This window comes from Populus trichocarpa, chromosome 1, assembly GCF_000002775.5.
Source record: "Populus trichocarpa isolate Nisqually-1 chromosome 1, P.trichocarpa_v4.1, whole genome shotgun sequence".
Classification (NCBI taxonomy): domain Eukaryota; kingdom Viridiplantae; phylum Streptophyta; class Magnoliopsida; order Malpighiales; family Salicaceae; genus Populus; species Populus trichocarpa.
Genome location: NC_037285.2, coordinates 14,874,061 through 14,930,354, shown reverse-complemented (window position 1 = coordinate 14,930,354; position 56,294 = coordinate 14,874,061). Strand labels below are relative to the sequence as shown.

The window sequence follows — 56,294 nt, the reverse complement described above, 5'->3', positions numbered from 1 at the left end:
GAAGTTTCCTTCGTTACAAATCCGCGGGATCAATACTCACAACGAAAGAAATGTTCCATGGTGTATTTAAATTAATTCAAAGAGATAATTTTACATAACAGTATAAGCACATGCTTTATAATTCTCAGCTTTTATCTTCTAGCTGGAGCAATATAACTAAATTTATCGGGTCTAAAAAACTCTGAAGAACTAAAAAACTCTAAATTGATCTTAAGCAATATGTCTCGGCCCAACAACCCATGAACTTAGCCTAGTTGAAGAGCTCAGTTCTTATAGGCTCAACCTAAAAAAGAGCTCGACACTACGAGCTCAGCCTAGGAGAAGAGCTCAGCTCTCACGAGCTCAGTTACATTTTAAATCTTATTCTCCATACATCCCAGGTGTATAAAAAATCTTCAAAGACTTACCATATTTCTATCGCATTAATATTTGTGTAAGACATATTTATCCCTCATTAATGCTATCAGGGCAAAATGACACTCCAACCTCTTCTCTACACAAAAAGACATGGCTCATGAGTTATAAATACCTATAAATCCTTCAAGCTTCAGGTTCATAATCTCTTCATTCTCAGCATTTTTAGTATACATATTTTCAGAGTTTATCTCTCTAAAATATCATTGCATTTTTCTTTCTAAAAAGATATCTAAGCATTTTAGAGTCCCCATTTCTACAAAAAAAACCTTTTTGTAGATACTAGCCACCTTGACTTTCTAGACACCAGGCATTACCTACCAATCACTTTGGCTAGGAGAATGAATTAGATTGCTAGAACTAAGAGATTAATCAATTATCCAACATATAAGCCTTACTCTTAAGCTATTTGGATTTTTTGGTATATCATCATTGACACTTGTCTGTGGGAAACTGAACAAAAAGTCAGTTCATTCTTGTTTCTCAAAAGCTCTTTTCATAGCTGATGAAACCCCAACGCAGCGGTAGCTATGCTAGTGACTATGTTTATAGCTACGCCAATGACATGCCAATAATTATGCCTAGGCCACACCCCACGTGGCTATATACGGCTACACCTGCAATGACGCCCATGACTACGTTTACGACTAAGCACGTGGCTACGCTTCATGGTTATACCCTAAGGTTATGCCCATAAACAATTTTTATAAATCAGAACCGAAAGGTCTGGAAAATTTCCTTGAATCTGAAAGCAATGGCAGCTAGTCAGCTTAACCTGCCACAACTTCTGGCTTACAAAAACGGCCCCAGACTCCCTCCATTGATAGATAAGAGGGCTCCCCCCAGAGACTTTATACACACCAAAAGATGTCACCAGGATTTGAGGGCTCTGATGATACATAAAAGGTAACATTACGTGCTATAAGTATATATCCTTCCCAACTCTTGCTAGGCCATAAGCCTTCCTCACTTCACCCACCACTCTCCTCACTTCACCCACCACTCTCCAAGGGATGAGTACGTAGTCTTCCTAATGCAATAACACTACTATTTAAGGGATGAGTATGAGGTCTCCATGAGCAATAACACCACTCTCTAAAGGATGGGTATGTGTTCTCTTTAATGCAATAACACCACTCTTCAAGAGATAGGTATAAGGTTTCCTTATACAATAACACCACTCTTGAATGAATGAACTTGGTTTTCCTAGTGAAATAACATCATTTTTCAATGGATAAACTTTGTCTCCTTAGTTTAATAGCACCACTCTTCAAGGGATGAACTTGGTCTCCGTAGTGCAATTGCATCACCCTCAATGGGTTCCTTCTAACCTCTTAGAAATTTTCTAAGTATAGACTCACCCTCCATGAGTTTCCTCCAACCACTTAGAAATTTTCTAAGTATAAGTTCACCCTTTTTAGATTTCTCCAACCATTTAGAATTTTTTTGAAGTATAGGTTCCACCCTCCACGGGTTCCCATTGGCCTCTTAGAAAATTTTCTAAGTATAAGCTCACTTTTCTTGAGTTCTCCTAAGCCACTTAAAATTTTAAAGTACATGCTCACCCTTCTCGGGTTCCCCTCAGTCACTTAGAAATTTTATAAGTATAGGCTCACCCTTCATGGGTTCTCCCTAGCTACTTAGAAATTTTTAAGTATAGGCTACACCCTCCATGAGTTCCTGTCAGTCTCTTAGCAAATTTTCTCGGTATAAGCTCACTCTCCTTAGGTTCCCTTCAGCCACTTAGAAAGTTTTTAAGTACGGGCTCCACTTTTCATGGATTCCCCTCAACCTCTTATAAATTTTTCAAAGTATAGACTCACCTTTCTTGGTTCCCCTAGCCACTTATAAATTTTCTAAGTATAGGCTTACCTTCCTCGGGTTTCCCCCAGCCTCTTAATTTTTTTTTAAGTATAGGCTCGCTCTTCTTCATAGAAATTTTCTAAGTAGGCTCACCCTCTTCGGGTTCCCCTTAGCCTCTTAAAAAATTTCCAAGAATAGGCTCACCCTCAAAGAGTTCCCCCCGGCCACTTAGAAAATTTCTAAGTACAAGCTCCATTTTTTATGAGTTCATTTCAGTCTCTTAGAAATTTTCTAAATATAGACTCATCCTTCTCGGGTTCCTCTCAGCCTATTAGAATATTTTATAAGTATAGCCTTATCCTCAATAGGTTTCTCTAAGCTACTTAAAATTTTTCTAAGTATATGCTCTACCCTCCATGAGTCCTCCTTAACATAACAAATTTTCTAAGTATGAGCTCCACCATTTATAGGGTCCCCCAACTCTTTAGAAATTTTCTAAGTGCTCACCCTCTTTGGGTTTCTCCAGCCACTTATAAATTTTCTAAGTATAGACTCACCATCTTTAGGTTTCTAAGTATAGGTTCACACCATTAAAAAAAATTTAACAGCAAACTAAAAAGTTTATAAGTGCGTTTAATAAAATAAATAGAAAATTATATGTGCTAATAAATGATAATAAATTTATTGATTTCAACAACAAATTCAGTTGGTAAACTTAGATAAATATTTCATTTCTTAGAAAAAAAAGAGATTGAATATTTGTTTCAATTTGAAATTAGGTCCCTAAAATTTTAATTGGTTAAAATCAATAAAATAAAATTTTATTTTGCCAAACCAAACTTTACCTCAACATCGAAACTTATTTTTAACATTACGAGAGCCCCATATAAAGCTAACCAAAACAAAACATTAAACTCAATCTCAAGTCTACTTAACATAAAAGGATTAAATTAAGAATAAAAAAATTCAAGTGACAAAAAAATTAAAAAAAAAATATTGTGAGTAACTATTGCAACTTACAATGAACCGTGTTTTTCTTCTATGTTGCATTATTATTATTTTAAATTTCTTCAATCTTGCATTGCTTTGTTTTATAATTTATTGAGCGTCAATTTTACAAAACTAAACTACAATTAATTGTTAAATGGAAAGTAAAAGAACTTAATGAAAAAAATGATGTGAATGACAAAAAGAAAGAAAGATCAGAGGCAGTTCATTACTTGTATAAACAAAGTTTACACCTCAAATCTTTTAATATTTGTATAAAATACTTTTTTTTTTCATTTCAACAAACGCCCTCAATATATTTTGTAACCTATCTAATCCATGTCTCATCAAAATTTTTGTCGCTACATTTGCTACTTTAATTTACATTCACTAATTAGTTTATCGATCTACAATTAAAATGTAGATCATAGGGAAACCTAAGCTAAAATGGTATGGTTCACAAATGTCTCGTCAGTAAGTGATCACCAGCTTCTTACCTAGAAAATATTATGCCTTTGCACTTTATTCACATTGTTGAAGATTGGAACCTTGTTGTCTCCTATTTGTAGAGCTAGCTTTAATACATTTGGAAGCCAGCTTAGGAACAACTAAAGCCTTCTTTCTATATAAAATAGGTTGCCTTAGTTTTATATCCCTGAGAATCCTGTCTTCTCCTTCATGTAATTTATCAGAATATTCTAACCCTTGTGAAAATTTGCTAACCTGAGTGCTTTATTCATCTATTTTAATCTCCTGACAACAGCACATATATCGTCTGCGGTTTAATATGCAAACCCACAAATTAAAATAACCATTTACGTAATTGAGACTGATTCTTTCCCTACTGAACTTGGGGCATGGAATTTAGGTGTTGACAAGCATGAAAGTTGCCCTAATTTATTTTCTTTTTCCTCCACAAACGAGGGAAATTGCCCTATTCGAGCGTTGACATTGAGCTTAAGAGCTTTTGATGGGTGCGGCATTTACTGCAATAACGAATTACGGCATGCCATGTCGGCCTGATTCTTTGGAGGATGAGTTTAGTCAACTAGTTGAATAAGAGCAAGTGCTTTTGAAATGTTCATGGAACCCTAAAAAAGAATACTCCTTGGGACTAATTATATATCACCATAGCTAAAGCTATAAAGCGAGTGGGACTCTGTGTGTGTGTGTGTTGCCTCAAGTTTGAAGTTCATAGCTAAGAATTCCTGGTTTTAAGAAGGCGAAAAGAAACATGGGTTGGGAACAACTGTAAATGGATGTCATCTGTATAGAAAGCAGAAAAATTCTTCCACCATTGCGTCCTGTGTTAAGGCTGCTGCGTCTTCTAGGTGACCTACGAAGTGACATCTTATGATGAAAGGGCAAGACCCTTTGTTATTTCACTCTGTGATCTACTCAAAGTGTGAAACATTTGATGGTGGGTCTGCACGTCAAGACTACTTATCTAGCTGAGGCTAGCTAGGATATATGCTACAGCTGGCCCTGGCTTACAAACTTAGTAGCCAATCACATAGAGCAAATCATATTCCAATCCTGGCATTTGGATCTCAATTTGTGATGGAACATGTGGTAGGTGCAAAGGGAATTTTATTTAGGGGAGTTAAAAAGGAGCTGAAGAACTCTTTGTGATGTCTAGTGGTGTTGATTGAAGTGACACCCATTTTAGAGATTCCTGATCTTATCATTTAACAAAGGAATTGTGTGAGTGTATAGAACTTTCAACCAGAATGGAATGAGATGAAATTGGAGTAGGTCCTCGAATGCTTTGCGATTTTGTAAAAGCATGCCTCGGGATGGACATTTATAATAACAATCTAAAGTACTCCAGCACTAGGAAAAAGTTCACAGTGAGTTAGAGAAAGTTCTTCCTAGCAAAACACTCAAAAATCCCTCCTGAAAACCTTACCATGAATCCATAGTGCATTCTGCAAAAGGGAAGGTGCATTATGTTTGACCATCAGAGCATCATCCGCATGCGCGCTAGCACATACACACACATGAACGCTTACAAATTAGCACTTGAGATTCTTTTTTGAAGAAATCTCGGGAAATAGCTTACAAGACAGGCTCTTACAGAGAAAGAAAGAAAGAAAGAAAGAAAAGAACTGTGCTCATGTTTTCCCCCCATGACATTAGCATAAACAAACAAAAATTTTATTGGTGGGACTTGAGCTACCAAAAACTATCATGGTGGGAAACAGAAAAGCAAGAAAGAGGATTGGAAGGAGAGACAAAAGTCGACATGCTTTTTCATGTGTCTCTTTCTTTTGAAAAATGCAGGTTGTTAATATGAAAATTCACACATATATTCAGGCAGACATATCATTATGTTCTGTGCACCTGTATATAGTACATTCGTGTAAATATAAAGAAAATCCAACTTCTCATCATTATTTCCTTCTGTTGCTGGGCAATACTAGTTCCATGAATATCACACTTTGTTTGTCTGTCATCGATAAGTCGGACACTTGAAACTTCTCTTTAAGTTTGTGGTTAATGGGAATCTGTCGATCATCAGAAATGCATAAACAAATGATTGAGAAAATATATTTCGTAAAGCTGACTTGGGTTTATTCTTTCTTGTTTTCAGTAATATTCTTGAAAGCTGTTGTTGATTGTTGCTCTTCTTCTTGTTGTTGTTAATTGTTTGGATTTCTTTTTAGCCACTTCCCCCAAGCATTAGATTCCTCTCTATGTTGCAAAATCGCAGAGCCTTCCCTCTCTCCTAGCTGGGCGGCTCAGAAATGGATGAATGTGCTCCTCTCTGCTTTGATTCTCTCTGCTCTTAAAAAGATTTCTTCCTTTTTTTTTTCTTTTTTTTTCTCTTTCCTTGTCTTTTTCGCCCTCTCCTTTTCCTGGATGCCTTGCCTCTCCCCTTTTCAGTTTCTAATTTGTAGCTAGTGTACACACTACACATAAAAATCTTACTAGTGAAAGATATGCATATTCACTTGTCTTATTCCTTTTCCACACTATAAATACACATTGTCTTTCTAGGTTTTCTTCATTGCAGTAGCTCTTCTTCTTGTCATTTATTAACATATAGGAGGTGCACTAAGGTGTTTGGTCCCATCCTCAAAAATGAGCTACCAACAACACTTTTCTATGGGTTCTGGTTTGTTTCCTTCCATATCTTGATTGCCTGTTTTCATTTCAATTTGAATATAGTTTTGTTCCATCAATGCAATGTTAAATGAATGTTGATCTTCTTGGTTTCATGTGCAAGACTTATGTTTTCCTTCTTATTCTGTTCTTTCAACCTCATGGTATATGAGAACGGAGAAGTGACTTCATCGCTTCAATATTCAGGTAGTAGACCTGCTAGAAGGAACTTTGAATTTGGGAGGACTTATGTGGTGAGGCCCAAAGGAAAACACCAGGCCACTATAGTTTGGTTACATGGTCTTGGTGATAATGGTTCAAGGTATTAATTGTAGCTGTTATTTTCCCTTTTTTTTTTTTTTTTTCTTTCATGGCATTGACATAGTGCTCTCTACCCATTCAAAACCAAGTTTCAGGTTCCGAAACTCTCCTCCCCCAAAGAAGCATAGAAGAAACTTTTTCCTTAGATTTGTAAAAAGTTGCAGACAACATATTCTTTATATTCAAGTCCATCATGGAATTAAGTGTTTTCAGACTCAAACATCATCATGTCGGTAGCATATCACTAATCAGCAAGCTATTGATCACTGTTTTTCTGTGCAGTTCATGTGATAAACAGTCCAACTGGGGTAGTGGGAACTCAATGATTAATTGTAAACATGCCTTGGTTATTCCATAACTTGCCGACAATGATTTATGCTTTTTTATCTTTCCCTTCTTTTGTATTACATACAAATTCTGTGTTGGAATATGGTGGACCTTTTGGTTTGATCAAGGACAAGGATAAGATAAAGGAGTTCACAAACGTTAACACAGAGGCATGTTCTTTATTGGAGGGTTCCGTACGATGTCACATATTTTCAATGTTAATCTCCCTTCACTGAGATTCTCATTAGAATAAATTCCATGGGGAGAGCAGCAGCGCCGTGAAATAATGTTGATCAAATTATTCGTCCTTTCCTGTTTTTGTCTTGTTTGATACTGTGCTTAATTTGGGTAGGCTTTAATTGGATAACTTGTAGATGCCATATTCATGAATAGATGACCACCACTTCGCTTAATTCTGGCATGCAGCCCAACAATGATAAGCAGACATTTCTTGAAGGATATTCATATGCACTTAAGCAATAGATTGTTTCTAGAGATCATCTTTGATATCTGAATCCTATGGGATGGCCAATGAACACAAATCCATGCCCCATGTTGAATTTGCTTTGTTCTTTCACTGTTGAAAACTTCGAAGATAAAGATATTCGTGCATTTATGTCTTCCACTGCTGCTTTTTCTCAAATGCTGTGATCATACTTAGAAAATATACTGCAGATGTTTATTAATAATTTATATCTTAAAACCAAACATGTTTCTCATTTTATTCTCTGTTTGGTTGCAGCTGGTCCCAGCTACTGGAAAATCTCCCTCTTCCAAATGTAAGGAATTCATTTTGTTTTTTTTATTTTGCTTCCTAATCTTGTGCACTCTGAATAAATTTCTATTTCTTTTTTTTTTTTGTGCTTTATTTATCACCTTGTGGATGAACTGTTAGTCTTACTCCTCCATAAGTATCTTATGCTTGGAGTGAAACTCATGATGCAGATTAAATGGATTTGCCCAACTGCTCCTACTCGTCCTGTGGCACTGCTGGGTGGATTTCCTTGCACTGCATGTAAGAATGATCGCCTTGTTTTTTCTTTTTAATTTAATCACCATCATGCACTACACTTCCATCTTCAAATATTTCATGACGGAATCCATTCACCTATTATACTTATGAAATTTGTACAGGGTCCGACGTTGGAGAAATTTCAGAAGATAGCCCAGATGACTGGGAGGGTTTAGATGCTTCAGCAGCACATATAGCAAATTTACTGTCTACTGAGCCAGCTGATGGTATTTTCGAGGCTTTATTTTCTGTGAACATCTACCTAATCTGCATGCAAATTTATCCTGTTGTAAGATTTTATAAAGTACCGTGTGCTTATTACACTACTTACAAGGGCAACTGATTTTAACAAAAAGTAGAAGTTCAAGTCCATCTGAACTATATGAAAGCAATGCTTTCTAGCCTGTACCAATTTACTCCAAACTGTAACACTGGATTATGCACCTTTGATATGTCGTCCGCTAGGTTGAACTTCTCAGTGCAGTTCTCCAAGTCGCAGTTATCATATATGTTCTACTAAAGTCATCTAGTATCAGTGTAATGCATAACCTCTGTCCATATTATCTGATTCAAATATTGGAAACTTCATTCTTGCAACACCTTTTGTGACAGTGAAAGTTGCTATTGGAGGCTTCAGTATGGGTGCTGCAACAGCCATTTATTCTGCAACTTGTGCAGCCTTGGGACAATATGGTAACGGTAATGCGTATCCTATCAACCTCAGAGCAGTTGTTGGACTAAGTGGCTGGCTTCCAGGTTCAAGGTATGACCATGCTGAGCTTTCCTTCTCGAATAAACCCTTTTATCCTCCAGCTATTACATGGATGAGGGATCGGTGGATCCTCCTGTTATCTAAGGAGAGCATCTATAGAGCTCAGTACTTGTTTGCGAAATCTTCCCATATTTCTAGTTAAGAGAGCCTTTTGTCATACAGGAGCTTAAGGAGCAAAGTCGAAGGGTCACACGAGGCTGCGAGGCGTGCTGCATCGTTGCCCATTTTTCTTTGCCATGGAACAAGTATGCACTCCAGTTTTTGATGTCTCTAAAATGCTTCATTTTTTTAACTAAGATATCAATCTAGCATAATATAAATGGTGGTGGCACTTCAACAATCTGGACAGTTTATGAAGCTGAATTGAATAGCTGGCTTTGCTCTGGTGACAGGAGTTTCATAAGAACTTACTTACCCTTTGAGGCCTTTTTCATCGCTATCACGATTTTATACGGCCCTGTGCAACTGATCTGCTCTAATCTACAATGTTATTACTCAGCATGTCTATAAAAATATAGGGAATTAGTAGCTTTGTCTACAACCCATCATAGCGGTGAAAATGCCTTGAAATCGACCTAACTCTTCACCTTGATCAACCAACTATTTCCATCGCAGCCACTATAGGATATACATGTTTTCCTTTCCAATTGAATATGCAATTAATGCGACAGTAACATACCTTTTTCAGGTGATGATGTAGTCCCCTATAACTACGGAGAGAAATCTGCTCACAGCTTGAATACAGCAGGATTCCGAAACCTGATTTTCAAATCTTATGAGGGGTAAAAAAAATTCTTCTGAAAGCAGGAATTAACTTTTACTGGTGAATGTAACTTGAAGCAGTTTTTGAGTGGCTTAATTTGGCTGCAGGCTTGGTCATTACACGGTCCCCAAAGAAATGGATGAGGTTCGCAATTGGCTCACAGCCAGGCTGGGGCTTGAGGGCTCCCGCTCTTAGTTGCAGAACAGAATCGGCTTCGGGTTGGAGCTTATAGGAGAAAGAACAGGGAAAACAATAACGGGAAGAGGATGACTGGATTTTTATAAGTAGGTAGTAATAGAACAGGTTATGGAGCATATGGTATAGATAATATAACCTTCCTAATTCCCTTTTGCTTTCTTGCCTGACCTTAAAAATAAATCTTGCATGTTTTCATTTTGATTGTATAATTTAGCAGTGATGGGTCTAATCACTTCTGCTTGCTCAGCATTTTGTATTGGTTAATCTAATATTCAGTCTAGTGAGTTTTGCCTACCATGGTTTCCTCTCTCTGGTGAAAGCATGACTGTTTGAGTTTTCAGTTATCCATTCAAGTTTCCATACCACAACTTGGATAGAAGGAAGACAAGATCTTTGATCTTGGATTCACTGTATCCCAAAAATAGAAATAGGAGAAAGGAGAAAAGTGTTGCATTCATGTATATGCACATGCACAAAAAGAGATTATTAACCTACAAGAGTACTCGTTCAGAAAAAATAAAATATAATCCCATAATAGTACCTGAAAGAGTAATATAAGCAGATGATCACAGAGTGATCAACGATAATTTAAAAATTGCTTGAAGTTGTAAATTTAAGTAGCAACCGGTAAGCTGTAATGTTATCTAACCAAACAAAGGTGAAGAAAGGGGTTAAAGTTTAGCACTATTGAGAAAATTATGCTTCCAAGATTTCTTGGCCAAAATGGTTGAGCTTGTGAGCAGTTAATTTGGAATATATCCTGGAGGACAGTACACAACTCGCTTCAGCTTCGAGTAAGAAAAAACCCATATTTTGCAGACATGTTGCAATGGAAATCCAAATAACAAAGTTATCACATACCACACTTAGCATATTCCAGTCATTGGTAGCCAGTGCTAGCTTTATGATCGCCATCATTTTGATGGATTGCAGCCTGTGACTTACTATATGGAGTAAGAGGAGGGAAAGAAGGCAAATCCTGCAGAATGAATTTGCATCCACTTCTCAACCCCTGTGACGAGCTTGATCTTAACTCATGTGAACGAATTTTTGGAGGAGACACCCATTTCTGATTAGGTGAGCAAGATTTCACTCCCTCTGTACTGGGGGTACAGGTGTTCTTGAGTGTCTCAGGCGTAGCATCCTCCATCATGTTACAGAAAAAGCTGTCAGAACTGAGCTCAGGCAGAGCCTCACATCCATATAATTTTGGAGTAAGACTACTAGGTGAATGGTGCCAATTAAGGTAGCCAGATGGTGAGAGGACGCTGCTTTCTTGTTGCGATTGACCTAGAAATTGTTTTGAACAGTCCCTTATGTTGAGAGAACCTGAAGAGGCCACTGCACCTAAGAGACAATGTGATGGTGGAGTCAGATGGCCTATATCAGCAAGTTCTTCCCATGTTGATGAGAATTGATTAGGTCTCTCAGCTTTGATGCAATCATTATGACTCTCCAAAGTATCCAGCTGCTCCCGAGATGGATTATTCCATCTTTCAGCTCTTCTGTAACTTGTTTCTGCAATTTCATCATCATGTAGAAATCAATTTCATAGTGACTTTAGAAAAGGGGCGATCGAAATATTCATAGTTTAATCCAAAGTATTTGTCTAGATCGAATTCCAAAAAAAATCCGAAATCCAAATGAGGATTTACATCAGGAAACAGCAAACTTCAACAACCTCCACAATTGCCATCGATTTGAGTCTACAAAATATAAAAATCTTAAAGATGCCTAAACCTTCAGTGGTCGTACAATGCATGGGATCAAAGGCATACGACTACCGATAGATATTTCAGGGCTTTAATGATGTTGCCAATGAGAGAAGTTGTTCCCGCTCTAAACTTTCAGACAGTTCCGAGTACAAGTCTGAAAGTGTTAAGGTAAGGATGATGTAAAAATGACCGTACATATCTCGAGAAAGCATTCGAGGAAAGGCATTTGACCATTTGATAATTGCAACATTGTTCTCACCGAACTTGTATGCTTGAAAAAGCTCAGAGGTATCAAAATATGCCATTATCACAAGAAATGAAGCAGTACCAACGTGCATTTTAAAAGTGAATACCAAGAAAGTTTTAATAAATCAATCTTGAAATTGACACGAGGCTACAATTTGCTAATATCGCTACAGTACTCTTGCATCCCATTAAAGTTTGAAGTCGCATACCCTAATTGCTCGTGAGAAAAGAAAATGTAAGTATTATTAGTTCAACAAGTTCCATTTCTGATGGTAGGAGATTGGTTCTTTTCTTTGTTTTCCGAAGCCAATGTTTGAATATGGATTCAGCATATGATCAAACTAACTGAAAATGGCTAATCAATAGAGTAAAGTGTCACCTGTTTTGTTTCCATAAGGATTGTAACATCCTTCACATCGGCATCCATTACAGCATCCAACTCCACCCTTAGAATACAGAGAATGTTTACAAAATAAGAACAGCTTAAAGATTGAATATGTCATGTAATTTCCAGTTTAAATATGCCATCCTAATTGAACAAGTCTGGTTGCTTTTTCCTTTTTAATTCAAAGGTAAAAATAATCATAACATCAATGTCGAAAATGCTATGTGAAATCAATTTCATCCAAACTAGAAATGAGAAAGAACAGTACTTTTTTAGAAACTCTTTTGCAGAAATACTGCCAGGAATGTTGATACAAACCTGAAAACATTCACAATATTTTTTAGAACACTTTGACTTCTTGCAGTTGCACCCTTTCTTGTGCCTGGATGAGGATGTTTTCATCCATTTTCCTTCTTCCTGTATATCATTTTCACCTCAAATAAAAAATTGAGGCAAAGAAACAAGATGAGCAACTTGAAAAATGAGATTACCATCATATTTGCTGGAGAGTTGGTGGCATTATTGACAACTTTTGGAGCAAAAGCAAGAGGATTACGAGCTTCAGTTTGTTGTCGCATATCGAGAACTGTGTCCTCATATTCAGGCTTGTTAATGCAATTTACACATGAACAAGTATCTAGACAATAAATTCCAGCAGCGAAGCACTCGCAATAACTGCCCAGTAACAAAAATTGTAGGTGAGACAGTGGAAAATAGCAGGGATATTATTGATTTTCTATTTTTCAATGAGACCTGAGGTAGTTCGCAAGCTTAGATGAACTAGTTCGTTTTCTTTTATACATGGAAAATTAAGGGACTGTGGACCATTATGAAAGGTGGAAGTCATCCCCAACTTCTGAAAGCGTAAGCAATTCATAGAACTAGAAAATTCATAAAACTTCCATTGTTTTTCATTTTAAGGGCATTAAAGATATCACCTGCCACTCCTGTAATGCACCATTTGTAATTACCGAACAAGTGTGAGCCACAAAAGCATGTCGATGCTCTTTTTTCTTTTAATAAAATAAAGCAAGTAACAAAACAAAATAAAAAAATTTCTCCACTCGTAGCTACTGTTCACTTACAGTTTCAAGCATCTTGATTTCTTACAGTTGCAACGTCTACAACCCTCACTCTTGATGGTGTATTTTGCCTTCTTCCTAATTAACATCACCAACAAATACAAAACGTAAGCAACTTGAAAGGGTATAACTGAGAGTCGGAATGTTTGAATAAAAAACATTAAGGTATTCCACCTATTCCTCTCAGGGCTCATTTGGTTTAACTCAACTATGTCAGCATATTCTGAAGAAGGCATTGTCCCCTTGCACAGAGATGCCTGCTGCTCATATGGTATCAAATGCAGAGAATCACATGGAGGTTGCATAATACTACTAGATTGATAACTGGAAGAACCTGCTCCCGCAGCAGCTTGACTCTCCTGCTGTTCATATCCCAAGTGAGAATAAATTTCCCCAAGAAAAGATAAGACTGGGATACCGTCTATTTCCTTGCATAAATAATGGTCCCTATCAGACATTAACTTCTCCTCTTGTTGGTGTAGATTACTTCCCAATTTCTTACTTGTACTAAATTCTGAGCCCACGGACTCAGATCTGACAAAGCTATTTAAATGCAAATCTCCGCCCGAGGGAATACAAGCTGATACAGCACGGTTTCCATAATTTTGAGCTGATTTAACAGATTCACATGCAGATGGGGAGAAAGAGGACCACAATGTTGCAGTCTGGGAACAACTTCTGGCCTGCCAAATGCCAGAGATTCCTCTTGTTTCAACATGAGGTGGAACCAAACTCTCAAAGTCTGTCTGACGGCCTGGTAAGCATAAATTGGCTGTCTCATGAGTCCCATTACCCGCATGTTTGCATGAAATTGCAGCCCCAAAATGCAAATGTCTACGTATGCCACGATGGCGCTGATCAGCCTCCTGTATTGAAGATAACATTGCACTGCCGTAATTAACTCTTGAAGAAATTGGATATGAATTACTCTTGGCAATACCTTAAATAAAATATTAAATGGGAAGTTATTGTTTTTGCAAGAGAAACTTCACAAATCTCTTCAAACTCACAATTCATCAAGGATAAAAAATAAAAATAAAAATGGGAGTACAAATTAAATTACATGTTTTATTAAATTTTGCACAAATTAATTTCTTGGCATCTAAGTAAACTCTTCATGTTACATTTTTCTGTTAACACACAATACCTAAAGCACCAAAATCTTGATTGGTGCATAATAACTCAAGAGTCATTGAAGCTTAAGCTTGAAAACCCTCTTGATTGCAACAAAGTGTGTGCTCCAATTATGCATCGCCTTTTCTAGGAGGTCCTACTGTCTTTTCCCAGGATAAAGGACGATCGTTGAACCAAGTGTTATGAAGTAGAAGAATATGACACCATCTTTGATATTTAAATTTAATAAGTTGCACCTTTGTAGTCAAATAAGATTCAGTTGAGTCTCAACCAGGACTCATAAACTTTTTCTGCTAAAGAAAATCTAGGGAAGCCCTAAGCAGGACGGAAGCCTGCAATGACACTGACGCACTTGAACAAGACACGTGAATGATATTGTCCGTATCAAAGAACGCATCACAGGGCACGGCTTCAAATACTATAATAGTAAAGGATTTCCTAACAGAAATTAAAAGTATCCAGTGCAATCATATTATCTTGCTGACAGCACGTAGATCTCCACTTCACACCAAATAATTTTAAATTTCGATAAAACAGATGAAGAACTTAAATCCAAAAGGTCAACATTACATAAAAGAATATAACTAGGTTGAACAAAGCGAGAAGAAAAAAGCAGCAATATCTCCTGCACTATAAAAGGCTATAAATTTGAACATGAAATAAACTACACAAGTTTAATTTGTATTATACGATGATGTATAAGAAACAGGAAACCAGTTTTTACCTTAACAGATTCTTTTGATAGCGATCCTAAACTCTCTTTAGAATATTTATACGCCCCATCTCTCTGCAAAAATTCAGGAAATATCTGAAAACTAGCACCAAGTTTATCATGTTGATCACCTGCAGCCTGCAACTCAATATTCCGAGGAAGGTACAACAACGGGAAACCAACTGAAATTTCATACTGAAATTCTTGTTAAATTAATTAATATGCACATAATGAACCCAAATCAATTTATTCACCTGAGGTGAAAATAGTTCATGGTGCTGTTCTCCGAAAAATGTGCCCCCAAATATATCAGACTCGACATGATCATCAACATTTCCAGACAAACACTGCAGGAACTCTCCGAACCTCTCAGTTTCTTTCTCTCGTGCAGTGGCATCAAAAACATTCATTGAAACAGAAGGGAGTTCCTCTCCAGTTTGGTCTGACATCAACACTGTAGCCTTTCCATTGCCAGCATTAGTATCATCAGCTTTAGTGGTGGTTTCTTTGTGGCTTGTAAGGCTACTCATTGAAGAGTTCATAATATTGTCCTCCTTGAAAGGATCAGCCAGATGTTCGTCAATGCATCCTGAAGAACTGTATGATTGAACTTCCTTTTGAAAGCAAGGCATCAACTGAGGTTTCGGTTGAATATCACTTTGTCTATAAACATCTGAACCTGGCATCTCGCTGACAACATACAGATTAAAATCTTCAATAACAGAAATCAATGGTGTATTTTTCATTGAAAAAAATGATAAATTCACTGCAACACCGACATCATAAACAAAACGAAAACGGTAGAATATTATAACATCAATAAATCTCAAACCTTAATAGGAAACTATTGTGTTGCTGCAGATCTACACTAACAGATCTTATGGGAGAGTGATTACTAAGGTAATTAAAACGAAATACCTACAATTGAAAAAAGAAAAACAGAGAAATTAAACAGAAGAAATCACACAATTCAGACTGTTTCCAAATTAGAAAACTCTAACCAAGCAGTTATGGGAGGAGAACATACGGGGGTACGGGTACGTATAATCTTCACTATAGAATCATAACAATGACACTATGACATGAAGAAGAAAACAATAATAAACATAAAAGAAAAGGAAGCAAAGAAATAAAGTGACAGATTATATCGTTTGAAAAATAAAATCCTGTCAGGAATAATATTCATGTAAATTTGGAAAGTGAACAGAAACATTGGAAATGAAAGAACCTAAATGCAACAGAGACAAGTCCATTTCAGCGTCAAGAAAACAATCATAATAAAAACCGCATTATTAAACCATCTGAAATATAAAAAAAATTACAATGGCTCAAGTACTTGTAGCAAATTTTCGTAAAAAGTTAGGAACTTGAAAGGAAATTAAACAAAAAAAAACTTTGAGAAGTTGGTTTATCCCCAAATTCCCAGATCAAAAACTTGACAACAAGAAACAGTGATTGCCATACAAATCAAAAGGGTCGTTCATAAAAGGAAAGAAAGCACAAACAATGTGTTTTCTTGGGGAAAGGTGGAAGAAAGACAGATACTTAGAGGGCCACAGGAGAGGATGCAGGCGATGAGGACGTGAAGGGGATGATGCGATTGGGTTCAGGAGAATCGATATTATTGTTTTAAAACAGTAGTGGTAAGAAGGTTTTGTAACATCACCATCATCATCGAACAAAAATGTTTTGGTTTGGAATATGAAGATGACAATAACAAGAACAGCATAATCAGAGGTGCGGATTTTGTTGACGTTTCTTTTTGAACCTTCCTAGCAAGCGGGAACATAATTTTGTTTTCCTTTTTTCTTTTTTTATTTATTACTAGGGACTGGGTTTCCATAGCAATCCATAAGCCCATTCCATAAGCAAATACATCATTATCAGATAATTATTACCGTTATCATTATCAAATATGATGGAAGAAATGGGAGAGACCCTGTTCATAGACCGTGTCTTTTTTCTTTTTCTTTTTTTCATTTCCCTCATCAAACTTTTTAAATTATAATTTCATTCCTTAGTTATATTATTATGATTTTATATGTTGATATTTCTTCTGACTTTCATTCTTTTTGGTCTACAAAGTATTGACGAATGTTAGAAAGACTCGTATGACCTAAGATTTAATATCTTGACCGAGTCAACTCCCAAACCGGATTTAACAACTATAGTTTATATAGATTAGAGTTAATTATTTCATTTTTAAATTCACAAATATAAAAGCTACGAGAACAATAACATTGATGATGAAAGCGTTGATGAAAATGACTATTTTTTAATGAAGGCAACCTAACGATCATTCAGAATGGAAGCCTATGGTTAAGGCTTGCTGAGGGAAGTTCAAAGTTAATATATAATCAATACTTTTAGTGGACAAAAGATGTTTTAAAATTTGAAAATTAATTATTTTATGAAAATGATTTCAAGAAAAAAATTTGGTGGGACGAGGCAAACTCAAAGGTGACAAAAAAAGTCTAGGAAAATTACAGCGCAACTAGATAAGGTTTAATGTGCGATGTATATTTTTTTTTTTGTATAATAGTGATATTTTTATATAAATGTTTTTAGTTTAATGAATTTTTTAATCAGATTGCGTGATTTTTAGTATGATGCCCACAATTATGCTATGAGATAAGTCGAGTCAAATGACTTTGATGTTTGGAAGAATTGTAGACCTCCCCACATCATAAAGAGTAACTGAGAGAGATATCTAGAGTTCTTATGTTGAACACTTTTAGGAGGCACTCATAGAGTGAGTACTCGAATAGAAACAAAGAGACCTACAATTCCATTAGCAAACATATTGGTGGGTCATTTTCTTTCATTAACCATGCAAAACACTTGGTAAAAGCCTATTTTATTTTGAAGGTTTTTCTTCAAATAGTAATTGTTATTTGTGATAATGTTTAAGTATTGATTTATTTCACAGTCAACACAACTTAAACGCAAGCCTGCTATGATGGAGTTGTATATGGAAACACAACCTAGCCCGATTCAACCATTACTAGCTATTAATGAGTTGGTTGAACAACGAGTTAGTGATCCGAGGGTCGGAATGGAGGCAAAGTATAAAGAACAAAAAAAGAAGTTGGAGGGCATACTTTTCCAGTAATTATCCTCCCTCATACGAACCCTCATGAGATTTTCCTCCCCTTCACCTCCACATGCGACCAAATCTTGTAATTAATTTGTATAGACATTTGTAATTGATTTTTATATTATATAAAATTTATTTTTTTAATTTAAATTAGTTGTTTGATGTTGTTTAATTCAATTATGAAATTGTTGGATAACATTTTTTTCTTTTAAAATAACAATTTGTATAAAGACTAACAAAAATTACATTGGTAAATGATTGTCATTTTCCTCAGGGAATTACAAAGAGCCATTAATTGTTTTGGTACATACCGACGAATAAATGATTACCATTTTCCTCAGAGAATTCTAGAAAGCTGTTAACTGTTTCAATATATACCTCGATGGAATCACCAACAGAATATGTCCTTGGTGATTCTATCGGTGAATCCATCAATGAGATAGATATATTGTTGACGGATGTATCTGTCAAAAAGCTGTTGGTAAAACTCACTAATGAATTTAGCGACAAATATTGGTCGATCCATTTTTAAGGATCAAAGAAAATAAATCATCGTTATATCCTTCAGAATAAAAATAATCTTGGAATTACTGACAAATATGACATCAGTAACAAGATACTTTCTAACAACTTGTTTCTATCAGTTAATCCATTGGTGATTTTTATATTGATGGAATTAGTGTGTTTATACCGATAGAATATTTCATTGGTGTTATGATATTTTTTGGTTGTGATTTATTAAAATAGTGTTGTGTGTATATTTTTTTTTTTTTGCTTTTTTTATTAGATTTTGTTTTCAATTTCACCATTCACCAAACCAATCTTCTTTTTTGTTTATGTAGTTTTTTTTTAATTTTATTATTTAATATTAAGTTGTTTTGGGAATTATGCTTTTAAATTTTTTTTTTCTGTTGGGTTATATACTGGTTTCATACATTAAGCTTTTTTTTTCTCTTAATTTCAACCTTTAAAATTAGACTTGTTGGAAGTGGGGCTTCATAATTATTTTTTATTTGCTTTCTATGAATTTATATCAATCTCATGACCTAGGTCACAAGTTTAACAGGTTAACTTGGATTGAATCAGATTATTTTTTTAGGCTGATTTTTCTAATTGATTTTTTTATTTCATCTTTCAACGTTGGATTGATTGAAAATTAGGATTCATAATCTTTTTTTATTTTATTTCTATGGGAATAACATTCCGATCTCATGACCTGAGTCGCGAGTTGACAAGTTGTTTCGGGGTTGACCCACTTTATTTTTTGGTCATTTTTCCATTGAATATTTATTTAATTGGTCTTCGTAATTTTTTTTGTTTACTTTCTATGAGGTTATCCTGATCTCATGATCTAGGTTGCGGGTTTGGAAAGTTAACCCAAGTTGATTTGATTCATTCCTTTTGGATCATTTTTTAATTGAATTTTTTTTTTCAATTTTAGAATCCAACAACTCAATCTTCTTCTTCTTCTTTTTATTTAGTTTTTTTTAGTTTTGTAATTTTTGTAATTTTGATTTTTGTGGAGTTATCCCGGTCTTATGGATTTAGGTTTTTTCCCCTCAATTTCAACTTTTAACATTAGATCTGTTGAAAATAGAGTTTCATAATTTTTTTTATTTGCTTTATATGAAGTTATCTCAGTCTCATGACTCAAGTCGCAAGTTTAACAGGTTAGCTCAGGTTGACTTAAGTTTTTTTTTTTTGGTCTTTTTTTAATTGATTTTTTTTTATGAAGTTATCCCAATCTTATGGTCCAAGTTTTGAGTTTGGAAGGTGAACTCATGTTGAATCATATTGTTTTTTTGTCTTTTTTAATTTTTTTTTCAAGTTTTTTCTTCAACATTGGGTTCATTAGAAATTGACATTCATAATTTATTTTTATTTGCTTTATATAAGTTTATCATGATCTTATGACGTGGTTCATATATTTGACATGTTAAACCAGGATGATCTAATATATCGTTGTCTCAATATTTGAAAAAAAATATCATCCAATAAATCACCGTATCAATATTTAAAAAAGTTGTTTTCTAATATGAATTATATTTTAAGTTCATGATTAATTATTTTTTAATTAGAAAACACAGTAGCAATGCTTGAACTTTTTTTAAGTTAAAAAAATTGATATGAATCGTAGCTACGGGTCAATGATCTAGTTAAATAACTAATATTTGAAAAACAAACATCATCCAATAAATCACCATATCAATATTTTAAAAAAGTTGGTTTCTAATATGTATTATATTTTAAGTTTATGATTAATTGTTTTTTAATTAGAAAACACATTAGTAATGCTTGAACTTTTTTTAAGTTAAAAAAATTGATATGAATCGTAGCTACGGGTCAATGATCTAGTTAAATAACTAATATTTGAAAAAAAAAACATCATCCAATAAATCACCATATCAATATTTTAAAAAAGTTGGTTTCTAATATCTATTATATTTTAAATTCATGATTAATTGTTTTTTTAATTAGAAAACACACTAGCAATGCTTGAACTTTTTTTAATTTAAAAAAATTGATATGAATCGCAGCTACGGGTCAATGATCTAGTTAAATAACTAATATTTGAAAAAAAAAACATCATCCAATAAATCACCATATCAATATTTTAAAAAAGTTGGTTTCTAATATCTATTATATTTTAAGTTCATGATTAATTGTTTTTTTAATTAGAAAACACATTAGGAATGCTTGAACTTTTTTTAAGTTAAAAAAATTGATATGAATTGCAGCTACGGGTCAATGATCTAGTTAAATAACTAATATTTGAAAAAAAACATCATCCAATAAATCACCATATCAATATTTAAAAAAAGTTGGTTTCTAATATGTATTATATTTTAAGTTCATGATTAATTGTTTTTTAATTAGAAAACACATTAGCAATGCTTGAACTTTTTTTAAGTTAAAACAATTGATATGAATCGCAGCTACAGGTCAATGATCTAGTTAAATAACTAAATAAAAAGTACCAGTTTACTAGTTCGCGCTACGTTGTGGTAGGATCAAAAAAATTTGAATGTGAAAAAAATGTCTAAGCCATATGAGACTTTTTGTTATTGTTATTAAATATGACCAAACGAGTCAACCTTTAAACCTCTTGATCCGATTTGTTGTCTAGCTCGAGTTTAAAATTAACCTGTGTTGGAGTTGTTTTGACATGACCTAGTTGACTTGATGAGTCCAAAAGAATACAAATAATCGGTAAAAAAACATGGTTTGACTTTAAAAGAAAATCAAAGATGACGTATTTTGTATTTTAATATTGAAATGACAACATATGAAATCGATCTAGACTTCACGACTAAACTCACCAGATCCACAACCTGGATCATGGATTCCACCAAGTTTAACAACTTTTTTTAAGCTATTTTTATTTAATGATATGATAACAAAAATAGATACTTGTAAAATTAAGCATCAATTAAATATCAAGATATTTTTTTGAGACTGTAATAACCTCATAGGAAGCAAATCAAAATAAATTATGAAAAAAATTCCAAATCAACTAAATGTTAAAGGATGAAATTGAAAGAAAAGCCAAAAAGAATTTATCAAAAGAAAAAAAATTGAAAGATGGACTTAAAAAAAGAAGAAAAAAAGAGTTCAACCGAGTGGGTTAACCTTGTAACCTTTCGATCATATTCCTTGCCTGGTATGGGTTTAGTATTAACCCGCGTAAGAGTTGTCTTGATATGAGTCAGTTGACTCGGTGGGTTCAACAGTAACCCGAACAATAGGTAAAAAGTGTGATTTGACTTTGAAAAAATTTCAAGATGACATTTTTTTTTTTAATATTGAGATGATAATTTATTGGATTGATCTGTGCTTTGCAACTTATCCCATCAAATCCACAATCTGGATCATGAATACAACTTTATTTTTTTAAACTATTTTTCACTTAATAGTATAATAACACAAATAAACGCTCATAAAATTGAGTATCAATTAAATATTAGAATGTTTATTTGAGATTGTAATAACCTCATATAAAATATACCAGAATAAATTATAAAAGAAAATTTAAAATCAATAAAATATTGAAAGATAAAATTAAAAAAAAATTAAAAAGAATTTAATTAAAATAGACGTTTGAAAATTAAGCATCAACCAAATATCAAGATATTTGTTTGAGACATTAATTACATCATAGAAATCAAGCCGAAATAAATTATGAATAATAATTCAGAATTAATAAAATATTGAAGATTAAAATTAAAATAAATAAATAAAAGAATTTAATTGGAAAAAAACCTAGAGGATAGATTTTTTTAAAAGTACTTCTTTATTGTTAATATCATCCTTTTACGTACCTGTACTTTTATCCATCGTTGACTTTCCCAATCCTTCTTGAAAAACACTTGACCAGCGAGAGCTTGCTCAAGTGTTTTGGGGCTCAATGGGCTACTATAGTTTAGATTGGGTCACAATATTATAGGCCTTGAGGCCCGCTGTTTATATTTTCTTCTCTGGCAAAAGCAAAACAACAAAAACAAACAAACAAATAAATAAATAAAAAAGCTTACGCGCTCTGTTTAGCTTTAGCTAGCCCAGAGTTTAAACCCTAAACCCTAAGAAAGCAAAGGGAAACTGAGCTGGCTTTCTTCTCCACCTAACAAACACAGAAGATGAATTACAGATTTCATAACCTGCTCGGAGCCCCCTACAGGGGAGGCAACGTTGTGATTACCCAAAACACCCAACTTATCTCACCTGTCGGTAACCGAGTCTCCATCACCGACCTCCTCAAATCCCAAACCATAACCCTTCCACTCCAATCCTCATCCAACATCCGCCGCATCGCCGCCTCCCCCGATGGCACTTTCCTCCTCACAGTCGACGAGAACCACCGCTGCCACTTTATCAACATCCCCCGCCGCGTCATCCTCCACCGCATTAACTTCAAGAATGCAGTCAATGCCCTCAAGTTCAGCCCTGATGGTAAGTTTATTGCTGTTGCGGCTGGAAAGTTGGTTCAAATCTGGCGGTCTCCGGGGTTCAAGAAGGAATTTTTCGCTTTCGAGTTAGTTAGGACCATAGCAGATTGCGAGGATACAGTTACCGCGATTGATTGGAGCTTGGACTGTAAGTATTTGCTTGTTGGCTCGAAGGATTTAGTGGCACGCCTCTTTTGCGTTGAGAAATTGAAAGATGGGATTTTGAATAAGCCCTTTTTGTTTTTAGGCCATAGAGATAATGTCGTTGGTTGTTTCTTTGGTTATGATAAGAAAAATACTGATCAGGTTAATAAAGTTTATACAATTACGCGTGATTGTTACATTTTTAGTTGGGGTTATAGTGGTAATAATGATGGTAATTTTGATGAAAACGATGAGGGAAATTCAGAGCCTGCGTCTCCAGGGACGCCAAAGAGGGATGGGGAAGGGAATGTGAATGGTGAGAGCTTGGGTAATGTTAAAAAAAGGAAGGATTTTGATGGGAAAGATCTGGGAGAAGAGGGGTATTTGCATAAGAGGAAATGGGAGCTGTTAAGGAAAGATGGGTTTATGCAATCACCGGCGAAGTTAACTGCATGTACTTACCATAGGGGGCTTGATATGGTGGTGGTGGGGTTTTCTAATGGTGTTTTTGGGTTATATCAAATGCCAGATTTTGTTTGCATGCACTTGTTGTCAATTTCCAGGGAGAAGATTACTGCTGCAGTGTTCAATGAGAGTGGGAATTGGTTGGTGTTTGGTTGTGCAAAGCTGGGGCAGTTGCTTGTGTGGGAATGGCGGTCAGAGAGTTATGTGTTGAAGCAACAAGGGCATTACTTTGATGTGAATTGCTTAACTTACTCGCCAGATTCACAATTGCTGGCTACTGGGGCGGATGATAATAAAGTAAAGGTACAAAATGAGCATACAGAGATGTTTTATGTTTTTCGGAAGCTGTAGTTACTTAGCATGCTGTTCTTAGATCGAATTTGTTATGGAAATGTCTGCATGATGAAATAGGCTAGGTTATTCAAGGATATTTAGGTGCTCTTACTGTGTATATATGGATTGTCTGAAAGAAATGTGTTGCTATGTGCATGTGTGGACGTGATTGGTAGCAAAAATTTTATGCTTATTTGTTTGATATGCAATTGCTAATCTATATTCTGGAGAGTATGTTGGAAAAATGTTATTGATGCATTTGCAAAAATGTTATGATTTTTGTTTATTGTCTATATGTTATATTCATAGGTTGTGAATTTGTTTGTGAGGTACACGTCTTTGTTAAATGCAATTAGTTGGACACTGTATTTGTTCTATGTATTCTGTTCATGGTCCTTTAAAATTTCAATTTGTTTATATGGCTTTGGTCCTATAGCCCATCTGCTGTTGCAGTTGTTGCAGTGTTGGCCTTTTCTAAGGTAACAAATTTTATTTAAAATGATGAGGTAGCACGTGACGAATGTATGCTTGTAATGTTTGGTAAGTATGTGATCATACTGACCATGTTTGTCTTAAACAGTTCCTATGATGGTATATTAGTACTATATTTCATGTATCTTGTGAACTTAGCTATGTTCTGAATTTTACTAATGTGAGAATCATCAGAATCTTAATTGTGAGATCTTGTGCATGCTTATTTCATAGTACTTTCACAATTTGATGATCTATTTTTCATTTCTGATTGTTTAGCTTTTGATAATGTGCTATATGCTTGTCTTTTTGTTGACTCCTTTTTTTTTGTACCTATATGCCATATGAATGTGTTGTATTTGCTTGTCACAGGTGTGGACTGTTTCATCGGGCTTTTGCTTTGTAACATTCTCGGAGCACACTAATGCCGTGACTTCTCTTCATTTTATGGCTAACAACCATTGTCTTTTGAGTGCATCTCTTGATGGAACAGTACGTGCATGGGATTTGTACCGTTATAGAAATTTTAGGACATTTACCACCCCTTCTTCAAGGCAGTTTGTCTCTTTGGCAGCAGACCAAAGTGGGGAAGTAATTTGTGCTGGAACTCTAGATTCATTTGAGGTACTAATTTCTTTTGCTGCTGCATTGAGACCAATCTGCTGTTTTTTTTTTCCTTTCCTGACAGAGTGCTTAATTTTTGTTTTCAATAGATATTTGTTTGGTCAATGAAGACAGGCCGTTTATTGGATATCCTTAGTGGTCATGGAGGTCCTGTTCATGGGCTGATATTTTCTCCCACAAATGTGAGTTGTATTTGATAGCTGTATCTGCACTTTCTGGTTATCCATCCCTTATTTTGTGTTAATTCCTCTTGGTTTCTGTGTTTTGTCCAAAGTGGTTTATTTACATGAATTTCTTTTGATGTTCGATCCCCCTTCTACATTTGGCATATAACAAATCTTGGATTCTTGTAAATTAACTAATAGCAAACACATGAACAAATTTGTAAGGTTTATAGTCAGCTTTCATTACCTATTGATTCATGAGTGGCTTCTGAAGTGAACCTATTTTGCCTGTAGGCAGTCTTAACTTCATCATCATGGGACAAAACTGTTCGCTTGTGGGATGTTTTTGAAGGAAAGGGAGCTGTTGAAACGTTCCCTCACACACACGATGTTCTTACTGTGGTTTATCGTCCAGATGGAAGGCAATTGGCTTGCAGCACATTAGATGGGCAAATTCATTTCTGGGACCCAATTGATGGCTTGTTAATGTACACCATCGAGGGCCGCAGGGATATTGCTGGAGGGCGTCTCATGACTGATCGTAGATCAGCGGCAAACTCAACTGCAGGAAAGTGTTTCACAACCTTGTGCTATTCTGCTGATGGGAGTTATATATTAGCTGGCGGAAGTAGCAAGTACATCTGTATGTATGATGTCGCTGATCAGGTCTGCTTCATTCTTATGTATAACCTCATGCTTATCATTTCACATTTTAATTTGGTAAATGTTTCAAATAGTTTATTTATCTAGTTTTATTATTTCATGAATTTCATCACAACATGTTTCTATCAATCACTGGAAAGCTCAAACATTTTTGTTTTTGTCATGCATAAGCTAGTTGAATGTAGAAATTAGATTGATAACTATTTGGATGTTGGATATACTTTTGAAGGAATGGTATAGCTTAATTACCTAGTGGCTTATTCTTCCATTTTACATTTGTTTGGATGGGTTCCTTGGTCTGCCAATGTAGATCTCTCTTAATGTTTGAAGTAGTGGATTGATTTATGTATGAACTGCAGGTTCTGCTGCGTCGCTTCCAAATAACTCACAATCTCTCACTAGATGGGGTGCTGGATTTCTTGAACTCCAAGAAAATGACAGATGCAGGTCCACTTGATTTAATTGATGATGATGACTCTGATACTGAAGAAGGCGTTGATAAACAAACTCGAGGAAAATTGGGGTATGATTTACCAGGATCCATGCCCAATCGTGGAAGGCCTATTATTAGAACAAAATGCCTGAGAATTGCACCCACTGGGCGAAGCTTTGCAGCGGCAACAACAGAGGGGGTTCTTGTTTATTCAATTGATGAATCCTTTATCTTTGATCCCACTGATCTAGATATAGATGTTACACCAGAGGTATCTTGTGTTCTTTTTGTAAAATGCTGTGAAACAAGTAAATCTTTAGTTTTCTTCTCTCTTGTAAGTACTTACCATGGAGAATTCAAAGCATGTTATATAAGGCTGTCAGATGATTGGTATCTGCTTAGTTGGAAATAACAAATTTTCTTCGTTGACTTTTAGTAGTGTTTTCATCTGCTGATTTTATTTGATGACTACAATGGTGTGCAGGCAGTTGAAGATGCATTAGATGAAGATCAACCAAACAGAGCTTTAATTCTCAGCCTTCGTCTGAATGAGGATTCACTAATAAAAAAGTGCATTTTTTCTGTCAGTCCATTGGATATACCAGCTGTTGCCTCCTCAGTCCCATACAGATATCTGCAGAGATTAATTGAAGCATTTTCTGATCTTTTGGAAAGCTGTCCGCACTTGGAATTTATACTCCGTTGGTGTCAGGTGCTTGCTGCCAACTTATGAAATTCTATGACATCAGAGGTCGTCCTGTATTCAGATCTAATTCTTTGTTTGTGATTATTTTTTTGACAGGAGCTTTGCAAAGCTCATGGAAATTCAATTCAACAAAATTCCAGAAATCTTCTTCCCGCTTTAAAATCCTTGCAGAAAGCAATTACTGGAATACATCAGGATTTGGCAGATACTTGTTCGTCTAATGAATACATGCTCCGGTATTTATGCTCAAGCACCAACAAATGATGAACCACTATTAGTGGTCGGGATTTCCTCACTATTATCTGACAAGGTAATATAACTTATTCTCTTGTGAAAAGGGAGCGGAGCAGGCACGCCCATAGCTAACGCCAACATGCCATGTTTGGATACTTTGATGCAAGGTTCATGTGATTGCAAGCACTTGTTTGTTGGATTTGATCTGTTGTTTATTGGGAAATGTAACATGACTTTGATTCATATACATGACAAATTGTCATGAGCTGTTTTTAATGCAATTTTGTTACAGGAAAGATGAATGCAGGTCCATGACAATGATTGATGAGGGTTGCTGTATAATATGCTGTTTTTAGACAATCAAGTTAACGGTTCTTGCTGTGTTGCTTTGTGTTATTTCTCCATTGAAGAAAGGCAACACAACAAAAAGCAAATCACACATGGCCAACTAATAACCTATTTCCAGGCTAGTATCTTAGTTTCTGTAACCATTCTTAATGAGTAGTGTCAAATTACTTGACAAATGCATCCGAAGCACATGCACATGCACATCCAGCTAATAACAAAATGACTTAAGAAATCACCAAAAATTCGCAGGTAAACATGGGACGTTTAGACATAGGCTGCTTTTGGACCTGAAAACATTATCGCACTTCTACGTTAAGATACGCACACGTTTAGATATAAGCTGCTTTTGGACATTTAGACATGCACATGTTTAGATATTGCCAAGCAATTTTAACTGAGGAAAGTTGAAAGAAAGTATTGCACTCCTATGTTAAGCCATGCATGGGCACCATGACATGGAAGAGATATAGATGGAAGAATCTTCGGTGGCCAAAGAGAGCTAACACTTGAGTTTCTATCATTCCAAAGATCATCACATTGTGAATCACTAATTCCGTGCTTTCTTGACCTGACTAAATCTCAGCTAGGAAATGACCAATCGTTCACGTAATCCCTTTATTTCTTTCAGTACTGCAATCATGATCTTCTTGTTCTAATTCTTGAGACAAGTGAGCATAACGCAGGTAGAGAAACAATCTTGTTTCGTAACATAGGCTTTGTGAAAGGATCCAATTCAGGAAAACCACTAAAATCCTCTCTCATACATGCTCTAAATGGTAGAGAAACAATCCTTAGGATTTGCAACAAAACCAATTTCAAAAAAATATTTATCTATGTCTAAACACGAAGAACATTAAAAACAGAGAGGATAAATTGAAACAACTATAGAATTGAAACAAGGATAGTTTTGAGTGTTGCTAGCGGCTGTCAAAGTGATGATCGCTGGCATTCCTTTTTTTCATATCTACATTCAAATGCTGAATGCTTCACAACAGAGAGGATGAATTGAAACAACTATAGAATTTGTTCTATTTACAAAACAAAAGACATCTGAAAGACAATGAAATAAATCGACACCCGGTACTTATTCTTCACTGCATGCTGGCTGTCTCCACAGTTGTGGCTCCATGAGGCTTCGTTAAAAGTTATCATTCATTCAGCCTACACAGCTCTCTCTCCAACGGACCATGATATCTTATCTAGAGTTCAGGGCATCCTCTCTGAAGGTCTGCGCCTAAGCCATAATCTTTCCATGCGATTGTTCCTAAAATTGTTGTTCCCACTAATATTATGATTTCTGCTAAAACTATCATTCTGTCTATAGCTGTTTCGACCATGCCGCATCCTCTCTGGAATATTACTCCTAGAACTGTTGTTCCGCCTAAAATTGTTGGTTCGTCTATTGTCATTACTAGTCCCCATTTCATAGCCTGCGCTGGCAACATGTTCCTGTTGTTCGGTATGAAATTGCTGGTTTGCCTACTGGTATTGCTAGCTTCCATATCATAGTCTAACGGTAACATGCTCCTTGACAATTGATTCGTGAATTGAATGTTCATGATTACAACAGGATAGTCATATGGGTTTGAAGAATTCACAACCTGGTCAGGATCTCCTGAATATCTGTCTTCGTTCTCCTCATCTTCGTCTATGCTATGTGGGCTGATCATAGCAGGCAATTCATCAAAATCTCTACCAAGCTCCTCTTGTTCCTCTCTTGTTAAGGCGAGCAAAGTAACCATGTCCTCAACATCTCTTTCATACTCAAAGTTGGTCCAGTCACGTTGCCGTTGGGGGTCCACCTTAGATGGCTGAATAAAAGGATGGTCAGACCTCGCGTGCTTTCTAAGTTCTGAATAATTCCCAATAAAATCACAAGTCTCCAAAGAACAACTCCATAGCTTGGAATTCATGAATTCTCGTGCAGGCTTCACAACAGTCCATCCATAAATTTCTCCTCGACATGGAGGGCAACAAAGCTTAGGCTGCAGCTCACACTCATAATGCCCCCTTTGCTCAAGCAGTTGCAATTCTTCCCTTATTCTATTGGAAACAGACGGAATTTCTTGCAACATTTCGGTGGATGGAGATGACACAGAAGACTTGCGGAATTGGTCGTGGCAATTTGAGTGGCGATAGCTAGTATTGCACATGTATGGCCGGCAGCCTTTACCAAAAGAAGAACATCGTAAGAGAACAGCCACTACTAAAAAGGGTGATTAACATCATATGTTAGCATCAAAATAATTTAGATGCAATTTTAGCAACAGTTTAACAACGGATTATATATATATATTAATTTTTTTAATATTAACAACGGATTAGTAATGAAAAATCAGATACTAAAAAATAAATTAATATATTAAAAATTAGCAACAAATTTGCCGTTGCTAATATGGTTACTGTTAAAAACAGATTAAATTTTGACTTTTATAAAAAAAAAACAATAAATAATAATGAACCTTTCAAAATGAACCCCACAATTGCAAAATTTCTTCATTCTCCATAAGAACCAAATATTATCCCTTTCTATACTTCTCCACATAAACCTAATTAACGCATATCTCCCTTTCTATTCCTTCTCCAGAAACCAAACCCATATGTCCCTTTCAATTCTACCTATCTCTGTCATGCGTCATTTTCCACAAACATAATTTGTTATTTTCTTAACTTCTTCTCCAGTTAATTTATGCTTCCAGATTTCTTCTGTACAAGTAGTAGAGAGAGAGAGAGAGAGAGATTGAGGATGTTTTTGGCTTTGATTTGGGATTGTAATAGAAATCAACGAGAGATAACGACAAAGTTTTCCTGGGTATCGAGCAAAGCTTTCTCTGGGAGTCTTGGTTGGCTCCGCTAATTGTAATAAAAATTAGCATCTATTATTTGCATTTGAAATTATCTGTTGCTAATTCTGTTGCTGAATTTTATCAGTAACAGATTTTAATATTATCTGCAATGGACTAGTTAGTTGTTAATAGGCTCATTTTTTAGTAGTGAGCATTGTGGGGATGTTCCATGCAAATGGGGTACCTAATTTCTTCCTATTCTTTGGCATCGTTAGTCAATCTCAATGAGTTCCTGGGATCTTCAGCTTTATCATGTGGATGGTCCATTGAGATGGGGCTCCTAACATTCTTTCATTTTAGGACATTCTCATCTGACCCCAATGAGCATTGGGGTTTACATTGCTCAGTGTTGTTTGAACTGCAAAGGTAAGGAGATGATCTGGACTGATCAGAAGACAATCGTGTTTGACTCTTCTATCCTTTGGCATTTTCAGAATTCACCTTTTCCTTTGAAAGAATATGATCCCTTGATAATCATATGAAAATCATGAATTCAGTGACTTGAGTTTAAAGCAAGCTATAAAGCAGTAAAAACTAAAAACCAGAAAGTTAACATGAAGGAAATAGTCATCAAATCCCAAAACCATTTATTTATCCAGAGTCTGTAAAATTTGTAGATTTTAAGGGCTTGATTTAAAGAGCAAGAAATGACTTTAAAAACACAGGGCAAGTCCTTCTATGCTTGTGTTAATGACTCCCGACAATTGATGGTATTTCTAAAATTTGTAGATTTTAAGGGCTTGATCATCACTAATAATGTCCTATAAAGTGCAGAATGAAATAATTATATATTCCCAAAATTGGTCCAACATAAGAACACAAAACATTGTAAAATAACAGTCTTTTTCCTCGAAAAAATCTTAAGATTAAGATTACATCTCCTTTCATCTGCAAATTAATGAAATACACCATTAATTATTTGCACTATAAGTTAAACATATTAAACATATTGACAAATTAACAACCAACACTCGATCAATAGAATCTCAATCATACAAGAAAACCAAGTAATTGATTGATTATTTCTTTATACAAAAGCCTAAAACAGATGTAAAAGCAGTAAAGACCCAAGTTGGTTATGTGAAGTTAGATGGGCACCAATTGGTCCTACCTAAGTCAACAATGTGGGCGCGCACCAATTCAATGCCACTTGCAGCACCAATTCGGTGCCACTTGTCTTTTGCAAGACAAAGACAAGGATGCTTGTTTATAAATAGGCAGTGCATCCAAGCCTTAAAATGCACCACAAGAGAGAAGAAGAGGAGAGTAAGAAAGGGAAAGTAATCCCACAAAATTATGAGGTATTTGTGAGAGATAAGTGAGGTGTTTTCTCCTAATAATAAATAGATTTTAGTTGTTATCTTATTAGTAGAGAGATGTTGTAATTCTCACATTACTTTGTAAAATCCTTCTATACTTGCTCATGGACGTAGTCAAATTGGGGGAACCATGTAAATTCTTGTGTGTCTCATATCTCATTTTATACTATCCCTTGCCTTTTATCTTGTTAGGTTTGCATGCTAGTATTCAATCATGTTCAACTAAACAAGCAAAGAACAAGACGATTTTACTTTAAAATAATCTTAAGACTTTCATATTACTAGCAACAAGCAACCATATCAATTAGCATCGGGATTAACCATCTAGGAGGTGGCTCAGTGGTAAAAGTTTGGGACCAAGGGTTTTGCTCCCTCTGTAGTCTCAGGTTCGAGCCCTGTAGTTGCTCATATGATGGCCACTGAAGGCTTACATGGTCGTTAACTTTAGGGTCTGTGGGATTAGTCGATGTGCGTGCAAGCTGACCTGGATACCCACGTTAATAAAGAAACAAATTAACACCTGGATTAAAAAAATAAAATAAAATTGTAATCCCGTGAGGATTTCACAAAGACATGACATCAAAAGCAACAAACAATCAAATACGTAAGAACCTGCGATCAGATTCTCATCAGGCAAACATTAAGAGACATAGTTCTATTAAGGGAGAATGTCATGTCACCTGAAGATTTGGGAGAGACACAGACAAGATGTTACGTTTCCTTGTATTTATAACACAGCAGCAAGTCACCAGATGCTTCGATCAATGGTCGGTGCAGGTGCAAAAGAACCCTCGGCCAAAGGAAAAAGTGTAGTCGGTATAGCCCAGCCCAGGTATTTGTGTATTTGAATCCCTGGCTTCAGGCCCAATTCTTGACCCCATAAGTAATGAAGAAAAATGTTAAAACATTTCAAATGTAGTCCTCGTTTTTGTGTCAATTCAGCAAGCAAGCCACTTTAAAACATATTTCATCAGAATTACTTTATATTCGTCTTATTTTATAAATTCAACCCAATAAGTAATCAAAATTCCAGGAATTAAACCCATTGGTAGAGGCTATAATATTCTTGATATAACGATTCATTCCAATTAGATTAAATTGACGAAATTTGACGAATAAAGAGTATATTTAATAAAATCAATTTTATAGGGGCTCATTTGTCAAACCGATACAAAAAGAAGATCCAAGTGTGATTTTCCGAAGTATTGTAAAACCCATCAAATGGAGACATGGTTAGAACTTAAAACCCTAGCCGGAGAAACCCTCGCTCCTTTTCTGTTGCCTCTCAGTTCATTTAAACCGGGTGGAAGATGCAGGTTTTGGTGAAAACGGTAACGGGAAAGACCCTAACATTGGAGATGGAGTCTTCAGACACCATCGACTATGTAAAGGCAAAAATCAAAGACGAGGAAGGCATTCCACCCGAACAACAACGCCTAGTCTTCGCAGGAAAACAGCTGGAAGATGGCCAAGCCCTTGCCGACTTCAGTATCCGCAAGAAGAAGAAAAGCAAACCCCTCGAGCTTGCTCTGCTCCAGGTTGATGACGCTGATGCTCCACCAAAACAGCTAGGTAACATCATTTGATAGGAAATGCTTAAGATCGTTCATTCTTGGTGTCTGGTACTATTACAATAAGAGGAAACTGTGTTGCAGATGCCCAAAATCTAGAATCGGAAACACCAGTTGCCTCTACGAAAGCTAGAAAAACAAAGAAGAAGAAACGCGCTGCGTCTGACACAGGAGACACAATTGATACTGGTATGGATTGTCATACAGTTGTTTTTTAATTATAGTTACTGCTCCTTGTTTGTTTTGTCCCAATTCATTTGCGTAACTCACACAATACATGGCTCATTCTGTTTAGCACTAGAAAGATAAATGTTTTGACTCGATAAGATGATGGGTTTTTTCCCTTGTTTATGTAATTGGATTTAGTTGAAGTATTCATGAACTTGATTAAAGCAGATAATATATAGTTCGAACTAACGGTTTGCTCCCTAGTCCTACTAAGATACAGCTTATGTCTGCCATTTTACTGAAAGATCATTTTTCTTTTCTTTTTTAATTTTGGCTCTGATTGGAGAAAGAGGATTTCCAGTGATAGAAAATATTAGGAATAGTTACTTTTCCTTGAGGGCAATTCGCTTTGACAGAAAACAAGTTTCATAAACTAACTAGAAATTAAATAATCAACAATGAACATTTGGAGAAAGAGGATTATAGTGGGATGAGGTCCTCAAGTTTCTTATTGATTCCAATATTGAAATTAGCCTTGTAACTGATATCACTCTGCCATCACTGTACTGGTCGCTATCAAGCATGTACTTTTAGCAAAAAACCAGGTACCAAACCCACTCCTAATATATATAGGCATGCACGCATGCATGTGTGATGATACCGATTATTGTCAAATACTTACATTTGGCTCCTCCTAGTGTCTTATCATTTTTGTTTGAACTACCAGGAGTGGTGGTGTGACCCAAATTTCTGGCTACTGATTGCGTAATTCTCCATTTTTTGTTTGGTGAAGTGGTGTTGGATTTTCTGAGATGTCACCTGTTATGGTGGTACTTTTCCTTTGTGATTATTACTATATTGAATGTTTAGATATGCTCACACATTCACCCCTCTGATATAGATCACGGTGAAGCCACTGATGGTGTCCTTGTTGAGCATGATGTGAATGAGCCGACCATGGGTGAAAAACTTGCTAGTATAACTTTACAAGATGATGATAAAACCAGCAGCCATGAGATGCAAGAATCAACTACTAGCGCAAAGCCACCAAGTGCTGATTCAGTTAACATTCTCCTTAAGCAAGCATTGCGTGCTGATGATCGTGCGCTTCTTTTAGATTGCTTATACACCCAAGATGAGAAGGTTGTTTTCTTTTCTTTAGATTTGTTAATGCTGAACTTTCCTTAAAGGAGGTTTTACTTTAGTACTAAATTAATTGCTATTATGCTTCCCATGAACTTGTGCACAGCACATTCCTTTTCACATTTGTTTTCAGTTAGTACTTTTTTATCAAGAAACAAAATATACCGGGACATAACTCAGAATATTTTCTGTTTGCAGGTTATTGCAAATTCAGTCTCGCTGCTTAATCCATCTGATGTTCTCAAGCTTTTACACAGTCTTCAATCCATAATTCACTCAAGGTGGACAATTATTTGTCTTATCAAGATTTGTCTGGTGAATCTGACAGATCATGTTTGCGTTATCTGTCCATGATTTTTTTTTTCAAATTTGTACCTAACAGCAATAATTATTTTTTCTGAATAATCATAGTTTGTGGATTTTCATTTAACACTTTTTATTCTCAGGATTCTTGAAAGGCAGAAGCAAAAGTACTATTTGAATTCGACCCAAACATATCTTTCCATGAGGTCTTATGAAATGTGATTTTGTTACAGGGGTTCAATCTTGGCATGTGCTCTTCCTTGGCTAAGAAGTTTACTTCTTCAACATTCAACTGGAATAATGTCCCAGGAATCTTCTTTACTTGCTTTGAATTCCTTATATCAGGTGAAAAATGAGAACCTCACCTTGGAAAGACTCTGAAGAGTGATGTATAGCAACAAAAAAGTCCTTTTCATCTTAAAATTCATGTCCGAATATGCCTTATGAACTTTTTTATTATCATTTTGGCCCTTCCCTGGATATTTTGTCTTTTGGAATATAGTTGAGACAATCAGATAATATTGGTTTTCCTTAAAAATTTAATTGCTGAGATTAGACTAGTCTTTGCTGATGTTGTTTTGAGTTTCATTTACTGAGGTTATAATTGTTAGATTGTGGTGTATCTCACATCTTTTCGATGTGGTAATACTTGTGTTATTACATATTCTAGTGAATTTAGATTGGATAATTGCTATGTGATTCCTCTTAAAGTTTTAATTTGAAGTATGTCATTGTTTATCATCAGCTCATTGAATCCCGAGTGGCAACCTTCCAGTCAGCACTTCAATTGTCAAGTTGCTTAGACATCTTTTATGCAGGGGTATGTTTTTATGCGATATTATGCAGCTAGTGAATTTGCAGCTTGTAATTATTGATAATGTGATTTGTTTGTTTCTTTCTGCTTTAAACAGGTCGTTGATGATGCATTGGATGAAAATCAAACAATAACTCCTGTAATTTATGAGGACAATGATGAAAGTGACGAGGAGGAAGAGGAATCTGAAGATGCCATGGAAACCGAGGAAGGTAGCAAGGAGGAGGAAGCACTTGATGGACTTAGTGATATTGAAGGAAGTGATGGCATGAGTGAGTGATAGTGTCATTCAAGCACAATTTTGGTTGCCGCTTTGATAAGGATTGAGGGCTATCAATTTCAGTGAAGACGATCTCTTCTTTCAGTCCAGGGGATCCTTGACAGATTTGGAGGTAACTACTGTAATTTCTCTTCCTGGGGAGCACAAAGATGTTTGGGAAATCTCTTCGATGGCTAGCAGCATATGTCGGTTTTTCTGTTGATGTGTGCGAGAGAAACAGTACACCATAGCCTTGCTTGTATGGCTGTGACTCTTATCAATTTTGTTTTCCTTTTGCTGACATTTTGAGAAAACCACACCAAAATGTTGCATTTCCTCCTTTTCAAGTAATTTTAGAGAAACAGAGACTGCAACATCGTTTCATGTACTCGTGAGATATGATTTCTTTTTGCAAATTAAGAAAATAGCAGTCCCAAGTAGAGAGATCAGAGACTGAATGGAATTAGATTTGATAATTTCATGGCATCACTGCTATTTTCGTTGCACAGGATGATTCGTCGCTTTGGGGTAGAGCGCATGCCCACCAGCGGTCTACTTTCTTAAGAGCTGTCCATTGCAAGCGTAGTGTTGACGTTGATTGGAAAAAAATAATAATCAATACCTGGGTTCTACTTGCATGAAATTTGCAGAGGCGGATTTTGGTCTTTTGTTTTGTCGATCCCTGGGCATTAAAAATCAATGAAATTCCTACAAATAGCAGTTGGTTTGCTCACATATTCAGGACCACGAAATTTCCCTAAAATCGGATTTCTCCACCTCGATGGAGATGAGAATTCTAGCTTGAGAAATTTGGAAGTGTGATTGTTTAGTGGTAGATCTTGTGTTTGTTCTGGGGGTATAATCCTCAACTGCACAAAAAACAAGATCAAAAGCATGAAAAATCATGCTTGACATAACCTATTTGGTGTGGGGAAAAACATTATACACTTGCCTTTGTTTACTGTGCTTAAATTAATGTTTTTATCTTTCACTAAAAAATCCAATGAACTGGCCTTGAAGGGTAAAAATATCCATTAAATTACTTGTTGCTCTTAGAAGCAATAACAAAAAAAACACTTTTTAGACTAGGGGTTTTTTAAACAATTTTTTTGCTATGCACTGTGTAGTTATTCTGTCATCGGAAGCCACAAATTCTTAAGCTTGACTTTAGTAGCATATTAGTTATTTTACATTGTTTTTTTTGTGCAATAATTATGTGAATCAAGGGGTAATTTGGTAATTTAATTAAAAAATTAAAAAGAAAATAGAAAAGCTCCCAGCGCGTTCCACGAATGCGCCAACAAGTGAGTCGAATAACGCGTGCAGTGACTTATGGAAGTGAAAAATAGATTTTCTTGGTGTTTTTCGATTCATCACAACAAAAACTATCTTTCTGGATGACGTATGTTCCTAGATTACTTTTGGTTTTACTAAGATTGACTTTCTTCTTCTTTTTTCTTCTCTTTTTCTTGGTTTTCGTGCTTAGCCTGGCAACATTTTACTTTAACCCTTCCATTTTTTTTTTTTAGGATTTGATTCCTATTTTTTTAATTGTTATATTGTTTATTTGAATTAATTTATAGAATGAAATTTGTTTTTCGATTTTATCCTTCATCATCTTTCTATTTTAAATTTGGTCTTCATTCTTTTGAATTCTATTTATTTTATTTAGGATAGTTTTTAAAATTGTTTTTTTAATGATTTCATCCTCCTTTATCATATTTACATATCAGATTCTCCTTATTCTTTTTATTGTTGTTTTTTTTTCGTCTTGGCAAGTTTTTTAAATCAATATTTTTTATTATTTCATCCTTCAATATTAGAATGAGCTTCTTGATTCATCCCGAGTATAGGATTTAAAAGGTTGCAAACTTGAGAGTGTAACCCATACTTAGAAGATTCACACGAGTTTTTTTTTATTAAAAAAACTCATGTTTTTTAATTTCATCATTTAACATTTGATTTGATTTGATATTAGGCTCCGTAATTTATTTATTTATTTATTTAATATAGGATCTTCACTGATTTTAAAAATTACTTGGGTTATCTCGGTTCTTTTTATTTGTTGTTCTTTGTAGATTGATCTTTTTTTTAAAGAATATTTTTTGAGTTAAATTAAATTAATTGTTCAATATTTTTTTAAAATATTGTCTAGGATGTCATCATCTCTAATTTTTAAAACAATTTTTAAAGATTAGACAAAAATATCTAGCCGCGGCGTAGCCCAAGGCAAATATTCATTTGTTTTTATTTTAAATTCATATTTTTTCAATTTTATCTATCAACATTTGATTTATTTAAAGATTGGGCACCATAGTTTTTTTGGCTACTTTCTATAGGATTTTTTAAACTAATTTTAAAAATAGTTTGCATTATCTTTTGGATTTTTTTTTAATCTTTTGTTAATTTTTTTAATTATATTATTAAATTAACCTGATTTAATAAATCTAATCAGGTAAACAACAAGCGTCAAATTTTCCTATATGCTTTAAAAACACTGGTTATTTTATTGGTTATTTTAATTAATTTTAGGCATTCACGGGCTCAATGCCCCGGATTACCAGTCTGGTAAAAAAAACTAGTGTCAACTAAACGAGTTAGTCCAAAAATCAGCATAACAAGGTAAATTTAGAGGACAAAACCTATGTAAATTATCAAGGTTTTTAAGGCTCATGTAAACATTTACGCCTTCGAACCAGAACCAACATATCTATATACGAGGTTTTAGGCAATGATTCTGGCTCTCGATTTTTCACGCAAATGTTAACTGCTTCTGCTTTTAATTTTTCTTCCTTTTCTTTTCCCTGAATGATTGATTAATCGTTAAAGTTTCTGTCAGTCCTGGCTTGATAACTTGATGTGATCAAGATCAGCCAAATCATACAAAAGCGAAAAAACAAGGGGAGGGAAAACAAGATTTTACTTCATCGATCTAACAAAGTGAAAATCACAACGAATCCCTTCATGAAGACACTGACTGTTTTATTTTTGGACTTGAAGCGTTCCAAGCTGCTAAACTTGGGATCTTTAGAAAACCAAAGGGAGCCCAATATCCAGCAGCTTGCCCAGCTAAGGTGATATTAAGGACTTAAAAAACATGCCCAAACCTGAACATAATTCAAAGGAGACCTAAATATGGATGTATCCCATGCACTTATTCGTACATTTAGCACTAATATTTGGTCTCCTTATAGATAGTGGTGTGCTTATAACCAGCAGGATCTTCCGTCTCATCTTTCCTAGCATAGATATCCTCATCCTCACCAGGGCCACCAATCCCCAAAGTCTGCTTCACAGTATCCTTAGCGCTCTCAGCCATCTGCATCACTTTCTCCCCAGTTTGCTGCATAACCCCCTTGGAGTTGTCCTTGCCTTCCTGGGCCTTCTGCTTGGCAGACTCGGTAGTCTCTGCTGTCTTTTCTCTGGCCTCTTGAGCCGTCTGTGCAGCCTTCTCTTTGGCTTGTTGGGCTGTTTCATATGTCTTGTCCTTGACTTCCCTGGCCTTTTCCTTAATGCTACCAGTCACTCTACCAGTCTTCTCCTGTTCAGGCAATAAATACATCAACAATCAATCAGGAAAGTTGCTGCCATTTATGCAAAAAATAAACTGATCATATGATATATATACCTCAGCTCGGCCATGGGATTCACCAGCTCTGTAGCTCTGCTCATGAGATGCCATTTTGCTCTTGAGAATTGAATGATAACTCTCTAGCTAGCCTCGTTTTTTTTTCTTATGTAGCTGTATAACGAACTTCAGTTGCAGTGAATGTGAACCCTTCTTGTTTGCATGAAATTTTATAGCCTTACGATGGTTACTGTATGACTCACACGTGTCCTTCTTTGCTGACACTTGTAGGGTACGTGCCTCGCGTTTGTGAGCAATCCTGCTTTATGTGTCGGCTTGATGTTTTTTATAAAAGACACTGCCTGTAAGGTAGTGGCACGTGGTACGTGGTCGTTTAGCATATTCAATTCGAACGTGTCAACAGATTACACTTTTGAAGTTTTTATCCATTGCTGTTTGATTTGCTCGCGTATAGAATTTATTAGTTTTTTCTTTTTTCGCCGGGAAGTCGAAAATTATTTTTATTTAATTCTAGAAAAATGATATTTATTTATTTAATTTTGAAAATTTTCATTTTGCTTTCTGATCAACATAAATTTTCAAACCGGATAAAAAATATATAGTGTTTTAATTTTTTCAACAAATTGAAAAAAAAAGGATGATAAGTCATGATTTATCTCTTAAAAGTGAATTAATTCATATTTTTTTCAATACATATAATAAATTATATATATATAATTCAAATGATACCGTATTTATTATTATACCCTAAAGGTAAAACAATTTAATCCACCTTTACTTACCTCCATCTCCATGAATAAAAAATTGGGTCCATGCTCATTTTTATTAATTTGAATAATTGAAGACAGACTTGCATAAGATATGGTTAATTATTATCCCTACAGACATCTATCGTTGCCATCTGTCATGTGGGAAAAGGGAAGCGCGCGGTGGAGCTGCATGCATGGTAGGCTTTCAATTTTATTATCCCACTAAACTACACGTCATTTTTAGTTCAAGTGAAAGACTAGTCAATATTGAGTTAAAATCATGTGTTAGAAATTAGAACATAAAATTTTATTCTCATTTCTTTTTAGACACTACAAGATTTCACAGTTTTACCGACGGACAAATTCCGTCGGTGTGTGCACTACAACATTATCCAGTTTTACCGACGGACAAATTCCGTCGGTGTGTGCACTACAACATTATCCAGTTTTACCGACAGACTCATTCCGTCGGTGACAGCAATGAAATCCGTCGGTGAAAATCATACCGACGGAACACGTCCGTCGGTAAAACAATCGTCGGTAAATCCTATTTTCATCGCTAATTCTGTCGCAAATAAAAAAACCACCCACCGACGGAAACACCGACGAAAATACAGACAGATACGCGCGCGCCAAAAAAAAGTTTCCCGCGGGAACATTACCGACGGAATAAATCCGTCGGTAATTTCAAGGGTAATTACCGACGGCATTACCGACGGAAAATCCGTCGGTAATTATGGCATGGCTTGTAATTTTGTTGCAACTCTCTGTGTAATACCGACGGATAATAATCCGTCGGTAAGTCCGTCGGTAAATATGGCATGGATGGTAATTGTTCGGCAACTCTCTGTGTAATACCGACGGATATTATCCGTCGGTATATCCGTCGGTAATTATTTAAAATATATAAAAAAAATAATTTATTAATTGTAAAAAACCTTAATAAACAAATAAAAATGCATTAAACATTAAAAATGTAAAAGTGATAATATTCATTACAAATTTAATGTGTTTAAAAAACAAAATTAAACTAGAATAGCGGCGGAGCTGGAGGAGGAGGCGGAGGAGGAGGAGGCTGGTTGTTCCCGGGACCATACGGCCAAAAAGAAGCTGCACAAGTATCGTCACCCATCTTTGATCTCATCTCCATGACTATTTGACGGAGCTCATCATAATTCGTCGAGAGTTGTTGATATTGTTGTTTCAACGCAATGAACTCCTCAGACTGGGTGTTCGATACTGATGGAGAGCTTCCAACAGTTGAGACACTACGAGTCGAACGCAAGTTGTCAGCCGTAGTGTTGGAGAGCCCGTAGACCCTGTTTTTATCGGGTCCACCAGACGATCCCGCCTCCATCCACAAATCTGGATCGAAATCTGGATGGGTCGACGGATTGTCCCCATATCTCTCCCTCAACCGGCTATTATAGGTCTCCTGAAATTCCATCGGTAAAAAAATCATCAAATGCAATTCAAGATGCAATTCAAGAAAATAATAACTTACAAAATAAAATGAATGAACGAACATACCACGAAGTGCTGAGCACGGTTGTCCACAAACTGCTGCACCCCCTTTTAGCGGTCTTGACTCCGCACATGCGTCTCTAGAAACAGCTCCATTGGACTCGGTTCACGTCCAAGAGACGCAGCCTGTAAGGAAAAAATAGGTTGAAAGTTAAATATATTATAAGGAACGACAAATTAATTAACGATATATTTCAATAAAATTAATCTTACCATCCGCTTTGCATGTGCGCTGAATGGGACTGATCCTCCAGTGTGCGTGGTCACCGAACCATAAATTTGCCGGTTCCGGTTGTCGGCGCCAGACTGTGAGCGCCGTGAGAACCGCTCTGAGGTCACGTGCTCAATATATGCCGTCCATATTTCCCCCGAGATGAATGGCGGTTTGAATTCCTGCCAAACCGCCACCTCATTCCATCCTTCAAGACCGTTATCCCTCGCATGTCTTTTTGATTTTTTTTGGGTGTCATACCAAAAATCACGCAACCTACTTCCATAGTAACAAATTAGAATTTAAAACATAAAATTATAAAACAAAAATAAATATTATTTTCGATGTTACCTAGTTGCCGCGTGATTCTCCCATACCCTCCTCACAACATTGTTGTCCGCCCTATCCCACTCAAATTTGTTATGTGTATATAAATAATTCATATAAAATAAAAATAGTACAAGATATAAAATTATAAAAATCATTTATTAAAAATAAGCTGTAAATTAAAAATTAACACCGACCTGAAATCGCTTAAACCATGCATCGATATTAGGTTTCCACTCAGGATGTTTGGAAACCTGGCTCCATTGAAACAATGGAATCTCCATCGACGATTTAAACGCCAATGTTATAGTCCTTGCAGCCTCAATGTTTGTGAACCTGAAATTAAATAAAAGTAGTAATTAATATTAATTAGTTGTTCATAAATTATGTTATAAGTATATAAAAAAAAACTAAAACCTAAACAAACTTACATTGAGAGGTCATCCTTCCATTGTGCCTGATACTTGCGGGTGAATTGACCCCGCTGTGAAGGCACACCGCTTCTGCGCTGTGAAACCGTGCTAGAAGAGGCAGCATCACAAGTTGGCGTAGATTCCTCGCCGTGATCAGCACCTAAGGATACGTCCTCCTCGCTGCTAGAAGAACTAGCTGCAACCGTCTTCTGACGACGTGCTGTAGATTTCATTCTACGCATCTACACAAATGTATACGAATAATTACATAATTAACTTCGATTATTTAAAAAAAAATTCGACAGAGTCTCCCCTGTACTGGGGGGTCCCAAGTTGTCGACAAAATCATATTACACTTCCAATTTTATTTCACATCCCGATCCAATCATCCTGAATCTCAACCCAACTCATCATCATCAACACAACATTTTATTCAATAACATCATATATAATTACAACTATGAACATTCATTGTTAATTGGTACTTAGAGTTACAAACATTAGATTAAAGTTATACATTCAAATTTACGGATATAAACTAACATTTTTAACATAAATTCAACAATAACAATTATAGCAATACAAACAATAATATCCTAAATTAAGATAAACTAATTAAATGCAATTCTATATATATAAATTAACATTTTTAAAATAAATCAACAATAACAATTATATTTATAACCTAACATTTTTAACATAAATTCAACAATAACAATTATAGCAATACAAACAATAATATCCTAAATTAAGATAAACTAATTAAATGCAATTCTATATATATAAATTAACATTTTTAAAATAAATCAACAATAACAATTATATTTATAACCTAACATTTTTAACATAAATTCAACAATAACAATTATAGCAATACAAACAATAATATCCTAAATTAAGATAAACTAATTAAATGCAATTCTATATATATAAATTAACATTTTTAAAATAAATCAACAATAACAATTATATTTATAACCTAACATTTTTAACATAAATTCAACAATAACAATTATAGCAATACAAACAATAATATCCTAAATTAAGATAAACTAATTAAATGCAATTATATATATATAAATTAACATTTTTAAAATAAATCAACAATAACAATTATATTTATAACCTAACATTTTTAACATAAATTCAACAATAACAATTATAGCAATACAAACAATAATATCCTAAATTAAGATAAACTAATTAAATGCAATTCTATATATATAAATTAACATTTTTAAAATAAATCAACAATAACAATTATATTTATAACCTAACATTTTTAACATAAATTCAACAATAACAATTATAGCAATACAAACAATAATATCCTAAATTAAGATAAACTAATTAAATGCAATTCTATATATATAAATTAACATTTTTAAAATAAATCAACAATAACAATTATATTTATAACCTAACATTTTTAACATAAATTCAACAATAACAATTATAGCAATACAAACAATAATATCCTAAATTAAGATAAACTAATTAAATGCAATTATATATATATATAAATTAACATTTTTAAAATAAATCAACAATAACAATTATATTTATAACCTAACATTTTTAACATAAATTCAACAATAACAATTATAGCAATACAAACAATAATATCCTAAATTAAGATAAACTAATTAAATGCAATTCTATATATATAAATTAACATTTTTAAAATAAATCAACAATAACAATTATATTTATAACCTAACATTTTTAACATAAATTCAACAATAACAATTATAGCAATACAAACAATAATATCCTAAATTAAGATAAACTAATTAAATGCAATTCTATATATATAAATTAACATTTTTAAAATAAATCAACAATAACAATTATATTTATAACCTAACATTTTTAACATAAATTCAACAATAACAATTATAGCAATACAAACAATAATATCCTAAATTAAGATAAACTAATTAAATGCAATTCTATATATATAAATTAACATTTTTAAAATAAATCAACAATAACAATTATATTTATAAACTAACATTTTTAACATAAATTCAACAATAACAATTATAGCAATACAAACAATAATATCCTAAATTAAGATAAACTAATTAAATGCAATTCTATATATATAAATTAACATTTTTAAAATAAATCAACAATAACAATTATATTTATAACCTAACATTTTTAACATAAATTCAACAATAACAATTATAGCAATACAAACAATAATATAAAAACTAAAAAACTAAAATTAATAAATAAAACTAAAAAACTAAAAAACACTACACAACACACAACATAAACACAAAATTAACAAACAATACACAAAACTAAAAAACATTATATCAATTCAAAATAAATTTGGGAATAAAAAATGCTTACCTTAATAATGTGTTGAATTTAAGATTTTATCTACAAACAATATACAAAACAAAGAACACCAAAAAAAATAATCATAATTAAAAAAAAAATACAAAGATAAAGAAAAATAAATACATACCTTTTAAAACTACCACCAAAACAATAAAATCCTTCTAAAAGCTAAATATAAATGAGAGGAGAAGAGAAAGTGAAAGGGAGAAGAGAAAGGGAGAAGAGGAGAGGAGAAGTGAAAGTGAAAGGGAGAAGAGGAGAAGGTGCGGGGGAGGGGGGGAGGGGCGGTATATATAGCTTAATTTCCGACGGCATTACCGACGGAAATTAATTGTTGTCAGTGCAATTAATTTTCGTCGGTAATTCCGTCGGTACGCGTGCAGACGGACACATGTCAGACATGCGTGGTCCGTCGGTAATGCCGTCGGTATCGGACGTCGGTAATGTCGTCGGTAACCGTGCACACGGACACGTGTCAGACATGCGTGCGGACAACCTGTCGGTGATTCCGTCGGTATTAGCGTCGGAAAATCCGTCGGAAAGCCGTCGGTGAATGTGGCAAAATTACGTAATTTTTTTGCAACTCTCTGTGAAATACCGACGGGTTATAGTCCGTCGGTATATCCGTCGGTGAAAATGTAAATTTTTCTTATGTTTTGTATGTAACCCTCTCAAAAAATCTTGAATTGCAAATTAAAAAACACACACAACACAATAACAAAGGCTGACCCTTAAAGATGAATAAATATTTCATGTTTCAAATTATTACATTATAAAAATAAGGCTTTATAACATGTTTAGTTAGTCGGAATTTTCATCTTCGTCCTCTATTGAATTGGTATCATCAGCTTCATCGCACTCTTCAATTTCGTTATCATCTTCTTCAACAACATTCTTTTTTCCACTAGTAGAGCTCAGAACAACATTCAACTCCTCTGCGTCAACATCAACAAGACTATCGTTGAAAACACGAAAATTCGAATTTTCTTCTAAGTCAATCGACGGAGCAACTCAGTATGGTTCAACCAACTCACTAGCTTGAAAGACTTCATCTATCACACTTGTGTCTTCGTTCTCATCCTGAACAACCTTGACACGACCCTTGGGTTTTGTTTTTAAAACGGATAACCAATCAACTCTTGATCGGTCCTTTCTAAAGGAAGGGGTGTATGTGTAATAAACTTGTTGGTATTGCTTTGCGAAAACAAAGACGTCGTTTACGTTGCGGTGTCTAGCTTTTGAATTGATTTCAACGAGACCATAGTGAGGATCTACTCTGATTCCTCTGTCAGTTGTGTCATACCAATAGCATTTGAATAAAAACACTCTATTTTGCTCACTATGATATTGCAGTTCGATGACCTCTTCCAATCTACCGTAGTAGTCAACTTCAAACTCACTAGAAGTCGATCTCTTAATACAAACACCGCTGTTGTATGTCTTTCTTCCATGCCCGTATTCTTCAGTATGAAAGACATATCCATTGACAAAATATCCATTATAGCACTTGACTTTTCTTTCAGGGCCCAAACATAGTAAAGACAGTGAAATAGCAGCACTACCTCCCATTTGATAAACCTAGCTTGTAAATTAAATACAACAATAATCAATAAACGAATATTATGTAACATTGACTACAATTAATTACATTGCAAGAGATAATGAGTTTGTGCTAGGACTTACATGTGTTCTAAACCATGTGGCAAATTGTTCATCTTGTAATTGAAAGATCTGGGATTCGGTCAGCTGTGAGTTATTGGACAGTAAGTATCGTCGATGTTGCCTGCAAGGTTGTTCCAAAGTATATGAGTGTATGGTATCACAAAACATAAATAGTACACTCTTGACAAAGTTTAAGTCGAACATCTACTTACTTAATAAAAGGTCTCAGCTCATCACAGTTAAATAGGACATAATTGTGTGCTTGTCTGAACTCTATTTCAGACAAATATCTTCCCCTCACGGCATTTTTAGGTGTGGGTCGTCCAGGATTGGAGAATATTGACAAGTTCTCACTTGAATGCACTTCACCACCATCATCATGCCGTGGAACACGGTTTATTCTCGTTCTCAAATGAGGTTCGAAATAGTATGAGATAAATGTTGAGATCTCCTCAACAATATACGCCTCACATATTGACGCCTCAACATGCACCTTGTTCTTAACCTTTTTTTTAAGATTGAACAAGTACCTATATATATATATATATATATTAATAAAAAATTATCAATTAAAAAAATAAAAATAAAATTAAAAACATTAAAATAAAAATAAAAATATTTAATTATAAATGTCATAGCAACTGTAATATCTAACCTCTCGAATGGATACATCCATCTGTACTGGACCGGTCCTCCAACTTTTACCTCAAACGGTAAATGTACGGGTAGATGCTCCATTGAGTCAAAAAATGATGGAGGGAACATCTCAAGTTTGCATATTGTCTCGACGATATTCTTTTCAAGCCTTTCAATGTGATCAACATTCAACTTGCTGGAGCATATGTCTCTGAAGAAATGACTAATCTCCGTTAGTGCATCCCATATTCTCTTTGGCAACAAATCACGAAAAGCTAATGGGATGAGTGTTTGCATAAACACATGGCAGTCATGACTCTTCATTCCATATAATCTGCATTCCTCCGTATTAACCAGCCTTGATATGTTCGAGGCATGTCCATCGGGGAAACGCAGACTCTTAAGCCATTTGTAGACTAGTAGTTGTGCGTTTTTCTCTAGCACGAAGCTTGCTCTTGGTTTTGCGACCCGTGACCCATCACAAACCAACTCCAAATTTTTACGGTTACAGAACAGCGCTACATCCAATCTAGCCTTGATGTTGTCCTTTGTCTTCCCCTTCACATCCATGACGGTGTTGAAAATGTTCTCAAACACGTTCTTTTCAATGTGCATGACGTCAAGGTTATGGCGGAGAAGATTGGTCTTCCAATAAGGAAGCTCCCAAAATATACTTCGCTTCACCCAATTATGGGTCAAACCAAAACCAGGAAACTTCTGCTTACCTGATTGGAGACCAAACACAATTTCACTGTACTCTGACACAACATCAAACAATTCTTCACCGGAAAGACGCGGGGGTGCAACATCATTTTCAACTCTGCCAACAAAGAAATCCTTTCTGTTCTTTCTGTACCTGTGGTTATGTGGCAAGAAACGACGGTGACAGTCAAAAAAAGAAGCTTTACCCCCGTTTGTTAGCGTGAATGCCTTGTTGTTCTCCATACAATATGGACATGCTAGCTTTCCATGCGTGCTCCAACCAGAAACCATTCCATAAGCTGGGAAATCATTGATAGTCCACATCAAAGCCGCTCTCATAACAAAATTTTGTTTCCTCGAGATGTCATAAGTCAAAGCTCCAGAGGACCACAACTGCGTCAACTCATCAATCAACAGACGAAGACAAACATCTATATTCCGCCCCGGACTGCTCGGACCTGGTATGACAATAGATAAAAACATGAACTCCGGCCTCATACACATCCCCGGTGGCAAGTTATAAACCGTCAGTATGACCGGCCAACAAGAATAAGGAGCAGCAAATGACCCGAATGGGTTGAATCCGTCTGTACACAACCCAAGACGCACGTTCCTTGATTCAGCTGAAAAGGGAGGATGCATACTGTTAAAGTGTTTCTAGGCTTCACCGTCAGAAGGATGAACCATCACTCCATCAACCGCATGGTGTGATTGGTGCCATATCATGTGCTCAGCAGTCCTTGGTGACATGAATAACCTCTGCAGTCTAGGTGTGATTGGGAAGTATCTAAGTTTTTTATATGCCACGAGAGTCTTCCCTCTACCACTTCTGGGTTTGTAACGGGAATGCCCGCATGTCATGCACTCGGTCATCTCAGCATTTTCAAGGTAGTATAACATGTAGAAGTTAGGGCATATATCAATTTTCTGGTATCCTAAACCGAGGGGTTTCATCATGGACTTGGCAGCATAGAAGTTCTCTTTCAGCCTGTTCCCTTCATGTAAAATGCTTCTCGCCCATTCAATAATCTTGTCATAACCGGCCTCACTCAACCCGTGATCTGACTTGATGGTGAACACCTGTGCTACGGCTGATAATTTACTGTGGTTCGTGCAACCATCCCATAATGGTTCGTCAGAATCTCTCAACAGATCAAAAAACCTTGCTGCATCTGCATTAGGTTCTTCTTCTACGATTGGACATTCCCTGACATTAGCTTCACTCATTCTCATTGCATCCATAACCATATTCCTGTAAGGATTACTGTTCTCATTTCCAACTTCATACATGTTACTAGCACTAGAAGTTGACCCAACCACCTGTTCTTCCATGCTCTCATCAGGAACAAATAGTTCTCTGTGAGCATACCAACACATGTAATCTTCCATGAACCCTTTGGTTAGAAGATGCATCGTTACAACATCTTGATGAAGAAACTTTAAATTTTTACACTTCCTGTATGGACACCTAATACCGTCATCAGTAAAATTCCTCGGAATAGATGTTGCAAAATTAATAAAACCCTGGACACCGTTACAATAATCCATCCTCCGCAATCCTTGGGGTGAGTCCCGATACATCCATGAACGATCATTCATGACTTCTATTGAACCTCTATAAAACATAACAAAAATATTGGTTTTCCCCGACATTATCCAACAAACTAAAACAACACTTATGTTAAATATTCATTATCAATTATCAATTATCAACTATCAACTATCAACGTTGATACATACAAATTTATACATATATAAATTTACAAAATTAATCACAACTTCGAAATATAATTGATAACAATTAAACAAGACACTTAAACAAGCTATTAATTATTTATTTCATCACAATGACACATTTAATTCGGTGTAATTCAAACAAAATTTCAACAATTTACAAACAAATATAATTTGACAAAATCTAAAACAAACTATAACAACTACAAAATTATACATTCATACTACAAGTTTCTTTAACAAATAACAATTAAACAAGTACAAACGTTAACAAAATACATATACTAAAACAATAAAATTCACAATTAAATATTAAAACTAAAAAGGATAGATTTACTTACAAAAAAAATGATAAAATCTACAAGAAACGGATATTGTGACCACGTACAAGATATAAGAAACTTGAGTGCTCGTGTTGAGAATAGTGGAGAGTTTGGGATGGGTGTTTGGCTGCAGTTTGGGAGGGGAGAGGTGGGATGGGAAAGAAGAAGAAGGAGAAACAGAGGAAGAGAATGTCGGCAGATGGGGGCATATAATGGTTTTTTCCGACGGAATCACCGACGGAATACTTCCGTCGGTTATTCCGTCGGTGATGCCGTCGGTGACAGCGCCACGTCACTGTACGGCCATCTCAGTTTGAATCCCTCGGTAATTTCCGTTGGTAAAATCGCCTGACGTCACCATGCCGTTGCGTATTTCCAGACGAACTGTATACTCCTTCTGCAAAACCGTCGATATATACCGACGAAATATTTCCATCGGTATATACCGACGGAATTACCGACGGACTAAATCCGTCGGTATATACCGACAGATTTGGAGACGGAATTATTTCCATCGGTATTTCCGTCGGTAATTCCGTTGCTTTTCTCCGGTTTTCTGGTAGTGGTGATTAGAAGTTCGTCGGTGATTTTTTTACCGACGTCATCACCGACGGAGGAATAATTCCGTCGGCTTTACCTTCGTCGGTGATTCCCCATTCCGTCGGTATATCAGTCGGAAAAACAAAAAAACCATTTACCGACGGTTTTACAGACGGAACGTACGCGCCAAAAAAAAAAGATTCCCGCTTGAAATATACCGACGGATTTTCATTCTGTCGGTGACATTGAAATTACCGACGGAAAATATCCGTCGTTACATCGGTCGGTGAATGTATGAAATACCGACGGAGTCCGTCTGTAAATTCGTCGGTACTTGTGGAAGCTACTGTTAAATGGCGATGGATTAATTCCGTCGGTGAACGTTTAAAATACCGACCGAATTCATCCGTCGGTAAAATCCTTGGTAATAGTTTTTTTCTTAATTTGTTTTTAAAAAATTATTTAGGATATATAATATAAAACTATATAAATTAATTGTTATACAAACCAATTATGCAAATAAAATTTTTATTAAACATAAAAAAAAAAACAAAGTTAAATAATATTCATTACAAACTGAATATGTTTCAAGAAAAATAATAAATGAAGTTTTAAAGGTAAATAATGTTGATTACAAATTAATATAAAGATGATGGAGCTTGAGGAGGAGGAGGAGATCCTGGCGGAGGCTGGTGGTTATACGGCCAAAAAGGATTAGGCTCACATGTTCCGCTATTTGACAATTTCATAATCATTTCGTAAAGCTGGTCATAAGCCGCTTTTTGCTGTTCCTGAGCCGCTTCATACTCCACTTTTTGTTGTGCTTGAGACGCTTTGAATTGCTCAGACTCCGCTCTTTGTTCCGCTCTTTGTTGTGCATGAGATGCTTTGAGTTGTGCGTACTCCGCTTGTAGGTTATCGTATTTCTCGGTGAGTTGCTGCAAAGCCACGAACTCCTTAGATTGGGAGCTCGATATTGATTGGGAGCTCCCAACGGTTGAAACACTACGGGTCGACCGCAAGTTGTCGGCCGTAGTGTTGGAGAGCCCGTAAACCCGATTTTTATCAGGTCCACCTGACGAGCCAACCTCCATCCACAAATCCGGATCGAATTCCGGATGGGTCAAAGTATCGTCCCCGTATCTCTCCCTCAACCGATTATTATAGGTCTCCTAAAAATAAAATAAAAAGTAATCATCATATTCAATACAATAAACATAATAACTTACAAAATAAAATGGTTGAACAAACATACCACGAAATGCTGAGCACGGTTATCAACGAACTGTTGCGCCCCCTTCTGGCGGTCTTGACTCCGCACGTGCGTCTCCATAAACAGCTCCATCGGGCTCGGCTCACATCCAAGAGACGCAGCCTATAATGAAAAAAGATATATTAACAACAACTGAATTTTAACGATATATTTCATTTAAATTAATCTTACCATCCGTTTCGCATGTGCAGCAAACGGAACGGAGCCGCCAGTGTGAGTTGTCACCCTGCTATGAATTGGCCGATTTCGATTGCCAGCACCGGACTGTGAGCGTCGTGTGAACCGCTCAGACGTCACGTGCTCAAGATAGTGCGGCCATATATCTTCCGGGATGTATATCGGTTTGAAATCCCTCCAAACCGCAACATCGTTCCAGCCTTGGAAACCCCTATCCCTCGCGGTTTTTTTTGCCTTTTTTTGTGCTTCATACCAAAAATCACGCAACCTGCTTCACGCAACCAAAAATTACATTTCGAAACATAAATTTTTGTCTAAAAAAAATCATGTATTGTTTTCGATCTTACCTAGTTGCCGCGTGATTTTCTCACATCCTCCTCACAACAGCATTATGCTCAATGTCCCAGCAGAATTTGTGCTTTGTATAAATAAACAAGTTTAAATAAAAATAATAATTTATTTACAATTATATTAGTAAGCTGAAAATTATAAATTAATACCAACCTCAAACCTGTTAAACCATGCATTGATTTGAGGCATCCATTCAGGATGCTTGGATATCTGACTCCATTGAAACAATGGAATCTCCATCGACGATTTAAACGCCGATGATATTACTCGGGCGGCTTCAATGTTTGTGAACCTGAAAATAAATGAAATAAATTCAATAGTGATTACTTGATAAATTATGTTGTAATTGTTTTAAAAAAAAACTAAAACCTTAACAAACTTACATTGAAAGGTCGTCCTTCCACTGTGCCTCGTACTTGTAGGTAAATTGATTCCGCTGCGAAGGCACGCCGCCTCTGCGCTGTGAGTACCGCTGGAAGCGGCATCATCGGTTGACGGCGCAGGTGGTGTAGGTGCCTCTTCTTGAGAGGCACCTAAGGAAATATCATCCTCGCTGCTAGATGAACTAGCTGCGACCGCACCTGAGCGACCAGCTCTGGTTTTCGTTCTACGCATCTACACAATTTGATACAAATAATTATATAATTAAATTCAAATGTAAAAAAAAAAATCGACAACACCTCCCCTATACCGGATACTACCCAAATCCACAAACCTGCACATATTAACAATAGCCACAACCAATTTACCCAATCTATACTAATTATTCCAACATATTCAATTACTAATCCTAAGGTAAATTCAACATTAAGAATTACAATTCAAGTAATTATTCAATAATTATGCCAATACAACAAAACGATAAATAAAAAAAACTCTAGAATAACAATCAAAATAAATGGAAAAAATTAAACACAAAGCATGCAATAATAGAGTAAAACTAATAATTATTCCAACATATTCAATTACTAATTCTACGGTAAATTCAACATTAACAATTACAATTCAAGTAATTATTCAATAATTATGCCAATACAACAAAACAATAAATTAAAAAAAAAAACTCTAGAATAACAATCAAAATAAATGGAACAAATTAAACACAAATCATGCAATAATAAAGTAAAATTAATAATTATTCCAACATATTCAATTACTAATTCTATGGTAAATTCAACATTAACAATAAAAATTCAACAAATTAACTAATAATAATTATGCCAATACAACAATAAAAAATATTCAATAAATTCAAAAAAAAAAACTATATACTTTAGCAATGAATTATGCAAAAAAAACTATAGACTTTATCTACATTACAAAAAATACACCAAAACAAAAAAAAATAGCCAAAAAAATAGCAAAAAAAACTATTAAAGTAAAATGAAATAGAGGAAACACTAACCTTTTAAACTGATGAAGATGATAAAGAAAACTTGCTAGAGATTGGAGGTGAAAGCTTTGAAGAATGGAGAGGAAAAAAATCAAAAGCTTAAGGTGAGAAACGAAGGAGAAGAAAAAATGAACTGAACGGGCGGTCACTTGAACTTATATGGCAGTTTTACCGACGGATATAAAATTAATTATTATTTTAATTTATTCCGTCGGTGATGTGTTAAAAATCCGTCGGTAAATTTTGAATTTCGCACCAACATTTTTAATGACCCTCCATATTTTTCGTGGTCCGTCGGTAATTCCGTCGGCAATATTACGCGGTCAGAGGCGCATTTAATGTGCAACCCTTTGAAATTCGCGCGGTCCGTCGGTAATGTTGTCGGTAAAATTGAACCGCCGACAACTTACCGATGTATTTAAATTCGTCGGTGTGGCCGTCGGTGATTGGGTGGCATTTCAAGTAATTATTTTCGAACTCTTTGTGAAATGCCGATGGACTAAGGCCGTCGGTGTGGCCGTCGGTGATAGGGTGGCATTTCAAGTAATTATTTTCGAACTCTCTGTGAAATGCCGACGGACTTACGTCCGTCGGTGTGGCCGTCGGTGATCGGGTGGCATTTCAAGTAATTATTTTCGAACTCTATGTGAAATGCCGACGGACTAAGTCCGTCGGTGTGGCCGTCGGTGATCGGGTGGCATTTCAAGTAATTATTTCATGTCACAAAATATATCATCCATCATAATTGTGGCATTTCAACTAATTATTTCAAGTAATAAATATTTTGTGTTTCAAAATATATATATCATTCATAATCTAAATTACATGAAAAAAAGGGTTTTACATAGGGCTTCATTTTGGTAGTTAGTCAGAATTTTCTTCTTCTTCGTCATCAATTGAATTGTCATCACCTTCATCGCAATCTTCAATATGAATATCATATTCTTCATCGATATTTGGTTGTCCGCTAGAGCTCAAAACAAAATTTAACTCATCTGCGTCAACATCAACAAGACTATCATCAAAAACACGAAAATTTGAATTTTCTTCCAATTCAATCGAAGGAGCAACTCGATATGGTTCAACCACCTCACTAACTTGAAAGACTTCATCTCGCACACTTGTGTCTTCGTTCTCATCCTGAACAACCTCGACACGACCCCGGGGTTTCATTTTTAAAACGGACAACCAATCCACTCTTGATCGATCCTTTCTAAATGAAGGGGTGTATGTGTAATAAACTTGTTGACATTGCTTTGCGAAAACAAAGACATCGTTTATGTTGCGGAGTCTAGCTTTTGAGTTGATTTCAACCAGACCATAGTGCGGATCAACTCTGATTCCTCTGTCGGTCGTGTCATACCAATAGCATTTGAATAAAAACACTATATTCTGCTCGTTATGATATTGCAGTTCGACGACCTCTTCTAATCTACCATAGTAGTCAACTTCTAACTCACTACTAGTGGATCCCTTAACACAAACACCGCTGTTGTAGCACTTACATTTTCTTTCAGGCCCCAGGCTTAGTAAAGACAATGACTTAGGTGCACTCCTTCTCATTTGATAAACCTTGCATGTAATAATGTACATCAATAAACAGTAAATGAACGAGAATCTCGTAATGACATGCATACATACAATAATTTTGCAAGTTAGAATGAGTTTGTGATAGTGCTTACATGTGTTCTGAACCACGTGGCAAACTGCTCATCTTGTAATTGAAAGATCTGGGATTCAGTCAGCTGTGAGTTATTGGAGAGCAAATATTGACGATGTTGCCTGCAAGTGATAATGAGTGTATGATATTACAATATATAATTAACAGTATATTACTAACAAAGTTTAATTAGTATAAACTTACTGAATAAAAGGTCTCAGCTCATCACAGTTAAATAGAACATAGTTGTGTGCTTGTTTGAACTCTATTTCCAACAAATATCTTCCTCTTACGGCATTTTTAGGTGTGGGTCGTCCAATATTGGAGAATATTAACAAGTTTCCACTGGAAGGCATTTCACCGCCATCATCATGCCGTGGAACGCGATTGATTCTCGTTCTCAGATGAGGTTCGAAATAGTACGAGATAAATGTTAAGATCTCCTCAACAATATAGGCCTCACATATCGAAGCCTCAACATGCGCCTTGTTCTTAACCTTTTTCTTGAGATTAAACAATTACCTGTATTGAATTAATTAAGTATTTTCAATTAAGAAAAATATAGAAAATACTTTTATATATGAATTACATTGCAACTGTAATATCTAACCGTTCGAATGGGTACATCCATCTATATTGGACTGGTCCTCC

At 35.3% G+C, this 56,294-nt stretch overlaps 5 protein-coding genes across 7 annotated transcripts; 3 read left to right on the top strand and 2 right to left on the bottom strand.

Annotated features, from left to right (window-relative positions):
• Positions 1-5,572: 5,572 nt before the first annotated feature.
• LOC7478121 (uncharacterized) lies at positions 5,573-9,996 on the top strand. 2 transcript variants are annotated; one of them, XM_002299575.4, is made up of 9 exons: positions 5,573-6,322; positions 6,517-6,631; positions 7,700-7,736; positions 7,903-7,972; positions 8,092-8,196; positions 8,582-8,732; positions 8,904-8,986; positions 9,430-9,523; positions 9,612-9,996. In XM_002299575.4, the coding sequence occupies exons 1-9, from the start codon at positions 6,289-6,291 to the stop codon at positions 9,697-9,699; spliced, it is 777 nt and encodes a 258-aa protein (XP_002299611.1). In that variant the 5' UTR covers positions 5,573-6,288; the 3' UTR covers positions 9,700-9,996. The 2 variants fall into 2 exon arrangements, with proteins under 2 accessions (XP_002299611.1, XP_024462237.1); XM_024606469.2 differs by lacking the exons at positions 5,573-6,322; positions 6,517-6,631 and adding an exon at positions 6,696-7,604.
• A 391-nt stretch (positions 9,997-10,387) lies between these two features.
• On the bottom strand, positions 10,388-16,725 carry LOC7490966 (uncharacterized). The gene is made up of 10 exons (XM_024606457.2): positions 16,482-16,725; positions 15,809-15,894; positions 15,231-15,666; positions 14,989-15,114; positions 13,305-13,996; positions 13,134-13,208; positions 12,540-12,723; positions 12,367-12,465; positions 12,043-12,109; positions 10,388-11,220 (listed from the first exon to the last, which is right to left on the bottom strand). The coding sequence occupies exons 3-10, from the start codon at positions 15,660-15,662 to the stop codon at positions 10,583-10,585; spliced, it is 2,313 nt and encodes a 770-aa protein (XP_024462225.1). The 5' UTR covers positions 15,663-15,666; positions 15,809-15,894; positions 16,482-16,725; the 3' UTR covers positions 10,388-10,582.
• A 5,858-nt stretch (positions 16,726-22,583) lies between these two features.
• LOC7478120 (periodic tryptophan protein 2) lies at positions 22,584-27,549 on the top strand. Its single transcript, XM_002299574.4, has 7 exons — positions 22,584-23,928; positions 24,802-25,053; positions 25,143-25,235; positions 25,512-25,883; positions 26,240-26,584; positions 26,798-27,025; positions 27,116-27,549. Exons 1-7 carry the CDS (start codon positions 22,708-22,710, stop codon positions 27,281-27,283), a joined length of 2,679 nt encoding a protein of 892 aa, XP_002299610.4. The 5' UTR covers positions 22,584-22,707; the 3' UTR covers positions 27,284-27,549.
• Positions 27,550-32,991: 5,442 nt separating this feature from the next.
• LOC18094734 (uncharacterized) lies at positions 32,992-36,510 on the top strand. 2 transcript variants are annotated; one of them, XM_052450235.1, is made up of 7 exons: positions 32,994-33,338; positions 33,422-33,526; positions 34,407-34,648; positions 34,847-34,929; positions 35,185-35,296; positions 35,697-35,771; positions 35,863-36,510. In XM_052450235.1, exons 1-7 carry the CDS (start codon positions 33,077-33,079, stop codon positions 36,043-36,045), a joined length of 1,062 nt encoding a protein of 353 aa, XP_052306195.1. In that variant the 5' UTR covers positions 32,994-33,076; the 3' UTR covers positions 36,046-36,510. The 2 variants fall into 2 exon arrangements, with proteins under 2 accessions (XP_052306198.1, XP_052306195.1); XM_052450238.1 differs by lacking the exon at positions 35,697-35,771 and having other exon boundaries at positions 32,992-33,338.
• A 2,417-nt stretch (positions 36,511-38,927) lies between these two features.
• On the bottom strand, positions 38,928-39,797 carry LOC7490964 (late embryogenesis abundant protein 2). The gene is made up of 2 exons (XM_002298073.4): positions 39,653-39,797; positions 38,928-39,565 (listed from the first exon to the last, which is right to left on the bottom strand). The coding sequence occupies exons 1-2, from the start codon at positions 39,704-39,706 to the stop codon at positions 39,197-39,199; spliced, it is 423 nt and encodes a 140-aa protein (XP_002298109.1). The 5' UTR covers positions 39,707-39,797; the 3' UTR covers positions 38,928-39,196.
• Between the last annotated feature and the right edge of the window lie 16,497 nt (positions 39,798-56,294).

Coding starts and splice junctions, on each gene's coding strand:
- LOC7490964 (XM_002298073.4), bottom strand. CDS start 39,706: ATGGCATCTCATGAGCAGAGCTACAGAGCTGGTGAATCCCATGGCCGA. Junction 39,566..39,652: donor AATCCCATGGCCGAGCTGAG/GTATATATATCA, acceptor TTGCCTGAACAG/GAGAAGACTGGTAGAGTGAC.
- LOC18094734 (XM_052450235.1), top strand. CDS start 33,077: ATGCAGGTTTTGGTGAAAACGGTAACGGGAAAGACCCTAACATTGGAG. Junction 33,339..33,421: donor TGCTCCACCAAAACAGCTAG/GTAACATCATTT, acceptor ACTGTGTTGCAG/ATGCCCAAAATCTAGAATCG. Junction 33,527..34,406: donor AGGAGACACAATTGATACTG/GTATGGATTGTC, acceptor CCTCTGATATAG/ATCACGGTGAAGCCACTGAT.
- LOC7478121 (XM_002299575.4), top strand. CDS start 6,289: ATGAGCTACCAACAACACTTTTCTATGGGTTCTG. Junction 7,973..8,091: donor TGGATTTCCTTGCACTGCAT/GTAAGAATGATC, acceptor AAATTTGTACAG/GGTCCGACGTTGGAGAAATT. Junction 8,987..9,429: donor TTTTCTTTGCCATGGAACAA/GTATGCACTCCA, acceptor TACCTTTTTCAG/GTGATGATGTAGTCCCCTAT.
- LOC7478120 (XM_002299574.4), top strand. CDS start 22,708: ATGAATTACAGATTTCATAACCTGCTCGGAGCCCCCTACAGGGGAGGC. Junction 25,884..26,239: donor TGTATGATGTCGCTGATCAG/GTCTGCTTCATT, acceptor TATGAACTGCAG/GTTCTGCTGCGTCGCTTCCA. Junction 27,026..27,115: donor TTATACTCCGTTGGTGTCAG/GTGCTTGCTGCC, acceptor TTTTTTTGACAG/GAGCTTTGCAAAGCTCATGG.
- LOC7490966 (XM_024606457.2), bottom strand. CDS start 15,662: ATGCCAGGTTCAGATGTTTATAGACAAAGTGATATTCAACCGAAACCT. Junction 13,209..13,304: donor ATGAGCCCTGAGAGGAATAG/GTGGAATACCTT, acceptor GATGTTAATTAG/GAAGAAGGCAAAATACACCA. Junction 12,466..12,539: donor ACTCTCCAGCAAATATGATG/GTAATCTCATTT, acceptor AATGATATACAG/GAAGAAGGAAAATGGATGAA.